Raw genomic sequence first — 54518 nt, 5'->3', positions numbered from 1 at the left:
TTGCCGCCTTTTGTCTCATCGACCCCCCTCGGACTTGCCTTCCTCTATGGGTTCATCTTCCCCTCCATGTGCCCCCACCCCAGACTCACTCTTCGGCTTGCTTCGTCCGCAGGGCTAAGCGCCCGGGAGACCCTTGGGACGGCTTCTTGGCTCCGCGGCGTTGGAAGTCAGTCTACGCTTCTTCCCAGTTTGAATTTTCCCCTCTGTCCTTTTTTTTTTTCCTAACCTCTATGGGCATTCTTCTTTGGGCTCCGTAGTTCGAAGCCCCGGGACTTTGGGTTTATTTTGTTTGTCTGTGTCTGTTTTAATTATTCTTCGCTGTTCCCTCCAACAGGCGCGCAGGCAGGCTCCCTCACTCCAGCTCCAGCGCCCGCCCCCAGGAGGTAGTGGGGCCATCTGTAACCGCAGGTCCGGTGACCTCAAGTGCCCGACTGCCCAGCAGGAGGCTGAGACACACGCTACCCGGCTGAGGCCCGATGGAAGACCCACTGTGTCCTGCGGGAACCTCCCCCCCCCCCCCCCCCAAACAATCCTGCAGGTCGAGATGACCCAACCTCAGGCAAACTGGGGAGAGACGGAGAGCCTCGAACTTCTCCGGGGATTACAGGTGTAATGAGCTTGCATTTCTTTCCCCTTTGGGGCCCCTCGAGGCTTCCGTGGCCCAGAGTGACTCACAGGCCAAGTGGAAAGATGATTTCTACGGGCAAGTGTTTTTTCCACATCCCCCAGTGCTGTGAACAGTTCTGTGACCCCTGGCACTTCTCAGATCTGATGCCAGACCTGAGGCAGGCGCCCGGCCTTTGCTGAACTGAAATGCTTCCCGAAAAACCTAGGATTTTCAGGAAAGGACCTAGAGTTTCTCAAAATCTTTGCAGCAGGCCCCTTGATTTCCACGCCGTTTGTTTATTCCTCCTTGAATTCAGACAAGCGTTTGCTGCGTCCTTTCTGAGGACCCAGATCTGATGTGGGCCGTGTCAGCCTCACAAAAGAAAGGGAAGGCCAGGGCCACTGGCCTTGAAGGGCTTAAGATCCAGCCTGGGAGACAAGACAAAGGAAGAAAACAAGAGAAAACACGTAGCTTTGGATCCTCCACCTTTAAATTGATGTTGGAAGGACACTAAAAAGGACATGTGACGATGCTAAGGATTTTTAAATGGTTAATTCTCTGTGATGGGCACGTAGGTGGGAGGCCATTAGACAAATTACTCTAATTTTAATACAACCATGAAAAGATAAATTAAAATAGCAAGTGTGTGAGTTTGCAGCAGATGGAAACTGAGCTACCGGTTCAAGTTAAATTATTTTTAATTTTAAGAAAAAGCAAAATTAATGAAAATCAGTATGTGCTTTACAGTGTTCGCAGACACCTTATAATTTTCAGAATCCTTTCACATTCTTCCTATCATCTGATCCCCACAACCCTGTGAGGTGAGCAGGACAAACATATTAGTCCCCATCTTACAGAAGAGAACACTGAGGCTCAAAGTGATACAGCTATTAAGTGGAAGGGCCTGGACTAGAACTCAGGTCCTCTGATTCCTTGTCCAGGTTTTTCCGGCTGCAGCTCATCTGTCATTATTATTGTTGAGGGTGATGTTTTGAAAAGAAAGCACAGCTTAGCCTGCATTCTTCCCAGAGACTGAACCCTGTACCTAAGAGGCTGAGGTAGAAAGAAATGAAGCCAGAGTCTGTAGAGAGAGGCCTTTGGGTCTGTCCGGGAGGACTGAACAAACACTGGGGAGGTTCTCCCCAGTCCAGGTGAAGAAGCTTGCCTGCAGGCTCTGCTCAGGCTTTTGAGGCTGTCAAAAGTATTGCCTGGAAACCAGCCTGGGGGCAACCCACAAGGTCCCACGTAACAGTTACATAGCATAGACCAGGTGGCTGGGGTGCCCATGACTTGGTGACTAGAGGGCAGCTTTAGGGATAATTAATGGGTGTTTGTTATTTCCCCTCTGACTGAGGATGCTTTTTATGTAAACTCCCCGAATATTAAGTTGATCTCTCTAATCACCGCTAAACAAAGATGGGCAGAGTTTTCTTAAGCTCCTGCCCACACGCTAAGGGGCGTATGGCCTTGTTTTCCAAAGTTAATTCCCTCTGGAACTGCCCAGCTCACCCTAATAGGTCCAGGTGAGGTTAGCTTTTATTTACTGTTTATTTCAGAGTCTCTAGAGAAAAGCAGAAAAGACTCCAACAGCCACTGGCGAGGGACGATGGGGGAAACAGGGCAAAGCAAGACAAGGGGAGGTTGGGGCTTCCTTTGTGCGCGACATAAAGAGCTAGTCAATACTATTGTGGACACCGTGGAGGGTACTCCAAGCAATCAGCGGGGGTCATTGTTAGTGGCTAATCTACATGTGTATTTCCCAAGAACTCGATTAGGGAAGATGAATGGACTCGGCCATGTCCCTAATTCTTTCAGCAAGAAGCAGCAATTTTCCAGCAGTTACCCCAGCTCCTAATCAGTCCAGCTTCAGCAAAAGTAAGAAGCCTGGCTTCTGAACTCCACCTCTGTTTAATTCATTAATTCATTAGGTGGATCAAAGAAAACTCCTCCCTCTCAGTGCCCCCGCCCCTCAAGGAGGCTGAACTGAGACACAGCTAAAGCCCCTTTAAACCTGGCATGACACGGTGAAACTTTTCCAGAAGTGAAGAGAGTGGGGTGATTGGGACCTGAGGGGTCTCTTAGGGAGGCTCTGTGTGCTGTGGGAAGGGCAGTTCAGAACTACAACTGAAGTTGGGGGAGAGATTTGGAGGAGAAAGATGGTAGGGACCGGTTAATCCTATCAAACCAAAATCTAAACGTCAGCAGCAATGATGTGAAGTTGTAGCATACAGTGGCCCTTTTTCTCTGGGATGTATGCAGGAGGTCCCATTTCTGGAGGTATTGTAGATGCGCTGCTTCACCCTCAGCACTTCTGAGAGAGATGGGCATCTATAGAATGAGTTCCCTGTGCACTGGGTGGGCAGGGGGCATGTTCACAGAGTGAGCTCATGCCATTCGACCGCAGCCTCTCGTAATTTCCCCTTGAAGTGATGTTTTAGGCTTGGGCGAAAAATGTCTGCGTAAGCGCTTACGTGTAAAGCAACTTGGCTGCATGTAGACCATCCTCTCAGTAGATGTAGTTTAATCCTGGAATAACTCCACCTGTCTCAGAGCACATCCCACCCCCCCACTAGCTGATCCACATTTTTCAGAAAAAGGCAACTTAACTTTAGTTTTAGGCGAAATAAAACACAACTCATATAATCATATCACGCACACACACACACAAGTTCAAGAAATTCCATTGTCTAGAGTTAAATACAATAGTTGTTATTATTTATACAATACTAACTCTATACCAGCGAGCACTCTTTCCAGTACTTTACATAAATCACCTAAGTGGTCCTCACAATAACTCTATGATGTAGACAGTTATTATCTGCACTCAAATAAGGAATCTGAGACACAGAGAGGTCAAGTCATTTGTCACAAGTTGCACAGCTGTTTTCAGGTGGAGCCAAGACTTGAACCTAGGTGTTTTTTCAGGAATGCATCCATCTAACCACTGTGTTTCTACCTCCCAATGTGGTGTGATCTGCACTGTTAGTTCTCCTCTGGCTTTAAGAGAACTAGGATATAAAGTAAGAACATTTGGGAGTCAAAGGATACAGGAATAATATGGTTTAGATTTTGAGTGATGTGGGAGTGAAAAAGGTATGATGAGCAGTCTATAATTTATTTGGTCAATTATAATGATGACAGACATGCTTAAAAAATAAATTAAGTATACCATTCAATTTCCCAAGCCTGTCTCATAAAGTTTAGGGAATTCGCTCTCTGTGCCCAGGGTTCCAATTCACTCGCAGTGGTTTGTAAATAATATGTTTTAAAGCCTCTATTGTATCTGCCTCTGATGTTATGAATTCTCCCCTATACTATACTGTATATTGTATGCCATTGCCAGATATGCAAGTTACTGACAATGGCTGCAAAAGAAAAAAAATCAATAGCTTAACTCTCTCTTAAATACTGACATTGAGTTCATTATGCTTGTTCATCTCTCACTCATTAATTAAATATGTTCCCGCTTAAAGCATCACAGAAGGTATATCAGGAAAATGTTCTTCAGATACTGATCAAAAACACCATTTTTACAAATAGACAACTAGTAATGAATATCCTTGACCACATCTATAAAACTGGCACAAATGATAAACACCCTCCCTATACACCAGTTTATGGGTCCATATGACAATCTGAATATTCTCTAGTATTTTCAGACTAAATAGAAGTAAGTGTTGATATAAGGATATTGCAGCAAATAATAACCCCATCTCATGATATGGCTAAAATACATAAATCGGTGAAGAGACGGGACTATATAGACATTTCTGGCTGAACTGAGAGCTCTCATGGATGGGCATGTGGGAACAGACATTTCATCTGATCACAAGATGAAACCGAGGGCAGTTGATAGCTGTTGTGTTTCCCAGTACTGCCCTGTTTGAAAGACTTCCTTTTGTGTGAGAACAGGGGCCACAGTTCTCTGCAGACCATCCAGTAATTAGCAAGAGGTCTCTTCTCTTTTGGCATTCTCACTGTTTCCCAATTATCTTATTTTTGGGAACAACATAAAACTGGTCTCCGATTTAGTTTTCTGTTATTTCAGAGGATCATATGTTTAAGATGTAGAAGTGGGAATCTTGGTGATTATCTCGCCTGCTCTCTCACTTCTAGCCTCCACCTTTCCTTTGTAGAGGTGGAAATGAAGGCCCAGAGAAGTTAAGGGATTTGCCCTAGATGAGACAGAATGTCTGTGGCAGGGCTTGGACTCCCTGACTCTCCGTTAGGCGGCTGTGGCTTTGGCACTGCTGTGCTGAGCAATCTGGGTCCTACACTTGGATGTCTCATGCTTGTACTTAGAGTAAGTCTGTGTAAGAAACCAGAGAAATATGTTTGTCATCCAAACACAATGGAGTTACTCTTCACAAGACCCGCCCAATCATTTACCAACTCGATTACCGTAGTCCTGAGCTTGCTTTTGCAGTTGGGTCCAATCCAAGTAGCCTCTACATAAAAGAAAACAAATCTCTTGGCAATATATTTGCAGGGCATTTTGGCAAACAACTGATATTCCTACCAACTGATGTGCTGCGATCAGCTCTTACTGGCTGTGAGAGCCGATGGTTAGCACGTCTTTCCAGCTCTGAGTTCAGTGACTTTAGTAGCTTGAAATCAGCCATAGTGGGAGTATTTCCAGCACAGAAATGAACAAACATGAAAAATTAGGGCATTCTCCCACGTCTCCCCATTAACGGTTTTAAAATACTTATTAGCATACCTGTGCTCCTACTTCTTTAAAGAATGAAGAAATCAGAAAGTATTATTAAAACTAACATATGATCTATTAGATAAGTGATGTTTACCTTTTTGCCAAAAAAAAAATAAAAAATGGAACATTGACATCATTATCCTAAAATATGTAAATGAAAGAGGGACACTTGGATTCCTGCCAAAGAAATGGGCTTTTTTTGAGTTGCTAGGAGCAAAGCTACATTAAGGTAATTCCTCTTTACTTGTTTTCTAATTAAACTAATTGAATTCAGAGTGTCTCGGGGAAGCACAAGAGACATTTATCTTGGGGGATGAAGGTCTTGAAGCCCATGAATCCTCTTAGGGCGCTAAGAAGGCAAATCCGAGGATGCCCATTTTGCAGCAACCTTGGCCCATCCCCCCACCCAGAGTTTGGCCATCTTCAGGATTCTTCTCCCCTCTTTCTTTTTCTTTTACTTTTTTTTTTTAAAGGACAGTTATCAGGGAGTCAATTCTCATTTCATTGTCACAGTATGCTATAAGGTCAATATTACTAAAACGCTTTCTTTCCCACACCACCCACATTCAATAAGCCTTTTTGGCTCTATTTCTGGAATATTTCTGTACCACCTGGTAGGCCATCATTTATCTTGTTTGGGCAGATTACTGAATTAGCCTTCTAACTGGTCTCCTTCCTGCTATCTAAGCTCCCTACTCCCCACTTTCCACTCAGCAGGCAGATACTCTTTCGAAAATATAAATCAGATCATGCGAAAGCCCCCCAAATGCTTACTGTTAATTAATGTCATGCAGGGTCTCTGGTCCTGCTCCCCACACCAGATCGCAGGATGTGGTGAGGCCAAAAAGGAACACCAACGGAGCCATAGATGGGGGAGTCATACTATTATATTCTTGCTGGCGGCTGGGTTGGAGACACAGGAAGCAGGAGCCACACGATCCGCAATCTGCCATCCACTTCTCTGCCAACCAACAAACCAACCCCGCTTGCCAGTGTAGCCACGGCAGTTACATTAGTAGCTAATGGCTAACCAGTTACAGCTGATGGCCAACTAGTTACAACTAATGGCCATCTGATTACAGCTGATGGACGTCTAATAACCGAGCCATCACCTTTCCACGTGAGGCCGACAGCCTGGAAACTGCTCTCTGGCACTCTGTCCACACACTTAGGATAAGACCCAAACTCTGTGCCCTGCTCTATAAGACTTCCCCTTCCCCACTTCTCAGATAGCTTCATTGAACACTGCTGGCCAGTTTCCTGTCTGCCCCAACTAGCTCACTAAGCTACGGCCACATTGGCCTTTGTCTCTCTTCTCAAAATCCCCCAAGTCCCTTCCTGCCTCACGACTTTGCAGGGACTATTCCCATTGCCTGAAATGCCCTCCCCCGAATGTTCACATGATACTTCCTGTCATTTCATCTGATCACTTTCAAAAGCCAGTTCCATCCACTCCAGTTTTGTTAGCATCAGCGCTGGCTGGGTTTCCCCCACGGCGTTTGCTGTGAGTGTTCATCAGATGAGGAGTTGGGGCCCCATGCAATGCCCCTGCTGGCGTGCTCAGAGCCCTCCCTGCCCTGGCTTCTCCCTGAGCGGGGTGCAGTGCATCATTTTAGAAAACGCCACTCTTTTTCCAAAGTGGATCCTGCCACTCTGCTGCATACTAATAGCTTTAGTTTACTTTTACAGTTGATGGCAGTTTTATGGACATTTGTTTGTTTTTATTTAGTACATAATTTTTATTGTACTTTCTCCTTTGACTCCTCAAGCCCTAAAAATGCCGATCTTCTATGTCTTGACCAATCTAATTGGCCTCTTTTAACCACCAGATGCTTTCAGTAGGGTTTTTCAAGATGCTCCCCGGAAGTATCTTCACTCAAATGCCGGCAACTTACTGCACTTTACTTCAGGGTCTGTGCATTGTAAGTTAAAGGAATGAGCTTTAAGGAAATACAGCTAGGAAATCTTTTAATGGCTTCTGAAATTACTTAAGAAAACAAGCAAGCATTGCTTAGTACATTTATGCTATCTTTCTATAGCTCCAGGAATTAGATACCATCTGAGAATGACACCATCAGTTTATAGATGAAGTTGTAACAATGTAGTATAGTTTTCTAAGGATAGCAGCACTTTAGGGCAAAGAAGCTAATCTTGGGTACATGTGGATTTGTTATACTTGTATTTCTACTTTTGGTAAGGTGTTGAAATTTGTCCATAATAAAAGGTTTGGTAAAAGGCAAAAAAATTCCAAGATTTCTGAATCTGAATTTAATTTGTATGATATGAAATTTTATAACATTCCCCAGACATCATTTTCGCAGCTCCCCAAACTGGTATTTCTAACGTAGATAAAAACTTAAGGATAATCCAGCAATTCCACTTCTGGGTGGAATTCTACCTAATTTCACTGAAAAAAAATTGGAAGCAGGGACTAGAATAGTCACTCATAGTAGCATCAGTCACAATAGTTAAAAGGTGGAAGCAACCCAAGTGTCCAGATGAATGGATAGTAAACGTAGTATCTACAGCCAATGAAATATTATTCAGCCATAAAAAGGAAGGAAATTATGACACATATATGCTGCAACAGATATGAACATGGAGGATATCATGGGAAGGGAAATAAGCCAGTCATGAAAGGACAAATATTCTATGACCCACTCTTATGAAGTTCTTAGAATACTCACATTCATAGCGACTGAAAGTAGAATGGTGGTGACCAGGCCGGGGGAAAGAAGAAATGGGAGTTAGCGTTCAATGGATCACAGTTTTAGTTGGGGAAGATACGAAAGTTCTGAAGATGGATGGTTCTGGACCCCTAATAATTTGTTTTATTTATGTATTTTCATAATATGAAACTCCTTATATAGCACATTCAGGAGCTCTGGGTATGGACTAGGTTAACCCCTGACTTTTTGGTTGTAGTTCCCTTTCTTTCAATAGAGCAGTTCTTCTTGATAAAAATTTGTCTTTGAGAATTATTTAGTCTATGAACATTCATCGAAAAACCAGTATCTCATTTTGGTTTGCTTGGCTTTGGTTAAACAAAGTGTTTCAGAAGTAAATGTTCTAAGCCTTTTGGGTAATTCCCTTTGAAAGAGAGCAAATGTTAGGAGAAAGAAATCTGTGCACAGCCTGGAAGACTGGGGCACAGAATGACAGCACGATTTATTGGAAGTTAGTCTGGAGGATTGGGATGGGGAGGGACCAGAGAGGAAAAAGAAGGAGAGAGGCAGAAGAGGATGAGCGAGAAACCGGGTGGGGGAGGTGGGGGGGAGACACAACACAGAGACTGATTTAACTTTTCAGGGCTCTATTCGTCCACTCCTTGTGTTCTCACTGCTATCCCCAAGTTCAGACACAAGGAAATACGCCGAATGCAAAAACAGCGATGCCTTTCCCAGTTGCCCCTGCTTCTGGTGTCACCCCCCTCAAGTCCACTCTTCACATGACCTTCGGGATGGTGTTCAACAAGGCAAACGGCTGATAAGGTCTGTTCTCTGCCGTCATTCTCCTCTTTTACCACATCCCTGCTACTGCCTCGTTCAAGTGCCGCACTTTAGAAGCAGTGACAGCAAGGAGCCTGTGCGTAAGAGGCGGTGTGATCTTTGCTTGCCAGTGAGCATGCAGCCTGGGGCTCACTGGGGACGCCCTTGCTGTCACATCTTTCTCGGAAGGGACCTGGAGTCATGCTTATGGGTGGCCAGGGTGAGACCGTGCCCTCTAAGGAAGGAAGTTGGAGAGGAAATCCCATGTGCTTTTGCTTCCTCTTGGCTGACCTGAAGATCATGCAGCAGATAGGTGTTCTGCATGGTTCACAGTGGAAATTCCAGACGTGGCCACATGTCTAACACAAAGGACAGTGTGTTTCCTGCGGCCAGGTGCTAGCTACATGCTCTGCTGGGAACATTTGGAACCCAAGTTGCTGTCTACATGTTTAGTCATCATGGTTTTTCTAACTGTGTCCACTACTTAAAGTATACACTGCTCGAAACGCTCCACCCCAGCGTGGTCACCTCCGCCTTGACCTGGACCCCGCCCGCCTGCCACTCACATCACAGAGCACTTCTGCTCAGCCGTCTGCTTGATTTCCGTGAAGGTGGCCTGGGCCTTTTCTTTTATGGCATCCAAGTCCATGTTCTGAAGATTCTGTAACTGCCCAAGAATCGAATCTTTGTCTTCTTCCTCTTCTTCGTCTTCATCTACCATTTTCCGGAGATCTTCTGGTAAATCCACCTCATCTCCAGCCATCTGGATTTGGTTCTCATCCATGTCACTCTATGGTAAAACAAATACTGAGATAGAGAGACCCCTCTAAAACTAACTAACAAACAAACAAACAAACAAACATTAAAAGCAGCAGAAAGAAGGAGTTCTGTTGAGGAAGTGAGTGGCACGCGTGGGTGTCTCTCAACAGCGCCTGGTAGCAGGTGTGGAGGCTGGAGGTCCCTCTTTCAGTGCATGTGGGTGCATCAGAACTGCTAGCACAGTGGTTTTCAAAGTGTGGTCCCCGGACCCAACATCACCTGCGAACGTGTTAGAAAGACACATTCTCCAGCAGCACCCCAGACCTGAGGCACACCTGAGTGGGGCCCAGCAACCTGTGTTTCAAGAATTCCCCTCTGTTACGCTGATGCTGAAATGCTTGAGAATCACACACCAACTTGGCCTCAGGGCGGCTCTGCACACTTTGGTGTCTATCAGCCCCAGGCTGTGACTCAGTGGCCCTGGCTGAGCCCAGTATGGAGGCTGGGGATTGGGTTCATGGTGGCCTGACAGTGGGCCCCCATTGCAGTCATCACTCGTCAGTGGCAACTTCTGCGTAACCATTGTCCCTTTCCTCCCTTCTACTAGACAGGGACCCCTTCTGGGCAGGGAGTCGTGTCAACCTCAGCCTTCCATCCTTGGCACCTGGAAGCAAGTCTGGCACTACCACACATCACGTGACTCGTCGATGGCATGGCTCCTCCTGACTGTCTAGCCTTGTGTTGCTGATGCTACCAGCACAGGGTGCCTTCCCAGTTCATCCTGTGGTTCTAGGCATGGCTGTCCCCGAATCTCCTAGTGTATGATGCCCGGTGTTAAAAATCCCTTTGCTTTGTAACGAGAGAAGAGAAGCTAAAGAAAAAAGTTTCTCTGGGAATGATAAGGGCCATCAACATTCCCAGATGGCTGCCTGTGGGGGCGGAGTCCCAGAAAGTAGTTTCCAGGCTCTCGGCCTCACATAGACAGGTGCTGGCTCAGGTAGTAAATGGTCATCAACTGTGATTGCATGGCCATCAGCTGTGGCTAGTTGGCCGTCAGCTGTAACCAGTGAGCCATTGGCCACTAGTATAACTGCTGTGGCTGTGCTAGCAGAGAGAAGAGAGAAAGAATGGGGCTAGCAAGACGATGGCGGCTGGGCTGGCAAGCGTGGATGGCGGTTTGCAGACAGTGTGGATCCAGCCTCCAGTGAGAGTATAGTGCCGCCAGAGAGAATATAGTGGTATGACTCCCCTACCTATGGCTCCGTGGGTGTTCCTTTTTGGCCTCACCATGTCCTGCATTCTTGTATGGGGAGCGGGAGCAGAGACCCCGCAGGCCTCCCTGCATGACACTGCCGCCAGATAATTTTCTGAGATCAGGTTGTAACAGGAGGCACACTGAGCTTTGGGGGCCAAGAAGAGTAACGAGAGCATCAGAAACGAAAATGATCTAAGCAAACGTAAGTTCCACCTCGATATGTTGTAGCCAGCCTGGAATTTGTTACCAAAGCACATGACAAATCACAGAAAGAGAAAATGATCATCTCAGTCTTAATCAGACCACATTAATTTGATTTTAGAAAGATTTCGACACCTGCTGAGTCCACAGGTGGAGTTAAAGTCAGCACTTCCAGAGAGAGAGAGAGAGAGAGAGAGAGAGAGAGAACTCCCCTTGCCTGGGTGCTGAGTAGAGATAATCATAAACAAATACAGGTTGTCTCTAGGTCCAAATGGGGAGCCAGGGTGATGTGTAAACAAACTTGCCTCTCCATCCGAAGGCCTTTCTCGTTCTAAGAATCCATGGCTCCATACTTTCCAGGCTGGAGGCCACAGCCTTTCCCCCAGAATTCCTTTTATTTGGTTCTCTGGGCAGAGTGACAAAGAGCCTGGCTCCAGAAACAGCTGGACAGGCAGATTTTGATGCACAGGAGAGAAGGCCTAGGGAGGCATGGTCCTCACACAGCCCCTCCTGAAGACCTCCAAGTAGGACCACTCTCAGCGGCACCTGCTGAGGTCAGAGAAGCTTCTCCCTGCACTTGGCCAGGCCTTGTCCCCTCAAAGCGCTTAATGGATTAATTAGTTCCTCGTCAAACTGTTGTGGGGATTAATTAGTGAGCTAATCCCTCGGGGCCCTCAGCCAGTCCTCTGTGTCTGTTTCTTTGTTATTTACCTACTGTAAAGGTTGCCTTCCTCATTGATCATCCTCTGAGCATTTTTGTGGGGAGAAGAGGAAACACAGGACTGCAGCCTGGAGGTTCCCAGTGTGTATAAACGCAGGACATCTGCCTTCTCTTGTGCACCCCAAAATAACATGTACATGTTTTGAAAAGGCATTCCTGAGAATTCTGGCACCCTCACCCCTCTAGGTGGTAACAAGATTTCTGTGGATGTCACCAGGTTCTAACCTGGACAGAGTGGCTGCTGTGGGCCTGGCGGGACAGGCAGCTATTGACTGACTTATCTTTGTATTCCCATTGGCACAGTGTAGCCTAGAGCATTGGCTCGAGAATCAGATTGCCTGGGCATGAATGTTACCTCCATCATCTATAGGCTCTGTGACCCTGGCCACCTTACACAACCTCTCTGACCTTCATTTCTTTATCTATAAACTGGAATTCTATTATTTGCCTTAGAATTGTAGAGGATTAATTAGATGCTAACTGAATTATTTGGACTATATTAAGCACCCAACCAATGGTAACTATTCATAAATGTAATAGCTCTCAGAGGTGGACAGGGGATTTGCACTGGACAATTGTGACTCGGGCACATGGTGGTCAGGCTTAGCTTTCCTAGCAAGCTGGGCCTATTCATTTCCCTTTTGGCACTAGGTCCTCAATTCTGGGAGAAAGCTACCTAGAGGGCCCAACTTCCCCTACCCCTTGTCAGGCCCATCCTAGTGTCTGTGGGACCCAGAGGATGAGTACTGACAGAGGGCCTGGCCCACGACCTGGCTCCATCTCTCACTGGGAACCTTGTGTGTCTGGTTCCCAGTATACGGACCTCCTGCCCTACTCCTCAGCACTAGCAGTACTCGGGGCCAGCAGCTCGGTGTCCTCTCAAGACAGACTTGATGCAGAGGCCTTGGCATGCCCCAGAAAGCAGAGAATGAGGCAGAGAATTTGGGGTCCTGGGCAGCTAGAGTGTGGTCTAAAAGAGAGGTGTGGGCTCTGGGTAGGTCTGTCCTCTTGGCCCTGCAGACTTCTCACCCAGGTAAAGGAGTGTGGCTGACGAGGGACAGAGGGGAGCCCTCAAAAGCATGAGGTCCCCAGTTGCCCAGTCTAAAGGCAGTATAGGATGTGGTCAACGGCTGTGGTCAGAGTTCTACAATCATCATTCTTCTGGAAGGACGGTGTTGCTGACCACCTATCAGTAGCACAGATGCTTCCGGTGGAGATTCCAGTACTGGAATTGACTTCCCTGGGCTGCAGCCTGGGCTATGGACACCTTATGACTAAGGGTAGGACAACCAGACACTGCCAGGGAATGGTTAGAGGGGTTCTGGAACCAAACCTGGGTCCTAACCCAGTGGGCTGGCTCAGACCTAGGACAGGCCAAGGGCCAGGGTCTCATTTGTAAAAATCCACAACCGAGCCAGATTGCTGTCCTGCAGAGATGGCCGACGACAGTGGGAAGATTGTGGGGTTTGGAGTCAGGAGACATGGTTCGAGTCCCAGTTCTGTCATTCACTCACGGCATGATCTTGGGCAAGTCACCTTACACTTCTGGTGCCCAGTGGGAGGACCCTTCAGAGGACGATTGAGCAGATTGAATGAGACATGTTATGAAACAGGCTTGTATGCTTCTAAGTCTGGGACAAACAGGAGCTGTGGTTATCAATATTTCAGAGGAGGAAAAGCAGGTTGGTGTCAAGATCCTTGCTGAAAGGGTCCCTGGGATAAAGAAGGAGTGGACAGTGAAACAGAGGGTGGGAGTGTATCGGCCCTTAAGAGACAGGTCCAGGACAGAGCAAGCAATTAAGGGGAAAAAATGGGATTTAACCAGCGGACCCCAGGCAGCAGGCTGCCTAATGAACCGCCCTGCTGTTGGGACTTCGTCTACAACCTGATAAATGAATGTCTTGTACAGACTTTCTGCTGCCCACTGACAGATTCCCCTGGTTGGGGAGACCAGGGATATTTTGACACAGTTCACACCTCAAGGAAAGGCAGTAATGCCTCATTACACCCCACAAATACAAGTGCAATTACAGCCAATATGAATCAGCTCCAGGGAGGGAGGGGAGGTTTAGCACTGAGAACCATGGCGTGAATGAATGAATGAACGAGTGAAGTGAAGCAGCGTACAATTAGGGGACTTATAGGCTACACTTTGTTCTCAGAGGTTCTGTTTCAGAGGGCTTCCCATACCTATAATAGAAATCTTATCAATTTCAGATATTGTTTAATGCAGTTAAGAGCTCATTATTTTTATGCAGGCTGACCAGAATCAGTTTTAATCTCCTGGCTTTTAACCGGATTTATAATACTAATTGCCAGTGCTGAATGCCCCATTATTTAAATAACCCCGGACCCTGCCTTTGTTATTCCCTGTGACTAATTTCTGACTTTTCCCTGAAGGGTAAGCACGACCCTGGAGTCAGACTTCCTATGCCCTAGATCTTGATAAACTGGCCTTCACCTTGTAGGAAACTTGAGATACGATGACAGACTATCGTAGATGGTTATATTGTCAAAAAGGTGAGCATTCACCACTTGCGAGAGCCTAGTCAATCCAGGTTGGTGTATAAGCAAATACCAGTGTGTTTGATGCTACGTAGATTTGATTGGTTTTTGGTCTATATGATACCAAACAGGTAGGTGAATGGATTTCGTTCCCTTTGGCGTGTTGCTCTAACATTTGATGTTTACATACTTGGAGGATCAAGGACTTCAGCAGTCCCTTGTCTTCATAAACCATCCCTCACTGTCCTGGTCATGAGTGAGGGTGCTGTACTGGCCTCTAGACAAGGTGACAGCAACCTCCACTTCCTCTTCTACCAGAGCTTACAAGACATTTGGGGAGTGAGGATATAGAACAAAGAATACAGCCAGTCAGCAAACACCTCCATACAAAGTAAAATCGAGCACGGCCCGTTATGCCCAAAAGCAGGGCGTCTGGGCCAGACCAGGAGGGGGCAGCTGTGAGGCCTTGAGGACCTGGCTCCCACAGACACGGATCCTCCTTCTGACCAGTTGCTGCTGAAGGACAGAGCCAACTTTATGTTCTGTGCCTCCAGGACAGTGTTTATCAACTCTTTCTGTGCCTCTGAATCCCTGTGAAGTGTAGAAAAATACCGATGGCCAGGCCCCACCCCCAGGATTAGGTGCCAGTGGTCTGTGGTGGGGGCCCAGGAAGAATTTTTAAAAATCTTCCCCCAGGTAATTGTGTGAGAGCCATGTTGAGACACTTGTGCGGGGCTTACTGGTGGCTTCTTCTGCCATACTGCACTGTTCTTCCCTCCTTAGCTACTTAAAGACTTCTCAGGCTATCCAGATTAGGATGGACGATGAGGATTTGACTTCTCAAATAATAGGCATCAGTTTATAACATTGATTGAGAGTGTGCACGTATAGGGCCCTACATGGAATGAGAACTTCTAGAAGCCGCTGAGAACATCTCACACTTCTTTCCTTTATGCAGGCATTTCATAGGGACTCAAGAAGCTCTTCGAGGTCACTTATCCAGGCCTCCCTTTAGGGATGATGAAACCCAGGTCTGGTGAAGATATTGAATAAATGTCATTCCGCTTGTTAGGGGATGAGAATCTGGCATGGCTGCCAGGTCTAGTGGGAAAACATGGCCACTGGGGTCAGATGGGCTTGGGGTCTTATCTTGCCTTGCCATTTACAGGCTGTGTGACCTTGGGAAGTCAGTTTCCCTCTCTCAGCTGGTGTTCTTATCTAAGAAGGGGAAATAATATCTACCTACCATATGGGGTGGTTGTGAGGACTAACTGAGAAAGCTGGTGTGGCTAAACAACATGTATTACGTTCCTACTGTGCTGGACCAGGGTCCCGGGGCTCTTTCTTCCCATGTCCCCTCAGAACACTCAGTCCATGGCTCCTTCAAGGGTGTGAGTAGAAGGAGCAAACTGAACTGAGGCAGGATGGAGAAGGGAAGGAACAGAGGGCCCCTGGTGTGGCCCTGATGGCCTCCCTGCCCTGCCACCAGAAACAGCTGCTCGGAAGCAGGAGGTCCCAGCATCCTGCTGGGCAGCCCCAAACGCTAACTCGAAGGACGTGGGCAAAGAAAGGTTCACAGCATCACATCTTTTTCTAAGAGGCAAATTTTAAATTCAGTTCTAATGGAGCTTTCGATGTGACACGTTTAGAGACAATTCTATTGATACACTTTCTTCTATCTTCATCTTTAGTCAAAATGAATAATGCCCTTATTACAGCAGACAAACACCAGGTGTAACAAAATCATATAGCTCAGCAGGGGGTACGACATTATTTTTCAATGACTAACCTAGATTGACAATTCAGTTAATAGGATTAGGGTTCATTGTGGAACTGTTTCTTCTTATTAATTTGGCTTGACTTACATATACATTTTGAATTGGCTAGGAAGAGGGGCACCTTTGTTTTCAGAAATAATTTTGTGGCTTTATTTAAAATGTACTACTTCCTCTACTTGAAGAAATATGATATCTTAATTATAATGTAAAGTAGCCTTTGCATTTTATACAAAATCATAATTTTGTACTATAATTTTATGATGTTAGATCTAGACTTGTTCTTTTCATGAAAATGTATTTTAATATAACTCTTATAGCAGATAGATTCTTTCTGCTGTTTTTGATACTTTGTTCTTTGCATGTGTTTCCTTCATTTTTTTTCCTGTTTCCCAATACCACTGATCATTCAGCACACCTCGTGTGTGTGTGTGTGTGTGTGTGTGTGTGTGTGTGTGTGTCTTCTACAAGTCAGGCACCATACAAGGCACTGAGGACAAAGATGAAAAACTCAACCCCTTTTGTTAAGGAGCACACAGTCTAGTAGGTGAGAATATTTAGGGTGGCAATGATGTAAGAGACATGCACCAGTTATTACATAAACATGGAGGAGGATGGGGAGAGGGAGGTCATGGAAGGTTCTGGAAGAAGTGGCACTAGACTAAAGTCTTACAGGGAAGAAAGGAGCCAGGGGAGCAGGGTATAGGGGAGAAAGTGAGAGGAAGATACAATCATGGCAGGGAGTGGCAAAAAGTGGGGCTGGAAAAATAGGAACCACATCATGGTGTATAGGCCAAGGGGTTTGGACTTCATTCTAAAAAGTCATAGTAAGCCTTTTCCACAAACTATTCAAAGTGATGAAAAGTAAGGACCTACAACCAAGATTACTCTACCCAGCAAGTCTATCATTTAGAATCAAAGGAGAGACAAAGAGCTTCCCAGGTAAGAAAAAACTAAAGGAGCTCATCAGCACCAAACCAGTATTACAAGAAGTGTTAAAGGGTCTTCTTTAAGAAGAAAATAGAAAGATTAAAAAATATGAATAACAAAATGGCAACACTACATACCTATCAATAATTACTTTAAATGTAAATGGATTAAATGCTCCAATCAAAAGATATAGGATAGATGAATAGATAAGAAAACAAGACCCATATATATGCTGTCTACAAGAGACAAGAGACTCAATTCAGATCCAAAGACGCACACAGATTGAAAGTAAAGGGATGAAAAAAGATATTTCATGCAAATGGAAACAAACAAAAAAACTGGGGTAGCAATACTTATACCAGGCAAAATAGGCTTTAAAACAAAGGCTATAACAAAAGACAAAGAAGGGCTAACAATTCTACTTCTGGATATTTATCCGAAAAAACCCAAAACACTAATTTGAAAAGACATAGGGGAGATCCAAGATGGCGGAGCAGATAAACACTGTGCCTGCTTCATTCTGGGAACAAATGAAAATGACAACTAAATTATAGAACAATTAACCTGGAGAACTATGTGAAGTCTGGCTGAACAGAAGTTTTACAACTAAGGATATAAAGAAGCCGTGCTGAGACTGGTAGGAGGGGCAGAGATGCAGCACTGGCTAACCCCAAACCTCCGGGTGGCAGCTGAGAAGTGGGAGGGATATCTTGACCTTAGAGGTTCCCCTAAGAGTGAGGGACCCCAGCCCCACACCAGTTTCCCTAGCTCAGAGTAGTTGTGCCGGGAAGAGAAGCCCCCACAATATCTGGCTGTGAAAAACAATGGGGATTCTGACCATCGAGTGGGCAGAAGATGGTAGGAAACCCAGGCGTCCTCTTAAAGGACCCGCACACAGACTCTCACACACCCAGGTACTCACCTTAGGCTCCAGCGGAGGCACAGTATCTCGGGGGTGGAGATGTTGGAGATATATGGGGGGCAGACTGACTTGTGTGGTTTCACGATGAGGGCTGGGGGGGGCAGGGAAAGTTGACAGTTTCCCTGTGAGGGGTGCTTTTCCTGTGCAGCTGGCAGGCGGGTGCCATCTTTCCTGTGCTGAGCCCTCCCCCTATGCTTCCAGCCAAATCTGAATCTGATTGGTCTGGTAAGCTCTGAAGCTCCACCCTGCTGACTCACTGGGACCTTACCCCACCAAACTCCCCCAACACTGGAAGCACTTTCAGTGGAGAACCAAGAGCAGCCAGCCCTGCCCACATTGCACTCTTTCTCGGAAAACTATCAGAGTCTGACAGATCCCAGGTGTGCCGTGACTGGTGTTGGTTTGCTCTGAGACTTTTGCTGAGTAGCTTCAACACAAGAATTTACATTAATCTGGTGATCACAACTCTTCCCACTCTAGTGACTCCTTGAGACCCTGCCACACCCAACTTGCATACCGCATGAGGCTTTATCAGTGGCTGAACCTGAAGGGAGTTGGCAGGTAGCTACTTGGTGATTTATTGGAAGAGGGAAGCAGCAAGGGTGACTTCCAGTTGGTGGCCTGGGGGATGAACTGGGCTGGGAGCCATCAATGGATGTGAAACATACAGGAGCAGTAGGTTTAGGGGATAATGAGCTATGAGGTGCCCAAGTAGAGGCAGATGTAGCAGTGACATTTAGGAAGAAAGTGTGGGCTGGAGGTATAGATTTGAGCGTCATCAACACACAGATAGGTGACAGCTGAAAGCAACAGCCACATGCAGCCATCCAGAGAGAACACTCAACTTGAGTGAGAGAAGGAGCAAACCGAGGGAGCACCCCGTAATATTCCAAAATTTGGGGGCAGATGGGGGAGGGGAACCCATGAAGAGGACAGAGGGGAGACAGTTTAAGAGAGAACCAGAAGGCAGGTGTCCAGAAGCTGAGGACAGAAAAGGCTTCAGGGAGGAAGCAACGACCAATGGTAAGCAAAACAAAGAGAAACCAAGAGCTCCGAAAAGAAAATAAGGGAACCATCTGGCTGAGTGTTTGAAGGAGGGAGGTGTCAGCAGAGCAGTGGGAACCAGTCATTTAGGGAAAACAACTAGAAAGGCATGTTTACTCAGGAAGCGTTGTTTGTTTTCATTGGGAGAGACTTGACTTCTTTATAAAGGAGAGACCAATAGAGAGAAAACCCTGAAAATACAGGACTAATGGAGTGAGATCCAAATCCAACATGAGCATCATAGATTACTGTATGTATTTGAAGTTCTCTAATTTCTTGTAAATCGAAAGACAGAGAAAAACAACAGAGAGTGGATGTGTGTACATGAACGTGACAATGACTTATATATTTTACTAGCTATACTTCAGATTATGGCAATTTGATTATCATGCTTACTTGACTCCTGATGTCATTACTGCAATTAAAAGTGGTCATCAAAATACATGGGTACAACAGATGGTATTGTTATTGACAGTGAACAGTGAACTCAGAGAGGAAGCCTTTTACAGTTTGTCTGCTGGGTGAGGGACCACATTGCTCCTTCTTGGAGCCCAAACTTCTTTTCCCCAGTCAGCAGTTGAGTGAAACACTTTTTCATAGGAAACTCCAGCCAAATAATTTCTTTAGAAAACACAGTTCTAATTCCAAAACAGGACATAGTTAGCCTCATTAGACCTGACACCTGCCAGGAAGACATTTTTCTCAAATCTGCACTCTGTTGGGCCCAGAACCATCTCCAACAACTGTGGTGACGTGACCCTGGGGAACTGTGAGTGAGGTACCCGGGGCAGTTGGTTGTTCACTGAAGGACATGTCAAATGTGTCCAGCTCCCGGTGAACTGTTCATACTATTAGTGTAGCCGCTTTCCCAATGTGGACTTTGTAAGATGGCACAGGGCTAAGAGAGGGGAAGGTTGTTATTAGGAGCCAAATAAGGCCTCGGTGACCTTTGTCTTCTGCTCAGAGCCATTCTCTTTGTTCGATGGTTGTGTTCAGTTCTCCAGTCCACCATCCTGGGTGGAGATACATGGGTTAGAGAGGGTGTGGGGAGGGGAATGGGACATGAAAAAAGTACCAGGTGAACAATAAGGAGGCTCAAGTGTCCATTGGTCACTGTAAGCTTTGTGATCTTGGGCAAGTCCCTTAATTTACGTGAGTTTTATGATTATGCATTGAGTATACACCTATGTCATGTGTTTTTGTGTATATAAGAAGTAAGTTTAATTAAAAAGAGAAATACCACACAGACACTGGTTTCCAGGAGCCAAAGCTCTATGGTGGCCCAGGAACCCCCACCTGCTCTAGGAAGAGACTTAGGAGGTAGAGGAAGGGCCTCCAGTGTGCTCCTCAGATGACCTGCCTAGCCCAGGGTTATCGCTAATTCTTAATGACAATACCATTTGTCCTACTGATGTCCTTTGATGACCACTTTTTTTATAGTCATCATGCTGTACATGATATCCACAGGGCTTATTTACCTTCTAACTGGAAGTTTGTTGTTTTGACCCCCTTCACCCATTTCGCCCACCCTCACCTCCTGTCTCTGGCAACCACCAATCTGGTCTTTCTAGGAGTTCAGTTTTTTCAGAATCCACATATGAATGAGATCATGCATCTTTCTCTGCCTGACTTATTTCACTCAGCATAATGCCCTCAAGGTCCATCCGTGTTGTCACAAGTGGCAGGATTTCCTTCTTTTTTAAGGCAGAGTAAGATTCCATTGCGTGTGTGTGTGTGTGTGTGTGTGTGTGTGTGTGTACACACACACACACAGAGGGTGCCAAAAAAAATGTATACACATTTTAAGAAAGGAAAACTGTATTAAAATTGTAATACTCAATATATACCGATAACAAAAGATGAATACAAGTCATATTTGACTTCTGCAATGACAAGAGGTGTTCAAAGTGGTTCCCATCAGCATAATTTTAATACATTTTTTTTTCTTTCTTAAAATGCGTATACATTTTTTTTGGCATTCTCTCTGTCTCTGTCTCTCTGTCTCTGTCTCTGTCTCTGTCTGTCTGTCTGTCTGTCTGTCTCTCTCTCTCTCTCTCTCTCTATATATATATATATATATATATATGCCCATACATATACATATACACCATGATGCCCACTTTTAATTGCAGTAATCAGATATGTGATCACTTAAGTGTAGTGATCAAGACGCCACGCCCCGTGAAGGAGCTATAGATAATGAATGACCTGATCATCTGTTGTCCATCTCCGACCTAGCAGTTCCTCGCTGGCCCAGGCCTCTGTTAACCCTCCTCTGCGGCTCTAAGGGTGTAGCACTGGCCAGCCGGCCCCTCATTCCTTTCCTTCCAATTCACTGGAAATAGTACCATGGCCTTGAACTTTCCCAATCACCAGGATGCCCATGGACACGGTCTAGCCTTCCAGGGCCTCCTTGCTTCTGATGAAAGCATCTAGGAAATGAAAAGCTACAACTTACATTCAGATGGCACTCTAGAGGGTTCTTCTGCTCAATCCAAGAACGACCTAAGAGTTGTATACGGTTCCACAATAGCCAGCAGCACAAGCCCCTCCAGATACAGTGACTTGATAGAGCATGAGGCTCAAAGCATGGCCTTCAGGGCCTGGGGAACGACCTTCAACTCTCCTCAATTACTGGCAGTCCTCTCAAAATCCCTCCCATCCTGCTTGCTGTGGGGTCAGCTAAGCCTCTCCGTCCTGACAAACCACAGGAGGATCCCGCTGCTCAGACGGTCCCCTCCCAGCCTTGTCCTATCGGATGGTCCCTCGCTGGCGCTGTCACCTCCTGCTTTGTAACCACCCAACCAAGCCCTTCAGGACTTGCTAGCACAGCAACCACTTTAGAATAAAACGCACAATCTGGTCTTTAGTATGAAAAGAATAGATGTCAAAAATAAAAAAGTCACTTCCAGACATTTGTTTCTGTCCCCCCCCCCCCCCCCCGCTGTCCCTGCTGCAACTGTCCCTGCTGCAACTGTCCCTGCTGCAACTCACAGTCCCCGCGGAAGAACTGACAACACCCAAAGCGACGGTGTGTCTCCGTGGCGCTGCCCGCGCCCGCGCCCGCGCCCGCGCCCACCGCGGCTGGGGACACTAGGGGGCGCGAGGGTCCCGATTCCTGTACCTCGCAGGCGGCCGCTGCTGCGAGGTCCACCCTGAAGGGCCAGGGTCTGGTTCCCACAGGAGTGGCCTTTCTGCACAGACGGGAAGCGATCAGAGGGCCTGGGAAATGTGGCTGTCCCCCAGGACCCCTTTTGCCATGGAGGCAGCATATTATAGAGGTTAAGACCCTGCACTCTGCCCTTCCTGGCTGTGTGACCTTTGGCAGGAGTGTATTGCTTTCTCTGTGCCTCTGTATCTTCTACTGTAAGAACCTACCTTACAGGACTGTTGAGACGGTTACATGAATTGATACATGCAAAGCACTTAGAACAGTGCCTGGCACTTAGAGCTCAGTGAATGTCAGCTGTGGTTATCATCCCATATGTATTTACTCGTATGTAGCTCTACAATTTTTAGATATATTTACACAAAAAGGTCATTTATCAGCATTAACTTCGTTTTATTCAGATGAAATGAAGTTCATCGAGGTAAATGACTGGCATCTAGTCTTTATAAATCAGTTCAATGCTTTTTTCACTATATCACAATGACTCAATTAAGATTAAGACATAGGTGTATGTATATACGTATTTATGTATTCATATATATGTATGTGTATATAGTCCCCCACTTATCCACGATTTCACTTTCCATGATTTCAGTTACCCACGGTCGACCACGGTCTGAAAATATTAAATGAAAAGTTCCAGAAATAAACAATTCTTAAGTTTAAATCTTGAGCCGTCCTGCTCCATCCCTTCAGGGACATGGATCCTCCCTTTGCCTTCATCTCCATGCTGCGGATGCTCTCCACCCACTGGCCACTTAGTAGCCAGTTCAGTTATCAGATAGACTGTTGGGGTATCATGGCGCTTGTGTTCAAGGAACCCTTATTTTACCTAATAATGCTACGTTCACATAACTTTTATTACAGTATATTGTTATGATTGCTCTATTTTATTATTATTGTTGCTAATCTCTTACCATGCCTAATTTATAAATTACATTTTATCATAGGTATGTTCGTATGGGAAAAAACAGTATCTATAGGGTTTGGTACCATCTGTGGTTTTAGGCATCCATTGGGGGTCTTGGAACGTACCCTCCATGGATAAGGGGGGACTATTGTATATATATATATATATATATATATATATATATATATATATATATATGTTCATGAGCATGTCTCTTTGCTGATAATCAGTCTTAATTTTTTATTATGTAAGAAGTGACTGGATGTTTACTGTGTTAAGAGTGTCTCACCTTTGGGAGTCTGTACTTTTCTCGGAAGTGACCTCTCAGGCATGCCCTCTCTGCCTTTTTTTGTTTAAATGCAGCATCTCTTTCCATCCTAAAAGGAAAAGAATAGAAGAAAGGATAAAACAACATAGAAAGCTAAGGACATTTCAGTCCCTGCTCAGAGGATCCGGACACTGGAATACACCTCCTGAGTCCCCACTGCCCGCAGACATGGGAGGTGGGGCATGGGAGCTGCATTTCCAACAAGCTCCTGACAGACTCTTCAGCCAGTTAAACATCCAGGCCTGGGGCACATGGTATTTGGGAATGTAATGTAAAGCTGTTTCCTTTTATTGTCATCCCAAGACCCCAATTTAGGTTCAGTGTCCTATTCCCCGTTTGGAAGGAGGCATCCCAAACAAGATGGAGAGGACTGCACAGTGCTCTGGGGAACGTCGAATTGGCCTCATGACTATGCTGGTTTGCAATAAACTCCCTTGCTCACGTTGATCCAGGCAGAGGCAGACACCTTTGGGGATGTCTGCAAAGTTCCCAGTACAGCTGCCCACAGAGGTACATTACTGGGGGCTAAATGTATGCACATGGCCCTACCCTCTGGCTGTTCTGGATTGGACCAAGCTCGGTAAATGAAATCTCTTCCCTGGGAAGTTGGGATTGGAACTGAGGCACACAGCATGGCTGGAGCTGTAACTGGTGAACATGGAGGTCATGGGCTGCCGTTCTCCATCAGTCTTGGGGTCTGGGTAACAGATGGAGAGAGCGGACTGCTGAGAAAGAAGAACAAAGTCACCAGACAGAGACAGAAGCAATGGCCACAGAGGGAAAAGAGTGCTCATGGCTCCCCAACAGCTTCCATCCCTAGTTTAGGCCCATGAGGGACCTGACGGGATTTCCGCTAATGGGTTTTGGTTTGGTGAAGCATCTTTGCATGAAACATTATTTGCATTAAAATAAACTTCCTGTTTTCATTTTCAGGTGGCTAAATTGGTTTCTAGTTCTTGACGCCAAGTTTTGAAATCATCTTAACCATTACACAGAAGGCTGACCGAAGGAAGGGCTGGGTCTGAAGCACTCAGATTAAACTATCTATCACTGGGCCCTGGGCTCAGGCACTCAGAATTCAGTGCCCTCCGCAAACCGTCAGGCCTGGAATAGGCCTCGGAGAACACTGGGTTCAATCTTCTAGTTTTGGAGAGGGAAATAGAATACGTGATTTACCCAAGAGATCAGTGACCTGTGGTGTGGGCCGAAGCAGGTCTCCCCCTTGCCCAATATTTTACTATGAAAAGTTTCAAACATACAGAAAATCTGAATGAATTTTACAGTGAAACCCATATACTCACCATCTAGAGTCTACAATGTGCATCTACTAGACATGCTTTATCACATATCTATTTCTCTCTAAACATTCATTTATCCAGCTTATTTTTTTGATGCATTTCAAAGTTGTAGACATCAGTATTCTTTCCCCAAACACTTCAACATGTGTGCCATTAACTACAGTTATGTATTTAAGTTTTATCATCTACAGCTATTATCTATCTATCTATCTATCTATCTATCTATCTATCTATCTATCTATCATCTATCAATCATCATATATTTCCTATTGGTTCTGCTTCTGTAACCCCTCTTAAACTATAAAAACATTGTTCCCTCCTCCCCATCCCCAATCATTGCCGGCTCCCCAGACCTAGAGACAACCACTATCTTTCACCATAGATTGGTTTTGCCTAGAACTTCATATAAATGTAAACATGCATTATGCATTCTTTTGTGGAAGGCTTCTTTCACTCAACATAGAAAACTCTTGTGATTTACCTAGGTTTCTATTTATCAGTACCTTGTTCCTTTGCATTACTGAGTGTAGTCTGCTATACGAATACATCACGTTTATTCCTCATTCTGCTTTGGTGTGCACCTGGACAGTTCCCGTTTGGGGCTGCAGTGAATGAAGCTGCTGAGAACATTGTTGCACAAGTCTTTTTGCCACCATGTGTATTCATTTCTCCGCAGTAACATCTAGGCATGGAATTGATGAGTTGTAGGATAATTGGGGTTAGTGTAGTTTTGTTAGAAACCGTCAGACCTTTTCCCAAGTGATTATATTATCTTACATCTCATCAGCTGGAAGAATTCTAGTTGGTCTGCATTCTGGCCAACATTTGATATTGTGTCTTTTTCATTTTAACCATTCTAACATGTGTGTAGTGGTACCTTAGTGTGGTTTTAATTTTCATTTCCATGACGGCTAATGGTATTAGGCTGTTTTTCGTGTACTCATTGGCTATTAGCGTATCTTTATAAAGTATTTGTTCAACCCTTTTTGCTCATTTTTTTTATTATTATTGAGTTTCAGAAATTCTTCATATATCCTAGATCCCAGTCCTTTGTAAGACATACGTGTCGCAAATATTTTGTCTGTGGTTTGCCTATTTATTTTCTTAGTGGTGTCTTTTGATGCACAACAGTGTTTAATTTTAATAACATCTAATTTATCATTTAAACATTTTATGGTTATTGCTTTCAGTCATGTGTAAGAAAGCTGCCTATTTCCGAATTGCAAGGATATTCTATGCTTTTTTCTAAATGCTTTAAACGTTTAACTTTTATGTTTAAATCTGTGATGCATATCAAAGTTCAAGTTACAAATGGTACGGTAGCAACTGCACCATAACTCAGATAAGGGGACATTTTAATATGATTGAGAGACATGGTGGCATAAACAGATTATGATTTTATTTATACCTTTCCAAATATTCTATTTAGGTATAGATTTCATTCTAGTACTAATGTTATCAGTAACAACAACAACAAAAAATCTGAACGTAGAAGTAAAATCCAAATGAATGTGCAGTAGAGTGCGTTAAGTAGTTTTTAGTTTACAATTAGTGGAGTCAATCCCACAACTTTTCTAAAATGATGAGGACAGGTTCAGAAGGCTTTTATTTGCTAACACTCATTTTAATGGTTATACACACTATAATGTCTGTAGCTCTCTCTACACGTAACTTATGATGAACCGTTTTTGATGCCTAATTCTTTATGTTGTATTCTAGGTGACGAAGCTCCTGAAAACTCAAGCAGTGGGCTGGAAGTCACGCCTCTTGTGACGGGGAAGCAGGTTGGCCCTATTGTCTTGCTACAATTTCTTAAGTTAGGTGACCACATAAATTTGTAATACACACACACACACACACACACACACACACACACACACACACAGTGAAGGGTAGTTGGCAAATAACCCAATGCATTGATGGATCACACCATTTGGGCATTTTGATCTTTGATCTGTCGAGATATGAAATTAAGGGAAACTGGGACATTAGTTAATCAAACAGATGCCATATCTGTGACCAGATTTATTGCTTAGACATATTAATGGAATTTTACATGATCAGGTGCATAGTCTAAATTTCTGACCATTTTCTTTTTATAAGCCCACTTGAGGTGAGAACATTGATGCTATTGTTGTACTTTTATTTCTTCATTATGCTTGTTTTTTTACATGCCATGGCCAAAACTAGCCAATATTCAAGAAATGCTGCCTTTTCTTTTGCCCAAGTATTATTTCAGAACCAACACAATTTTTACAGTTGCATTTACTTTTTAAACTGACTTTAATTTACTGCAGAGCCAAGCATAATATATTCTAGGTAGTTTATAAGCCATGATTTCTTTCAGAAAAAAATACAATAGACAAGGTTTCCATTACATGGAGGACTTTTGTACTTTCTTAGTTTCCTCCAGGTTATGAATCTTTTCACTTATAATCATCTTAGTGATAGAGCTTAGGCAACTATTATGTAATTGATCGTTAGCAAAACAGCCATGGTGGCAAAAAGAAATACTTTTCTTTTGTAACATATGATGAACATTTAACCTCAAGACTGATGCTTCAAATCTTAGCTGATTAAAACTCTTAAATTAATTCTATGTTAAACTGAAAAAATTACATGGAGACTGCACTTATTTGAAGATCAGTCTTCAGCAATGAAAAATTGTTGGCGATATTCAGTCCATATACTGAACTACAATGTTACCAATATTTTATTTTTATTACATTTTGTATAGCCAGGAGAATGTCCTTATTTTTTGGAGGTATATGGTTGAAGTATTTGGGAGGGAAGTATCATGATGCCTGTAATTTACTTTGAAAATTGTTCTCTAGCTCATCTATCATCTATCTATCTATCTATCTATCATCTATCAATCATCATCTATGCAAATAACCTATCTATAAGCAAATATGGCAAAATGTTAACTGTTGACTTTATGTCATAGGTGGATATAGGTATTTGTTATACTGTATATAGGTATACTGTATATAGGTATATATTCGTTATACTGGTCAACTTTTCTGTATCTTTAAAATTTTCATAATAAACAGTCCACAAATTTATTCATAGTATTAGAGAAGCCAAGTCTTATGACACAATTGTTACGTTGTGCTTTCTAAGCTTTTCTGCCCACGTGAGATCAAGAAGTTTATGCTGTATATTGTCTAAAGCCCTTCTAGGTGCAAAGTCTGAATTCTTACAATTTGAAAGCTTTTTACTTGCCAGGAGGGTGAATTTCTGAAAGGCTGTACAGATAGTTAAGCTCACAGTTTTTCCTCTGAACAGTTAAACTGAAGTCAATTACAATGTGCCCAGATCCGAAAATAATAAGCTGCACTAAAAACGACATGGAGATTCATTTTGTCTTCATTTCCATTCAGACAAAGAGGACATAGTAACTGCTGGTTCTACAAACTTGTTCACTTTTACAGAACCCATTTTCCTAAGGTTAGAGGCAAAGAGCTCAAGGAAAGACACTGAAACAGCAAAAAGAGAGAAACTGGGAGCGGAAGAAGGTAAGGCCAGCCTTCATTTCTTTTTGCTTTTAAAGGGAAATGAAGCTGCATGTACTCACTTCTCCTCAATCATTTGCTTTTGATACTCCTCATATTCCTCTCTAGTCATTCCTTGAGCGGCTGCAGGATCAGAGGCACCTCCTTCTTCTTTTCTTTCTTCAGACCCACCACCAAATCCTAGATTCTTTACCTGGTTACTTATCATAGTTTTCATAAAGAAAGCCATTGTTTCTGCCCCAGAAAAAGAAAACCAAAATGCAGACAAAACCTAACGGAAAAGAAAAAGGACAAAAATCTCCAAATATCTGTTGACAGCCACACACTTAAGAGCAAAGAACCTTGCACGTCCTCGTCTCTGCAAGGGCACAAAGATAGAAAAGGGTGGCTTGTGGGCTGTAAGCTGGATTAAAGAGGTGAGCTACCTCGGAGACGGAGGCAGATGGTCCAGATTACTAAGGCATACAATCAGATGGAACCAACTGCTTTCTGAATTAATACACTAAGCTAATTTCAGAGGGAAAGACATCCTTCCCATTATCTACCCCTCCCTCCCCATCCATTTCTAAATTTTAAATTATAAGCACAGCAGGGCTTCATCCAGAGTCCTGCTTCAATTACATTAATCAGAGCTGACATTAGGAGGCGGTAGTGGAATTTCCAAATTCCAGCCTTCAAACACAACATCCTGTTGAAAACTGACTCCAATGAGACGCAAAACCCAAAATGCTCATTAAGCAAAAATAATCCTTTGACCCATTATTTCCTCTCATTGGACTCGAAGCACTATGTGAGGATTTGCCTTTAGTTTGCTTGGATTCTGAACTGCTTCAGTGATTCTGGTGTCCCATATGCAAATATCCAACTGAGACCAGTTCAAAGGGCTGGGCAGTGGGTCCTTAATTTACATCTGCAAGATTACCTCAGCTTTCTGCCCTGAAATGGGACGTTTCTGCATGGAAGTGATGCGCTCGGCACTTCCAAGGCTCCCACCCAGAAGGTAAGGACAGATGTGTACAGGGTCACCTTTTGCTCTTACATACAATCCACTTCCTCGGTGCTCTACGTAAGCTCACTGGTGTACTTGGAGAAAACCTTTGACGGTATTTTGTCACGCAGCAGATTCTCAACGGTGGTGGTTTTCCTCAGGTCGAGGGAGGAATTGAGTAAGGCTAAGACTTTAATCTGCGTTAGTATCTTTCTAATGAAAGCATTCCAAGGCCGTGTGCATGTGGGTGGGGGGAGGGGGTAAAAGATGTAGGCTATTTGTAACCTATGCTTATTATTTTATCATAGGCATGAGGCCCCTCAGGAAATAGATGACTATCCTTCAGATTGTTCAGAACTACATGATCTGGATTTTTGCCTAAACTGCTTGTTTTATGTATTTTGAGATCTGCTTTCCCTTTTACTAACCCACTTTAAAATATTGTTAAAATGGTCTCAATCTGAAAGACGAACAGATTTAGGGTGAAGGAGAAGTGCTGTTTAGAGCTGAGTGAGAAGGTACAACTTAGCTCCACTTCTGCTTTTAGGTGCGTTGCTTAGAACTCAGCACAAACCGTTATCGCTAAGTTACCATTTATCATAAATTGTATTTCATCTTCATTGAGGGGTTCCTTATTAATAAGGTTTTACAGAACTTTTCTGATAGAAAGCCAGAGCGCCTGTGCTTCTGTCTGTTGTTTTGTTTTCCCAGTTCTGCACAACTCTCTCCTTTAGAAAATACTGCTTAGGTGGTGTTCCATGACATTAAAAAAACGTTCATTTTCCAAAGACAAGGACAATTTGATGAAGGTCTGTCCTATATAATAGTTTTGGTCAGAAAGGGAAATCCCCAAAGCCAACTTGGATTTGATAGGTCTGAATCAGGTTAATATTATCCCTTAAAGAATAAAACCCCCAAATAATAAAAATCCATTTCATATTTTATTGTAAATTATTATTCATATTTATTATGAAACTCTGTATTAAAACTCCATTTTATTAGGAATTAGGAACTATTATTAATGGTGATGGTGTCAATTCTAAACTCTAAAGCCAGTTTGTAAAGCAGCCTGTCCTGTCCTTTCCTGTGTGTTGGGGGGAGGGAGACCTTTAGGTCGTAGCTACACTCGTGTGACAACGGAATATTCCCGCTATTGCTTTGTTTTTAGAAAATCAAGTCTCTCGTTGTCTCCCCAACAGATAATTCCACTAAAAATGGAATCATGTCTTTAAAAACTTTTTATTCCTCTATTTACTAGAATGGTCTTTCAACTTGGACAGCTAGCAACTATTTGCTGCTGTGTGTAGAGCTGTTCATGCCTACAGAAGAGGAAGGTAAGTGTCATGCAAGGTGTCATGTGGGGTTTCTGGTCCCGCTCCCCACATAAGAACGCAGGATATGGTGAGGCCAAAAAGGAACACCCACGGAGCCATAGGTAGGGGAGTCATACCACTATATTATCGCTTGGTGGCTGGGTTGGAGACACAGGAAGCAGGAGCCACACTATCCGCAACCTGCCGTCCACTTGTCTACCAACCAACCTCACTTGCTAGCAGCAATCCGCTGTGCTAACTGCAATCTGCGCTTGCTAGCTCGGCCACCATCTTCTTGCTGGGCCCCATTTTCTGCTAGCGTAGCCACAGCAGTTATATTAGTGGCCAATGGCTCACTGGTTATAGCTGACGGCCAACCAGCCATAGCTGATGGCCATCCAATCACAGTTGATGGCCATTTACTACCTGAGCCAGCACCTTTCTACGTGAGGCCAAGAGCCTGGAAACTGCACTCCTAGCTCTGTCCCCACAATAAGTACCCCACTTGTGAAATGGGCTCACTAGGCGTTAGCCCTCCAAAGGCTTCTCATCACCCTTGAGTAAGATCCCAGACCTTGACTATGGCCTGCAAGGCCAAGGCCACATACCCACTGCCCAACTAGTGTCTAGAGCTTCCACAGTCCCTCGTTTCCACCATCCCACCCCCGTAGGCTCACTGATCAGGCTTTAAGTTTCCTTTGATTTCTTTCAAACCCATCTATTTAAATCTTTTATTTTATCCAGTATTTCTCAGAAGAGGGGGGTCCGTTACCTTAGTCTAGTCTACCAATTTCTGAAACCACGTTAGATTCTCTTACAGTGCTACCAACCCTGTGAGATAAGTATTATGAAAAAACTGAAAGTTATCTTTACCGAATGGCAGAGCCAAGATTCAAACCCAGATTTGTCTGACACCAAAGCTTTACGACCTCAGAATTAGAATTACTTGGTTAAATGGTGCTTGCCAAAAAGATTAAGAGATTGTTTAACTGCCATTAGTAATGATTAAGAGTTGCAGCTTAACTATACTTTTACCAGTATTTGGTTATTAAAAGTGAAAACATTAAATATTAGGTTGGTGCAAAAGTAGCTGCGGTTTTTGCAATTTTTAACCTTTTAAACCGCAATTACTTTTGTACCAACCTATTTTTCATTACCAGCAAGGATAAGCATTTATCCAATGCCATTTCTCTGCTCTTTTTATGCTTCCATGTGTTGATTCCGTAGGTATCAACAGACCTAGGGCAGAGCGCACAGCACATCCTAAATGAAATACTATCACAAATCAGGGCCTATATGCAAAATAAATGACGACTTATTACCCAAAATCAATGAAGGGAAAGTAAATTTACTAAAATATTTCTTTATTTGAATAAGGTCAATGTCATTTCTTGAATTCCAGCTAGCATCAAATAACAATCAGCAGAAAACACTTGACAAAAAACGTTATCCAATTGAAATTAACAGTGGATAGAAAACTCCTTTGAACTTTAAAAGAAATATATTAAACAGGCAACATACAGATCTAAAAAGTTGCAAGTGGTGATTTCACATTCGACCTTATAAATACAACAAAATCCAATATAATCATTTGTTCACTATCTCCCTGCGATAAGCACATGGACAGGAATAGAGAATCACATCTTAATATTCACAACTGTTATTATTATTATGTTCTTTACAAAGACTGTGTCTCTGTGATGCAGCGGGTCCGGCAATCCCTCATTCAAGTAATTTTTGTTTTCCCCAGGTTATCAAAAAGTACAATTGTCTGAGATAAAATGTCACAAAAATCGCCACCAGGAAAGCAAAAAGCTTTAGCAGGCAGACGTGAAGATGGGAGTTTTCATGGCTTGAGCACGATCTGAAGATGATTTTGTAAGTTTAAAAGCCATCAACCAAAGTACCAAGAGCTACAGGCAACAATCTGGGTTTAGTTTCTCATTGCTACTAAACCAAGAGTTTTAGTAAAAAGAACATGAAGTAAATTTTAAGTATCAAAGAATCAGTGCATAATTGCTAATGTCATTGACAATGAAAATGTTATACTATGCTCTCAGCTCAGCTTTAAATCAACAAAGCTACGCTTATTTTTTTTCACTCCCCATCTTAGTGGTTCTCAAACATCAGCGTGCTCAGAATCACCTGAGGTGCCTCTTGAACGTGACGTCCTGAAGCCCCACCTCTGAGCTCTGAGTCAGGTGGTTTGGAATGGAGCCCTGGGATCTGAGTTCTTAACAAACGCTCCCGGACCCGATGGTCCACGGGCTACACTGTGACAAGTACTGGTATACCTTCAATACATAATGAAATGTTGTTTGTTTGCAGCTTCATAGTAAAGTGTCAAGCTGAATAAAACATCCAAACAGTTAGAACACAAATAGGTACATTAAATAAGGGTATCAGCCACCATGTAATTGCATTTCTTTTTGAAAGCATCATAAGCACAACTTACATTAAAATTTTAAAATCAATTTTGTTTTAATCCAAGGCACCTGTAAAATACTTGCTGGTGTGAGAGAAGTTAAATTCAATTATACAAAACAGTACAGAAATGAAGGAATCCTGGCAGTGATTGAATTTTCCACAGAGCTAACACTTTTCTTTGAAAATGAGATAATGTCAACGATTTTGAGGAAAATAAACCAGTTTTCAAATAGTATGACAAACACCCTGTGCGAACTACTTTACTAAGTGATTTTTTGCAAATTAAATTACTAAGTAGAAAAGATTCCTGCGAGTGCTCTTTCATAATAGTCGTCTCCCTTTGTATTGGAAACGATCGGAACAATTCCTCTTGAATTTCAGCCTGAAAAATGCATCCTGCATAGATCTACTATTCCTTTAACAAGTTCAGGCACATGTGACCATGGATTTTATAATACTGGATACTTTGAAGCCTTTTATCACAGGAGGATTTCCCAAGTTCATAGTCTATAACTTAAATATTCTTCTGAAGGTATTAATTTTTTTCATGAAATAAGAGTAAATTCTGTGATGATGAGATCTCTGAAATATGAATTCACAATGTTAAGACTACGAGGAAGAACACTAGCGAGGCATTTTGCATGCAGAAGTGACTGAGTAGAGTGACTCATCATTAGAACGTCCTCTTTCAGTGTTCCGGGACAAATGCTAACATAAGGAGCAATGCCAGCTCACGCAGCACAAGGTAAGAACTGCTATCATGTAGAGTTCTTTCTAGTCTTTGTATAGATGTGAGGCACTTAGCCTGGCCTTTAAGTGACATCTTAGAGTTCATTTCTCAAAGTTTGGAAGAATTAAATATACTACTTTATAAAACAGTATTACTTTGGATTCTACGACAAACAAAAGATAACCACTTTTGCTAAAAGAGGTAAAAGAGTATTTTGAAGCCAGCAAAAATAAGTCCACGTGAGCTGTGAGAATAAAATTAAGTGCATTTAAAAATGTCACTTACAGACTGTTTCTATAACACCTATTAATAGAACTACGTACAAAGACTATAACAACCCCTTCCAGTCTGACATTTCAAGGTTAAACTTACTAACAAGTGCTTCACAATATCCTCAGTTCTGGTATTTAAAGAAAGAAACCAGAATTATTAACTCTATTTTCAAATTTTGCCTTCAAAAATCCTAACACTGCTTCTAATACAGCCTCCGTGATTTACACGCACATGCAGAATGGCAAACACCACGTTGTACGGAGCAATGTAAATCTGGATGTAGTGTGGGGTTTGTGAACTAAAGGGTCCTCAGAAGATGCAATCTGAACTGAATCTACATGTACAAAAAGGGAGAGATAAGTTCCTTAAATTACAAATACAAATGCAAAAATTATTTTTGTAATATTAAACTGACACCGTTAGAATGAAGACATTCAAGAATATGAGCAACCAAGAAATGAACACATTACCTGGCAAAATACCCACACAAACTATTATGAGAGGAATGTGTTCACCTAAATGGGTTTTTAGGTAAAGAGCAGCTCTTAAGTTTCCCCCAAATTTTCCTGTAAAAGTGAAATGTATCACTGATAACCAGAGGGGAAACATACTTCAATAAACTATCTGAAGCCTATTATCCAGATCCTACTGATCTCAGACAAAATGTTCTTTGATTTCAAAGAGAGTCGTATGAGAGTAAAGGATTGCGGGATTGGGTCTGGGAGTAGGAAATTCTGACCTCTTAAAAAAAGACTGGTTACAAAATAATCATGATGGGGAGCTCTTAGTTAGACCTCATATTTTGGGGGGCAGGAGAGCAAGTGTGTTTATGTAAAATAAAGAAACCTCCAATATCTGAGGCTTAGGGGTAATTTTCATATCTGGGGGTTGTCCCCATTTTCTATTATTTACCGTCTTATTTATCAATTCTGTTCAGTGACTGTATTCTATAGGCCAGAAATTCACCAAAATTTAAATAGATTTTATGTACTATGCACAAATTTACATGTGGTTGTCTTTAAGGTTTTATTTTTACTGCAAATCAATGTTTAAAGTTATTTTATACAAAATTTAATAATTTAGCCTATGAAGCAATTTAAATACTTAAATTCCCTCAAAAAGACATTTTGTACATACATACATGATGTACACATATGAAAATGGTGTTCAAAAGAATTTTTTGGCAGCTGCTTCTTGTTGAGTCCTAAGAAAAAACAGAAGGAGAAAAACTGAAGGAATTTCTATATGTTTTACTTTGGAAAGAAACAGGATTGCTTAAAATTAAAGTATACACAGTCTTTTGAATTACAAAATACATTAGGACAAGCATCCATTTTATACATGCACCCCCACATGAACTGACATAGACTAGAAACATTTGCTTTGCATAAGTCTAATTTATAGGCATTGAAAGTTCTATGATCAACATAGATAACTTTACTGAATATTTCAAATTAAACAAATACAGAAAAATGTTGGGTCGAATTTTAGAGGCTTACCTGTACATGATATAACCAACGAATAACATCGTCTGTACCACTACAAATATAACAAAGTGCACCGTTGATAAACATGATGGAAATGGTGGTAGTTCTGGGCATCTCAGTCTTTCATTTGATGGCTATAAGGCAAAAGACTTTCCATTAAAATTAGTTGAGTTAGTATTTTAGAAAAAGAAATAAATGTGAAATCTTTACAAAACTCATGGTCTACTGTATAAATTCAAGTATTTATTTTCATTTATTCACCCCATAAATACCTGCCATCCCCTTCATTTTTACCACTAAACTTTTTGAAAGAGTAGTTTACACGGGAAGGCCTCCATCTTTTCACGGTCCAGTCGCTAACTCATTGCCATCTGGCTCCCACCTTCATCACAGTGACGATGATTTTAGTGTCCGCGAAGGTCCACAAATCCCCTGGACACTCCTTTTATACTTGCTGTACTAATTATTAATAGCATCACCATCAACAGGGTAACCACGTTACTGTCTGAACCAGAACACTTTTGGGTGCATTCAGCGTTACTCTCGGAGCGTTCTGGGTCAGACAACCACTTGGTTGCCCTACTATGAACTACCTGGCAAACAATGGCTTTATCTCAGCTCTGACACTCCCCAATCTCCCGGCATTCAACATTACTAATTAGCATTCTGAAAAATGTTTCCTTTTCTATTTCCATGAGTGTTCCTTCCATTATAAGGAGGTATTAAATATTAGGGACAAACATTTCATCAAGGAATCTCGGCAGAATGGCTTCTAACATTATTTGTTTTCAATATGCTGACATCTACGAGATAAAATTCATCAGGACATATATACTACCCACAGCAAATCTGGCCAAAGTTGGGGGGAAAAAGCCTCAAACATAATTGACAAATAGATAATAATGTTTTGGATAAGAGATAATGGTCCATAAGAAAACCATTAAGCCATACATTGAAAATCTGGAGGAGAAAGAGGCAAGTGCTACAAACATTTGTGAATTTTTTAAGGGTTTTTAAAGCCAGTAATTAAGAAAAAACTTAAAAGTACCACGTGTCTGTCTTTTAATATTGCCTCTTATGCATATTGTACTTCACAAAAATGTTTCCTATTTTTAATATTTATTACCAATCTCCGCAGCTGGGGCTTACACTATAAAAAAGACCTAATAAAGTAAAACAAAAACAAAAAACTTTTTGAAAAATGAAACAAGACAGGAAAAGCAGCTGGAAGAATCTTGCTTAAAGAAAGCTGCTATCAGTCAGCCAGCTTCAGATCTGTGCCCAACAGCGGAGACAGAGAAAGGAGTTACCCCGTAAGTGCGCACTCAGCACGCGTCAGTCTAACAAAACGGTTTGTCAAGAGACATTTACCTTTTCAAAGCTATTTACATACATAATTACCAATAACAAGAGCCATTGTTTAAATGAAGTATACAGAAAAGAATCCAGAAAAAAAAGTCTGAGACTGACAGCTCCACTATTTGGGACAGCATTTTATTAAAAAAAAAAAAAAAAAAAAGGACATGGAAGCGCGAGGCGGCGCACGGACCTGAGTGACCCCACCTTGACTACTATAAAAGCGCATGCGCACTGCTCCTTACCACGTTCCGCTGCACGAGGTTCTCGAGGTCCCGCTTCACCACGTGGAGGTGCTCTTTGATGTCGTTGAAGTGCTGGGTTGATTCATATGCGCCCCCTGCTGGTCCAAGATGCTGTACGCCACTGACCAGCCTGACAGTTTCACTCATGGAATTCCTGAAACAGAAAATCCCTTTAGACAATGGAATCGCTAGAAAGATGATTCTGTCACAGGTTTCAAATGGTTAGCTACACATGTAAGCCCAATGTACCAGATCACTTAAAAAAAAAAAAAAAGGATAAAAGAAATTCAGTATTTTAAAAACCTGAATTGCCTTCAACATTGGAAAATAATTTATAAAACTACAAATTAACATTATACCTTTATCTTTTATTTAACCACACAGAGAGTAATCTAAACAATTTGTTAAAACCAACATTATAAATGGGTATTGGATAACACAATGGATGACAGTTCATTTTAAACCTTTCTGGGTGTTTAATGCTGTGTAATAAGGAACTAGCCCGCCAGGCCTGGGCTGCCCAAACCCTTCACTTTCCCAATGTTTTCAGGACTGGCCCCTGACCAGCCCCTGGGAAGGGAGGCTTCTAAGCCCCTGTAATATCCTGCCTGATGAAAGTGTCTGTCTCTGCCCGGCCTTAGCCCAGCCAGAGAGTGCAGCTAACAATGTGATTTACGGTTTTGTTTGTCTGCGGCCTCAGGCCAGTCAGTGTCAGTCTGACCTCTAGAGGGACTGGAGACTGAGAAGTTAAGGCGAGTCACATGGGTGCTCCGTGCCTGTGTGACTGGCCCCTAATACAAATCCCAGACACTGAGGCTTGGCCGAGCTTCCTCACTTGGAAACACTTTGAACATGTTGTCACACATCACTCCGCAGAGGAGTGAGCACTGTCCATGAGACGGCATGGGCGGTGGGGACACAGCTGGAAGCTTGTGCCTGGTTTCTCCAACTTCACCCTGTTTACCTTTCTTCTGTGCTGATTTTACTGTACATCCTTTTGTTGTAATAAACCATAACGGTGAGTACAACAGCTTTCCTAAGTTCTGAGTACTTCTAGCAAATCAAAAAACCTATGGATGGTCTTGGGGACCCCTAAGTCAAATATAATTCTATTTTCCCTTGTAATCCAATCAGATAACCCCTTTATACAAACCTGCTGCTTCAACCAGAACCCAACTGCTTCAAATAGGAAGGAAATATTATTTTTTTTGGGCATATCGAGCAGTGGTGTGGTAGTTGCCAACATGGTATCTTTTTGAAGGTAATTTTGACCTCATACAATATTTCACCTTATACACACTGACTTTATAATATAATCACCATGTAAGCTGTGATTCTACTATTCAGATGTCAGATACGAGTTCAACCACTGAGTGTGTCCTTTGGATATGAGTCTATAAGCATGATAGGGAGAGGCTACAAATAGTCTTTTCTAATATATGGTAGAAACACAACAGGGCTACTTAGTTAAAAAGAATGTATCTGAGTTTCAATATGCTACCTGAAAATGTCAGGTTAAGTTACCTAAGAGTACTTAAAAAGCTCTATAAATGGCATATAATTTATGTTATTAACACTTATAGTAGGAAATATCTTCAAACCTGGGGATTTTTTGGTGAGGTAGATAAAATAAGATTGGACTAGAAAATGTTCACAACTGTGGAAACTGATTTCATGGATATACAGAGGTTCACTATACTCTCTACTTCTGTGTATGTTTGAAAATGGCCGTATATCTTTAAAATCCTTGAGTTTCCATATTCCTTTCTAATACTGTCTCCTACTACTCCCTTTATCTGTCTTGACTCCTGCCATTCCCTGAAAATATCCTTCACTTATTTTAGCTTCTGTGTCTGTCTGCTCTTCCTAGTCCTGACCTCTTCCCTCCAAGAGCTACAATGGAAAGCCCAGTTCAAACGGCTGCCTCCGTCCTCAACACTCTCCTTCCCCTGAGCCTTCCTTGCCATATGCAACCACTCCCTAAACACACACACACACAATGCACGCACGCACACACACTTTTCTCCTTTGTAGCTGCATATACGAATGATCTCCCTCATAGAGCATAAGAATAGAATGTATGTCTCTGACTTCCTGACAGTGATTTCAACAGTTACAGTTCAATTTGGATGAATAAATAAATAAGTTCTCTAACTTCCTTGAAATAAAATTTAGTTTAAAAGGTCAAAACTTTGCTGGAAGAAAACAACAACAAAAAAAGATATTCAAATATTAGAATTACTTAGAAATAACAGTATGTCAGGCTGAAAGTTAAGTATGATAACAACGTTTTTAAAATTATATTTGAGTTAATATTAGCAATGAAGACTTTAAAACTGCCACAAAATATCAACAAAGTGCTTTCTGAGTAAAATGTCAATACACACACACACACACACACACACACACATTCTCTTAGAACCATAGTATTCACATACCCTTCATACGCCCAAAATATAAACAGTTAAAAATCAACCAGACATAGAATACAACCACTAACAAAAAGCCTAACTATGCTATAAATAAATATCATAACCATACTGAAGAGAGGGGAAGAAGAGAACTACACTGAGTAACTATTGGAAGATAGTGTCTGGTCTAGATACTGAGAGGCTAGAAGCAAAAGGAACTTTACATTAATCCATCAGTAAATGTGTTTCCTACAGGGATGTAGGATAACAATTTGGAACCACTTTATGTATACACTAAAATTGAACCAATACGTCAATGTATTATAGATCCTAAGAACCAGGTTTCTCCCATTGGAGAAAGAATTTTCAAATAGGGGAAGGAGGAAGGCTAAAATCAACCCCGTAGTGTTCAGTTCAGTCCGGTCCAATTAGAATCCAAAGTATCCGAATAATCTGATGGTTTTTTAAAACAAGTACAAAAATAGTGACGTGTAGGTGTGTGGGTTAGAATACACTCACAGGTTCCCTAGCTCTTCCCACTGGAAGGGCCCAGAAGCAGTGGCACCCCAGCAGTAGTGAGCACACCTACTTCCCAGATCTTGGTTTCTAAATACTTTTCTGCACGGAACCAGGGCTCACTGGAGAAGTGGCTGATTCTACAGCTGGGACAGAGAAAAAACAAGAGCCTGAAACACAGTCTAGCACCAGAAAGTGAAACGCATAAAAACCAAACACAAAGGCCAAACTGAAGAAGCTCCTAATGACTGAGCTGGGACAATGTGAATAAAATAAATAATGGCAGTACTGGATTGTAACTCACAGAATAAATATTCATGAGTCCATACTGATTTAAGCAACTGATTAAATGAATAAATGGCGGAGAACAGACATCTAGTCCTTACAGAAGAATTCCATTAAATAAATGTAGAAGGAATGATGAAAATAGAAAAATCAGCCATTTGGTAAACACCACATTCTTATTTCAGATAAGACATCAACGGATGCTAAAATTAGTGAGCAAATTAGTGAGCACAGTCTCCAAGTATCTTTCTCAAAATATTAACCACCAAGGGAAAGATAGGAGGTTTAAAGTAGAGAAACTGGGAAGAAAGCTTCATAAGCAAGTGATCGCCGCCACCGTCACCAGTGATGCAACATGCCAATACCATGAGAGTGGTGCCCTGTTGTATTCTCATCAAAAATGCACAACCTCCGTCCAATCACTAAGTACCAGATGAACCCAAACTGAGCGACAATTGACCAAATAACTGATCCGTGCTCTTGGAAATTGTAATGGTCATGAAACACAAGGAAAGGTGAACTAGTGCAGACTGCGAAGTCTACAGAGAAATCACTAAATGCAATGGATAGGATCTAGGGACAGGAAAATGGCGTAGGGGAGGACTGGTCAACTTTGAATAAGATCATGAGTTTAGTTAACAGTACTGGACCAATGTTAGTTTCTTGGTTCTGACAACTGTACTACGGTTATGTGAATGTCAACATTAGAGGAACATGGGTAGAGGATATACGGAAACTGTACTATGTCTGAACAGTCTGAAGCCTAAAATTAGATCAAAACCAAGATTTAAAGAAATAATGTTACACGATCTAGTCTATTTCTAAAAGAATTTAAGCATTCACTTACCATCATTAATATTTTAATCACAAGTTTACAAACTGAAGATTTTTAAAAATTCCAAAGTGTACAAATGAAACAAATATAAATTTGCCTTTACAAGTTGGGTTGCTTTTTAATCTCTAGGTGTTCGGCATTTTCACCTTCTTATGTAACCCAATCCTGTTTAACTTTCCAGTTCTAAAGAACTCACCTTGACGTTGTTTGTCAAGGACGGTACTAGTTGGGGCAGTGCTCTATAGAATTAGTTTACGAAATATGACGTTTTGGCTGTTTCTCTGGTCCAGGCACTGAACGTTATTACCAGCGCGTAAGTCGATCCTTTTTAGAAATTTATCACTGATTGTTCTAAGGACACAGTGTCTCCTCCCTGCTCCAAATCTTTGTCTAGTCTCTCTTAAGGTATCAGATAGAATGAAAAACAGGTCGTCACACATAGCATACTTCCTTCAAAATGCTTTCATTCCATCAAAAAGATGTTCCTGCAGAAGGTATGCTTGTCTTATAGCCCGACAATGCTATGCATGCTTATTCCTAGTATTTGTCAAAGAATTATTATATGTTACCCATATTCTTTTCATATTTTAGAAATGTATGAATAGTCCTGGCTGCCAAGTAATTGCGACAAACCTGTTTTTTTCAAAGATGCTACAGCCTGTTTTTCTAGCTTAGAACAATGAAAAAATGTAGACATATTTGCAGTTTCTAAATATCAAAAGTTCTTGTACTTTACACTCCCTTACTTATAAAATGAATCTCGAATGTGATTCTTACCTGCGTGCAGGAATTTTACAATAAAGTGCTTGCATATCTAGAGAAGTCATGAATTTAAAGTAAAGATAGCACGTAACACTCAGACGTGGTTTTCTATACTTACTTCATTTCATTTACTTGTCTCAGAATCTCTTGCTGAGTGTTCACAACAGTATCCAGCTCTTGCTGAGTGATCTGGGGGAAAAACAAACGATGAACAGCCAGTTCAACAGTCCACACTCCACAGGAGCTCACACCATAGGAGTCTCACACCATAGGAGTCTTTCTTTCCCCCTCTTCTCCACCAAAGGCTCACTAAGGCAACTGCATATTTAGAAAGCTCACCTGTCCGTGCTGCCCCGGGCTTCCTGCCCCTCTCCTAGACATCTCCTCTGTCAAGGAAGAGACATATTTTCTCTGTTCATCAAGGATCATATCTAACTGGCGGTTCAGCTGCTTGATTTCGAGATGAATACGATTCTGTCCTTCAAAGATTTGTCTCAGCTCACGATCCCCTACACTCTCAAATATTTCATCTGCTGAAATGGAAATGACAAACCAAAGTCAGAATCACCCACACGTATGTTGTCAGGGACCCAAGTCCCAACATGCACTAAAGTTAGTGCAACACAGTGGTATCACCTCCCCAATAGTGAACACGCACGCAATGAATTCAATCATGATGAAATTACTATTCGTCCTTGCCATCTCTGGTGGTTGAACATTTATTATAGATTCGGTCTGAATTTTTCACCTAAAAATCATTTTCTCCTTCAAATACACTGTGTGAGTCTATTTATATGAAGGGCCGAACTAATCTATGTTAGTAGAAATCAGAATAATGGTCACCTCTGTGGGTGGGGGTTGACTTGAAAGAGGTATGAGGGAATATTTATTCTGCAGTGATACAAATATTCTGCATACTGATCTGAGTGATGGTTAAATGGGTGCATGCATATGTCAGAATCCATCGAATTATGCTCTTAAAATCTGTGCATTTCACTTACGTGAAAGATTAAGAAAAGGAATGGAGAAGAGCTGATTTTCCTTATACCTGACTATGCTAAAGACAGATCATTTCATTCAAATATACTTACTACAATAAGCTTCAGGATATACTAACAAATCACACGGGATGTTTAAAACAAATGCAAAGAAAGAATGAAATTTATCTTTCATTGTTAGCTTCATTAAGTCTGAATCACACCGTCGATCACCTAGAGAATCACACACTACAGAGAGAGTCCAATTGTGCTGATGGGGAACGAACGACCCAGAGAACAAACGTTAGCAGACAAAACAGTCCCTCTGTTTGGCCTTAACATGTTTTACTTTCGACACGGAGCACACGGAAGTTCTTAATTACAGTGACTTGGACTAACGTTTTAAAATTCTCAACCTTTAAAGCCGAGAATTCTGTTGCCTAGTAAGGGGAGGAGAGCAAGATAACCCCTTCACATTACCCTCACAAAAGAGTTGATAGTTTTCAAGTATTATCTCTATAGCAATAAGGTAATTGTGAGCCACTGAAAGAAATACACCTTGGATGATTTCATTCAGCAAATATTTACTGAGTCTCGGCTATGCCTGTACAGCATGGTTGTTGTTTTAGGTTTAGGGAACACAGCAGTGAACACATCGAGTCCCTGTCCTCACGGAGCTCACACTGCAGGGGGTCACTACACCACACTCTTACTGTAGAAACATCAATCTCCAAGCCTTTTAGAGACTGAAGATTTGCTCACAAAGTGCTTCCAGAAATTACTTGCAATGTGCCCGATGTGACAGAGAGCATGACATGGACGAAAGGTGAGGGGACACACAAGTGCCAGGACTCCAGCTGCAGCCCCGTGGGCAGCGTCGCTACAACTCACCAGGTTGCCCCTGAAGGTCAGGGTGACCCTTCTGGAATTCCTCTTTTTTTTTATCCAATTCTTGTTGAAAGTGCTCAAATTCCTCCTGATATTTTTCTTTTTCTTTTTCTGAAATTTCTTTATCTGGTGTAGGCTTTTTTGGAGTTCAAGAACAGATCACATTAAAAATAAATTAAAAAAGGTAACAAAATAATAAACCGCAATATGGTTTTTTTTGCATTTTAACTACTACTAGTTGAAAGGTTAACATAAAAATGTTATTTCTTACTTAAATCATAACCAATTTACTCTTGCTACTAATAATTACAACACAAAATAATAGCCACTACCATTTACTGAGTGCTTGCTAGAAGGGCACTGTCTTATCTGATGCTGACAAATGTCACAAGATGGCCAGTACAAGCATCTCAGTGTATCAGTCAAGAAATGGAGCGTTCCAGAGGCTAAGGAACTTGCACAAGATCATATGGCAGTAACTGGCAGATACAAGATCCAAACCGGTCAGTCTCCCCGTTTTCAGCTACTAAACTGAAAATAAACTTTTGGAAAAAACTATTTATACTTACTGGCTCTTTCCCAGGCTCAGTCAGTTGGAAAGTCAGAAAAGAAAGGACATCATGGTCATCTACAAATTAAAAAAATAAAAAAATCGGAAAAATTCCATAATAGATTATTTTTATGGTTGTGAATTTACTTTATAGGTATCTATCGTGTTAAAAAATAATAAGGGAAACAACAAAAAGTAGCTCTAATTTGGTAAACACAATGGTGCCGTGAGCTTAGAGACAAAAATTCATCTGAAAGATTTCATTAGAAATAAGTGAAAGTTCACTTTCTTAAATCCTAACCCAGAACATTTAGCAGTGTTTAACACATAACAGATGCTTAATAAAGGTCTGATAAGGGGATAAACAAACAGATGACAGGTCTGAACAAGCCTAAACTCCTATCGCGGGCACCAAGACCTTCCTAGTTTTTCCCACAAATCTTCACGGACTATGTCCCAGCCAAACAAGACAAAACTCTTGTCCCTCATTACTTGCTGTACCTATCCGTCTCTGAACATTTCTTACAGCACTTGCCTTACTTTGTTAGAAACACGACACTTGTCTGTCCTGGTTTACTGGGACAGTGCTGATTTATCCATGTTGTCCTGGCATTATTAATAGCATCTCCTTTTACTCTCAAAGCACCCTGCTTAGATAACATGATTACTCTCTATGCACGTCATGCAAATTTGCTTCCCTCGCATAGCAGATATTAACAATTTTATTTATTTATAATCACATGAAAAATCAGATTAATTTCAAGCTGTTTAAGCTGAAAACAGGGTCCTAGCAGATCAAACTTTGTAACATTGAACTAAAAATACCAAATCCTGACTAGTCACAGCCACAAAGTAAAAGCAATTAATTCCAACAGTGCAGCAATCTCTAAGCTTTCTGCCACTACTGTGGAGACCCAGACATGTAGCCCGATTGAAGAGAAAACTGTAATACTACAGTGCAGGTCAGGGAACTGGGGGAGAAGTTGTGCAGTAGGATGAGCCCTGGACCCAGGAATCCTCTTCCACCAAGTCCCACATGGGTCTGACCATTACTGCTCATGTGATCTGTAGAAAGTCCTTTAATCCATGATTTGGCAAACTCATCTAAAAAAGGGGTAAATATAATCTGCCTTCCCTCACTCCCTTCCTGTGTTATTATAAGGAACAAGTCACATATTTGAAAATAATAAAATTACACAATGTACAACACAACCACCAGATAGTGTTAACGTCAAACAGGAAGTTCACTTATCACCACACGTGGAAGAAAAAGAGGTCAATCTTGTTTCAAGTTTAGTCCCCAGTCATATTTCCTCAGGCTACCAAATGCATTTAAATGTGTTGTGACAACAACTCCTAGGATCCTAAAGCATTTCGCAATTAATCTTTTATAGCCTCAATTTTAAACGCCTCCTTCAAAATAAAATAGCACCAAAACTGATGCTGATTTACCTAACTGTACACAGCCCCAGCCTACTGGACACCTGCAGAACATAAGTAGAGAATCAGCAGTCCCCAGAAACCAAAAGACTGGCCTCACAAGCCATGGGAAGCTTACAACTAGTCTTAAAACGTTAACTGTAAACAAGTATCCAAAATATACCATTCCCAATAAAACTCAATTCATAAATTTTTAATATTAAAAGATAGCAAGATTTACCTGCAAGACCTCCAGTTGCAGCAGAGATTCCAAAATGCCCTTGTGCGGGGATAATCATATTTTCCACTTTGGCACAAAACTCATAATCATTTTTATCTGGTGTGAATCCATTATTGACCATTACCTAGAGAGACATACCGTAGCTATAGCTTTTACAACAGCCATTGTAAAAAGGATTTCAAATAGTCAATTTATGGCCAATACTATTTGATCTTTATATCTGGTCTAATAACCAACTATCAACTTTCTCTCATTATTATAAAAGGTAATCCCTTGTCCATTAAATAACCTCAATAACCAACTATCAACTTTCTCTCATTATGATAAAGTGTAATCCCTTGTCCATTAAATAACCTCCCTTACTTGGTACATTATACAAGATATTTCACTTAAGAAAATAATTTTTGCCCCTCTACGTGTCAAAGGTTTAAAGAGAAAAATCTGATAACTTCCCATGGAAATCTTTCTAAAATAGAATAGGGTTCACCTTCTCGCCAGAAGACTGAGGAACCATGGTTACTTTCTTTGAATGGTTCATACAGAAGAGAGACCAGACTTGTTCTAAAACCCCAGTGGCAGAACTAAAACGAATAGGTTGAATTTGCAATGTTTACCACAGCTAGCTGAGAATTAAACAGATGCCTCAGCAGACAGTGAGCTCGTCTTCATTAAATTAGGAAGGTAACTGGACTGTCATAAGTTAGCTAAGACAGCAAAAGTGACAGAAGTCACATTGACAAAAAAGGCAGAAAATGAAAACACTAAAAAGACCCATATTCTTCTACTCTGCAGAATGTGTTTTTGAAGTAATGACCCTAAAGGTCTTAAGAGAATGTTGGAATTCTAAGAAAGCGCAGGAATCACCTGACCCATGGACACTCTTATCATCATCCCAGTCCGGCCGCAGTCTAGTCTCTTCCATGCCTTTCACTTCCAGCAACCCAATCGCTAGCCCCACCCTAAGTAAGAGTCACTGACATTAACGACGGAAGCAGAAGGAGCAGGCACAAGGCACTAGTCAGCGAACTTCCATCATTACTTTCGGGTGCAAAGTTTTGTCAGTTGTAGTTAAGATTAAATCACACAGGGAAAATGTTCCAGTACTCTGTCCAAATTTTCAGCAAGAGAATACGATACCTGTCAATATGAAGGGTTAATCTCCATACAATGTGGGACGCAAACATGTGAACTCTGAGTCCACAACTGCACTCACCCTCCCGCCCCCAAGCAATCTAGTAGTAACCACTGTGGTTTCTACCTCCTAATCACTGCTCTTCCACCTTAGTTCAGACCACAAGTACAACCTTGCACTTAAGATACTGCTGGGGTCAAATCAGTTCTGCTACTTATTTGGTACGACACTGTCCAAGTTAGTTAAAACCTCCCATATGCAATTTCCCCATGTGTAAAATGGGGATGCCCCCTCCCCCCAGGGCTGTTGGAAAGAATAAAGGAGAAACTGCATGTGAAATATTAAAGCACGGGGCGAGGCCCATTAAAGGGGAGGCGTCTAAGAGGTTGTATCTTTTGCTCCTTTCACAAATGCCATGATAAGAACACTGCTGTCTAAGCCTTCTTCCTAAATTGCAAATCTGAGCATTTCAGTTTCCTGCTTAAAACTCTGTAAACTGTTCTTTTTAAGATAAACTACATGAGACGTACAAGACTTGTTTACAGCCAACCTTTCACCTCACTCCTTCCAATCTCCTCTAACCTCCAGCCACACCAAACCACTTGCTTTTCCCCAGTCTTTCAGCAGTGCCTCCTGATGCCTGTTTCCTTTGCCTGGAATATGCACTCCAACTAGGAAATTCCTACTTCCCCTTTAAGCCGCAGCTATACTCTGAGAAACTGTTTCTGCCCTTCCCCACACCCACCTGGCAGGTACAGGATTCTAACCCATTTATTTCTTACTGGTACCTGTGTTGCAGTATTTATCACATAGCATAAAAATGTTACATAAATATCTCCACCATTAGACTACAGCTCTTTGGAGAAAACGACCTTTGCCTTACTCATATTTATATCGTGAAGGCTTGGATATGTACACAATGTGTGGCACACAGTAGGATGCTTACACATTTACTAAATACAAACCTAGTGGCAAGGTTTTACAACACATGCCCACTTATACCCAGCTCTGAAGCCACTTCTGTCCTCTCATAGTAACACTGATTAAGTACAGGAAAAATGTCCAAATTCAAATGCATTTAATTTTGATGAAAGATTCAAACTGAAAAGTCATAGCAGAATACTGTTCCCTTGATTATCTCTAAATGAGTGTTACTTACTGCCAGTGTTTTCTGGTAATATACAATCTTCGCCCGGACAGGGTAGGGTTTATTACGGAAGTCCCTCTGGCAACTCGCTAAAGCTTGATTCGCACCATCACTACAGTGTGAGGGAAAGGAAAACAAACAAGAAACTTAAGCTTTGCAATATTTAAAAACTCACTATTTAAAGTGATTACTGTCTAAAAAGGTTAAAATAGTATCGAGTTATGACAAAGTCTTGGGATATTTGGTTATTTATTCAGAAGACACAAAATGGACGCACGAGTTTTTCCTGGGCAACTCGTCAGGGCTCTGGGTAACACCAGGAGCCACTGTCACCGTCCGCTGTCGGCAGGGCAGCCACACAACCCGTCTACACGTGATCAGTCTTGTACCCTGGCACACAGTCAGAATCACACATGGAGCTTTAAAAATGCAGACTCCTAGGTCCCACTCTAGAGCAACTGAAGCGGAATCATGAGAAGGCCTTGGCACCTCTATTTTAAATAGCGCCAGCATGAAAAGTCACTAAGACAGGAAACGGTAAACAGGTTGTAGATAAGAAATTTCCTTACAGTTCACTGGATGGCTAGAAGGTAATTCCTCCCACAACAAACATGTAAAAAATTAAAAAAACGTAGATACCTAATTCATACACATTACAAATACACTAAACACTTAGAAGCTTTGTAGCCCACCAAGAATCTTTAAATACAGCAATACTAAGGTCGAATAAAGTGGCGTAAATTTCTTAGTCATTAGTTTAGTCAAGGTTCTGAACTTTAATTTTGAAAGACCCCTTTTAATAAAGATGAAAAGACGTGACTAGTGGCATCACTGAGAGCCAGGAACATTTTATAAACCTTTAAAAATAGTAGATAATTTTAGGTTAAATAAAACAACACATTTTTATGTTTGAAATATAAGGTGGACTACAGAAAGAACTTTAAAACAGAACCAAATTAAAATAAGACCTTTCCACCAAGCTACAATGTTACTTCACCTAGATAATGTTATTTCACCTGGAAAATGATCAGATTTGAAACAATGCATTTTATGAGGTTTCCAAAAAGAAGCTGAAATCAGGAATAATGTAAAAAACACCCACTTACTTTTGATGGTCATAATGGATTTGTCCATTGTTGCCTATAATTATTATTGCAGGATTATTTTTCTAAAAATAGAGAGAACATAGTTGTTTTAAAATCCTTAAATCAAAGAATTCTAGATCATTCTGGATGTGCTATAAGGTCTCTTGATCTCTAAAATTATAAGACTCAAAATTTGCAAATAATTAATAGAAGAGATTTCCACTTACTTAGAAAAAACTTAGCAAACTGTTATAATCATTCAAAAGCGGTCACTTAACACCTCCATGAACACTGTCTTTGAATAATCCATCACAGCATGTATCTGAGGACACACTGTGCGCATGGGACAAGTGTGGGACTTATGGGAGCTAAGTAACACGGCTTCAGCATTCAAAGAGTTATGAAAGTTCTTTAAATTGCTAGTATTGACCCCAGTAGATAAACTACCAGCTCAAGCAAAGATCAGTCTTAAGGCTGCTCAAGTACAACTTAATGTCTCTGATTTGTAAGTACATTTTGTTCTTAGCTGTTTTAGGAGAGATCAGAGAAATTGGCTGATCAAAAACTGATTACCATATGAAAAGAGATTCATATGTGAGCTAGCAGCAGTAATGCACATGGGTATGTTCACAAAAACAAACTGTAATTGTCTAGTCTAAACACTACTGGTTTCACTGCCGACGTCAAAATGACTCATGTTTATCCATCAAAATTACTATGTACATACAAAGTGCTGGGGATGGGGGGCCCTGCCAATTTTCGGAGTTAGGGCTCCATTATGACCTCAAGGTAGACTATGACAAATCATGAATTCAGAGCTTTACATTTATAAATTCCCAGCTATATAAAGACTAATCAGCGTACTTAGTTTGGGGAGTTCTCTACTCTTAAACTGACAAACGTGTTAAATAAGGTGTATGTCTTACAGCTTAATTTATTAGCAGACATATTAAAGTGGGCAACAGTCCTGACAAGAAACATACCTTTCCATCATTGTCAAAAGAATCGAAGAATATTCCAACACCATTCCACATATCAGCTGATCCAAACACAGGACCCTCCAACCCCTGATTTTCTGTGTACCAAATTGCCTGTAAATTTATAACAAGGAATATTTAGGGGCTGGTGGTATATGCATTTATATGTATTTTCAAAGTTAAAGAGATTATCATACCAGGCCATCAGCTCCAATTCGACCTCTTCCAGTCACTCGAAACGTCACCTCAATTTCCCAGTTCTCAAAGGCTGCTTTTGTCTTTGTCCACACAGATCCTCTTTGGCTTTTTAAAGATGGTGCTATTCGAATTTGATCTGAACTTGGAATAGCATCTAGAACAAAAATCAGGGAAGAAAAGCTTTAAGTTATAATTAGGTAAAACTCAATGAATCATCACCAAACTGTTACATACACTTAGAGATCTAATTTTAACTCACTGACCTATACAATTATTTTGTCAGAAAATATTTCATGCTGAAAGTTTCAACTTTTAAATTTTAGGGCTTTCTAACAACTCCCCGCCCCTTTTGAATAGTGCAATATTGCTGCAAAAAAAAAAAAAAAAATTAAAACTGCAACTATATACTAGAAATTTAAGGGACAAGAGGGAGAAAATTATGGCTTAAAAGGCAAACCAAATATTTGATTCTCATATTATTTTTCAAATGCCTCAAAAATTTGCATACAACTTTTAAAAAAAACTGTGATGTATTTCACCAATTTGCAAATGTTAGAAAGCTCAAACAGTATGAAAAGAACATACCACTAGGAATCAAGAGACTTATTCCTAGTCTCAATTCAGCTGTGTGACTTTGAGCAAATAATTCTCTTATTCTCTTGGGCTCACCATATGTTCACCTGTAAAACGAAGGGGCTGGGCTCAATCACTTCCATAAACACCCCAAAAGTTATATGCAAAATTTTATGCATATATACATTCTTCTAGGGAGAGGGTCAACTGAATTTCAAGTCAATAAGCAGTTCTTCAGCATCAGCGGATTTTCAGAGAGAAGTGATGCTCAAAACGGTGGTCTGCATCTCCACGCTGGGTTCAAGTTCCAGCTCTACCACTTACTAGCTGTCTGATCATAGGCAAGTTACCCCACTTCTCTGACAACCTCACAGGCAGATAAGTGCCTATATAAGCGCATATAAGTCTCTCAGTAAACGTTAGCTACCCTTATTATTGGACTAATTATTAAAGCAACTACCAGGCCTACATTTGAACAATTCTAGCACACCCTCTCAGATGTTAACCAATTCTGACATGCATGCTGGGAAATAACTGTATTGTCTCTGTATAGGTAGAAAAAAACTTGACAAAAAGAAAAGCTGAGATACTTCAGTAAGATCAGTCACTGTCACCATCAAACACTTAAAAGTTGGGGGCAGGCATCCTCGAAAGAGTACTGGATATTGAATCAGAAGACCTGGATTTGAGTGCAATTCTACTGACACTAGCTGTGTAACCTTTTCCAAGACCTTAACCTTTCTGAACATCAGTTTTTTTAAAATCTATAAAACAGATAACACCTGCCTTGCCTACTAAGGATCAAATCAGAATGAAGGTGAAAGAGCTCTGAGAGCTATAAAGGGTAACAAATTGTTATCATTTTTTGCCCTTATGGACCCAGGGGCGTGTACTGAGAGTACAAAAGGACATTAGATAGAGGTACGAAAAAGAAAAACCACAGATTTGCTCCTAATTTAGGGATGAATGTAAAGGGCCATGTTTAAACTAAATCTTAGGTTTCTCTACGTTTCAAAATTGTTTTAAATAATGGATCTCAGGGCAAAATAAAAAGGTTTTTAAAAATGATCAATGGAGTTAAGAAAACAGTGAGGATGTGAAAAATACAGTGACAATTAAAGCAAGGAATATCCGCAGCAGTGATTCCGAGTCAGGAGATGGAAAAGTCATGGCTAAAATACTAATCCCTTCATTTCAAATTCAGTCTAGCCATAAGACTTGAATTCACCTAGATACATTATCTGGCGTTTCTGCAGCAGACAAACTTAGTTACAGGCTCTGTAAAGAAAGTCAAGGTAGCTAATTTGAGTCGTGCATTAACATTCCTCGTTGCCTGAGTATGTGGTGCAAGCATAAAAGATAGAAAGAAGAGCAAGCAGGCAATGGAGAGATGCAGAACTGAAAAACTGTGAAACAGTTCATCACCACTACTGAAAAACGCATCATCACTCCAAAAAGAAAAACAAAAAAACCCCAAAACTTGTGTTTGGTACTTCTGTATAATCTTTGTGTTACGAAGACGAGAACGTTACCTTGCTCACAAATGCCCAGGAACATACCCTAGATGAGTGGGCACATAACTCATGTCTGCTGAGTAACAAAATAATTGCACTCTACTTCAAACACTTAATGACTTGGTCATTAAGTCAAATTGAAATGTATACCTTTTAATTAATGATACATTAATTTCAGGGCAACAGCCCTTCCTAGAAGTGTGCTTCCTAGTCAACAATTACTTTCTAGAAACGGAACATTTTGTTTCAAGTATTGGACAGTCTAAAATGACATACACAAACCTTATATAAATGATTTCTGAATTAGCACGTAAAGATGGAATTCAAAGTGCCAGAGCTTCTCACCTCATATAAAGGAACTTGGCCACTTGTTTCAAAGGATGCATCTGACGGTCACTGAACAGAGCTTACCGCATGTCAAGTGCTATGGCTGATTCCTTAGTCAGCAGTGACACATCAGCACTAAAGTACAGATGTTTCTTTCACATATGTAAATGTCTAGCAAGGCAAACTCTTATCTACTAACAGTGCCAAACACAGAGTGAATAAAACATGGAGCACAGGTTATTTCGACTTTTCCAAAAAACTTAACAACAACAAAAAGGCTGTAGATATAATGCTATTCTGAAATAATCAATACCAAAAAATATATCCCTTCTATTAAATAAAGGGACAAGTATGACTATTAATTACATAATGTTAATACAAGAGGAAAGATCAAGTCACTGAGAAGCAAATTTAAGGTATCGTTCCAATAGGGTGAGAAGAATGTCTTCTCATATAAAAACTTAAAAATTACTCTAAAACCAACATATATCATCTCTAGAGCTCTCAGGGGGAGGCATCGGGTACAAATTGGAACATTAACCACGGCCAACACCACTTTTAAAAAAAATAGGCAGGGGAGGGCCGAGGGGAAGCCGGAAAGGAGGTGGGGGGCTGCGGGAACAGGTCTCAGATTGGGATGGTTGGGGGTGCGGGACGTTTCCCCTAGAGACGTGGAGTCAGGGTGAAACCTGACACCTACAAACGAGTTTACGTGAGTGCTTGGAATTGTAAGAAGTAACAAAACACCTCTAGATCAAACGGAAATAACCGACGAGATCAAAGGGAAAACAGGCGGAAAGGGGGCTGGACAGAATCGGGGAAGACCGGGGGGCAGGTGGGGGAACCTGGCGGATCGGAGCCGACCTGCAGGAGGGGCTGCTGAGAAGGGTCCCCTCCCCCGCGCATATGGTGTGCAGCGGGGAGAAGGTAAAGAGGAGGCGCCAGGCGAGGATGGGACCCAGGCCCCCCGCCCTCTGCCCCGGCTTACTCCCCGCGTGGGCCCAGAAGGGCACGGTCCCGTCGCTCTGCACCAGATGCGGCCCCTTGAAGCTGTATTTGTATTCGAATCGGCGATGTGGCAGCGTGGCTGGGGTGCCCGGGGCACCAGGGTGCGCGGGGTCTCCTCCCGCGCCTTGGCCCCAGACGTAGTGGCTGCACGACAGCAGCAGGGCGCAGAAAAACGGCCGAGCTCTGGCCTGGGGACCCCTTCGCCTGGATCCCGCCATCTTGAATTCTGGAAAGCACAGGCCTGCGGGAGGGGGCGGGGCGCGGGAGCTGAGGACGGCCAACAGGGCGCTCGCTGATTGGTGGAACCCGAGGGCCCCCGAGGGCAAGGGTGAGCCCCGCCCCCGGCCTCCGCTATCCAGGCGGCCGCTGGACCAGGAGCATCTGCGGGCGGGGCCACGCCAGAGGGGGCGGGGCCCGGAGGCGGTGCCGTCCCCCTCGCGCTCCTCTCCTATCCGGGGTGGGAAAGGGTCTCCAACTTTCTCTTCCCACGTGACAGCGAGTGTTGCAAGAGCCGACACAATGCCTACTTGGGAGAAGCTTTCTCCTGCCTCTTAACCTTCGCTAGAGGTGGAACTTGCGAGCCCTAACGCCTATGGACCCACCACATCGGTCCTCCCAGGCTGTAATAAACCTTTCCAGTATTAGAAGAAAGGCATTCCTTTTGATGTGATACCAATGGTTCAGTAGCTGGTTTTCATTAGGTGTTCTTTGCAGAA

General features: G+C 42.0%; 2 protein-coding genes across 4 annotated transcripts; both read right to left on the bottom strand.

Moving 5' to 3' along the window:
- Nucleotides 1-7082: 7082 nt before the first annotated feature.
- On the bottom strand, nt 7083-28640 carry CPLX4 (complexin 4). Its single transcript, XM_019729361.2, has 3 exons — nt 28201-28640; nt 23287-23374; nt 7083-9596 (listed from the first exon to the last, which is right to left on the bottom strand). Exons 1-3 carry the CDS (start codon nt 28365-28367, stop codon nt 9369-9371), a joined length of 483 nt encoding a protein of 160 aa, XP_019584920.1. The 5' UTR covers nt 28368-28640; the 3' UTR covers nt 7083-9368.
- Nucleotides 19367-54057, bottom strand: LMAN1 (lectin, mannose binding 1). 3 transcript variants are annotated; one of them, XR_012498727.1, is made up of 15 exons: nt 53783-54056; nt 50380-50534; nt 50189-50296; nt 49227-49288; nt 48133-48232; nt 45842-45965; nt 44201-44259; nt 43635-43767; nt 42106-42299; nt 41885-41955; nt 36958-37111; nt 35369-35490; nt 35011-35073; nt 23287-23374; nt 19367-19931 (listed from the first exon to the last, which is right to left on the bottom strand). XR_012498727.1 is itself a non-coding variant. In XM_074339880.1 (13 exons), exons 1-13 carry the CDS (start codon nt 54018-54020, stop codon nt 35037-35039), a joined length of 1554 nt encoding a protein of 517 aa, XP_074195981.1. In that variant the 5' UTR covers nt 54021-54057; the 3' UTR covers nt 31787-35036. The 3 variants fall into 3 exon arrangements, 2 of the variants coding, with proteins under 2 accessions (XP_074195981.1, XP_019584853.2); XM_074339880.1 differs by lacking the exons at nt 19367-19931; nt 23287-23374 and having other exon boundaries at nt 31787-35073; nt 42106-42296; nt 53783-54057; XM_019729294.2 differs by lacking the exons at nt 19367-19931; nt 23287-23374 and having other exon boundaries at nt 31787-35073.
- Between the last annotated feature and the right edge of the window lie 461 nt (nt 54058-54518).

This window comes from Rhinolophus sinicus, linkage group LG09, assembly GCF_036562045.2.
Source record: "Rhinolophus sinicus isolate RSC01 linkage group LG09, ASM3656204v1, whole genome shotgun sequence".
Classification (NCBI taxonomy): Eukaryota; Metazoa; Chordata; class Mammalia; order Chiroptera; family Rhinolophidae; genus Rhinolophus; species Rhinolophus sinicus.
This window is presented reverse-complemented; position numbering and strand designations above follow the sequence as displayed.

Bases quoted from the DNA above. Each gene is read 5' to 3' on its own strand.
- CPLX4 (XM_019729361.2), bottom strand. From the start codon at position 28,367: ATGGCTTTCTTTATGAAAACTATGATAAGTAACCAGGTAAAGAATCTA. The intron at 23,375-28,200 runs GTGAGTACATGC...TTTTCCTTTTAG, and splicing joins AAGCAAATGATTGAGGAGAA to GATGGAAAGAGATGCTGCAT. The intron at 9,597-23,286 runs GTGAGACACTCT...GTTTTACCATAG, and splicing joins AAAAGTACAGACTCCCAAAG to AGTGACATGGATGAGAACCA.
- LMAN1 (XM_019729294.2), bottom strand. From the start codon at position 54,020: ATGGCGGGATCCAGGCGAAGGGGTCCCCAGGCCAGAGCTCGGCCGTTT. The intron at 49,289-50,188 runs GTATGTTTCTTG...CTCTATTTTTAG, and splicing joins CTTTTGACAATGATGGAAAG to AAAAATAATCCTGCAATAAT. The intron at 35,491-36,957 runs GTAAGGAGCAGT...TTTGCCTTATAG, and splicing joins ACCTCGTGCAGCGGAACGTG to CCATCAAATGAAAGACTGAG.